Source organism: Hyperolius riggenbachi, chromosome 10 (genome assembly GCF_040937935.1).
Source record: "Hyperolius riggenbachi isolate aHypRig1 chromosome 10, aHypRig1.pri, whole genome shotgun sequence".
Lineage (NCBI taxonomy): Eukaryota > Metazoa > Chordata > Amphibia > Anura > Hyperoliidae > Hyperolius > Hyperolius riggenbachi.
In genome coordinates this window covers 284,993,461-285,065,549 of record NC_090655.1, presented here as the reverse complement: position 1 = coordinate 285,065,549, position 72,089 = coordinate 284,993,461, and the positions used below count along the sequence as shown (strand labels likewise).

The following is a 72,089-nucleotide window of genomic DNA, read 5'->3' as shown; positions in this document are numbered from 1 at the left end:
CTCTCTCGCCTCTGCCTTGGCCCGGTCCTGCATTTGTACGACCAACAACACAAAAAAGCTTATGCAGGCCTCATAGTTCCAAAAAAAGGTATAAACTTTAATGTGCACAACAACTGCCGACAATGAACAAATACACAGACATATAAAACCTTAATAAACACATGAGGGTCTCAGGAATGGCAGGAATCACCGCACTCACACACAATGCTCAGGCTTGCTTACACACAGCTCAAGAGATAACACCCATTAAAGGACACCCGAAGTGAGGTGCTACACCTGCTATTGCCAAAAATCCTGTCTTCATATAAATCAATACATTTATTATACGGTACCCCAAAAACAGTGCAATGCATTTCGCAGGCCAAGGCCGCTTCATCAGGCAATAAACGTGGGGACAAAATAGAATTTTGGCAATAGCAGGTGTAGCCCCTTAGTGAGGCGCTACACCTGCTATTGCCGAAATTCTGTTTTGTCCCCACGTTTATTGCCTGATGAAGCGGGCTTGGCCTGCGAAACGCGTTGCACTGTTTTTGGGGTAACGTATAATAAATGTATTGATTTATATGAAGACAGGATCTCGTGACCTCTTTTGGGAGGCAAGCCCACCACTTCCTCCAAGCAATTTTTAAAAATGTTATTGACTTTTATCCTGCTGGCGCCTCTGTTCTACATACAAATACTCTGTGTCCACTCCTGGTGGAGGGGAGTGCTACTCCCTTTCTTGTTTCTTTACTACAGAGAGCGACTTCTTAATCCTGAGTGAGGACAGGTCTAATCGCCTCTCCTGCCTATTGAGTGGTTGCCTGAATGGTAACCCATGTTTGTGAGTATAAATTCTCTCACTAAACCACTTACCAATTGTCTTTAACATATTACACCATATTGGGCTCTCGGTTTTTTCTATTCTATAGATGTGCTTGGCTAGTTGGCTGGCATTCTTTAATACTCACTAGCTAGGAAGCTGCTCTTGTGAGGACAGATCACAGACAGATCATTCCAGCCCCCAGCCTGTGTCTCAGAGCTCTACAAGCAAGGGAAGGCAGGAGGGAGGGAAACACTGTGTGTGTAATTCCTTATTTTAGTAGCTAAGCATTGCTGCAGACTACAGCTTGTATTTTACAGAATATGGATTTTTATCCTATTTAAAACTTTCTGTCTGTAAAACACAAGCTCTAGTTCATTAATTTAAAAGAAAAACTGTAAGCTTTCAGCTTATAAACCTTCTCCAGACTCTATTTCTATTGACTGATAACGTTAGAACATATGATCAGAAGGAGGTAGACATTTTTTTTAGCAAATATAAGTGTCATGCATATACTGGATTATTAATTATAAGTGATTTTGCAAGGATTGTGAGGTATTTAAGGCAAATAAATAAGACCCTTGGTTTACTGAACACCTTTATAGACTCAGCCTGACATGGAGAGTTTCTTACAGACCCTATCTTATTCACTGTACACTGCTGGAGCCTGGAAACAGTTAACTGTATGTTACTGAGCAGTGGTGGCACCCGGGGGGGAGGGGCAGTGATTCCTAGGGGGGCAGTGCCCCGGCGTGCCCCAGTGTAGCACCACCCATGCCGGCCAGCAGATGAAAATTGCAGAGGCTATGTGCAGAGCTATTGTATTAAGTTCAGAAAGCAAGCTCAGTCTTCCAGGTAGGCACACCAGCTAGGCAGACTCACCGTGAGAAGCCGACATAACAGCACAAATGCAAGCAAGCTATGCAGTGTACAAATAAAGCTGCAAGGATGGCTGCATATGGCTGCAGAAATGTTCAACAAACAATGAATCATGCTTCATGTAACCTCAGGGCATCTAGCAGCAAAGTTCATCCAGTCCCATGGTCCTCACTGACTGGGCCGCAATTCCCTGAAAACCACGCCCCTCGGTGGGGCCAGGAGAATACACAGCATCGTGATACTCACATAGGAGCAGATCTCCATCTGATGTAAGCGGCCAGTGGTGCTCATCTGGATTCCGGATATCCGGGTAACCCGGATATCCAAACTTTTTTCAGCTATCCGATTTGGATTCTATGGAAATCCGGAAAGCAAACCACGGATATTTGGTCACATACCCGGATATCCGGCGGATATCCGGATCCGAATACGGAAAATAAGGAGATGACATCATTGAGCCAATCAGAGGGCTCCCAGCAGAAGCCCTAGCAACCAATCACAGAAGGGAACCCTGGCCAGCTCCACCTGACCTCATTGAGCCAATCAGAGGGCTCCCAGCCTAAGCCCTGGCACCCAATCACAGAAGGGAACCCTGGCCAGCCCCCCTGTATAATAAGGAGGGCTGCCATGATGAGACATATCGTCCTTGCTTTGTGAATGCTCATTTATAGACTTGCTCCAGTGCTGCTGGCCTAGCAAATGCTTACACAGTGATAAACCTAAAGCTGTTCAGTGATTAACCCCTTCACTATCACTACACTATTGTTATATTGTTAATTAGACTAGCTAGCTTTATTTCATTCAGTGAGTGACAATCAGAGTGTGTGCTCCAGTGCTGCTGGCCTAGCAAGTGCTGTATACAGTGATAAACCTAAAGCTGTTCAGTGATTAACCCCTTCACTATCACTACACTATTGTATTGTTAGGTAGCTAGCTTGATTTCATCCAGTGACAGTCAGAGTGTGTGCTGCAGGCAGTGCTGGGCCGAAATTACGCATGAGCGTAATTACGCATCGTAATTCAATGTAAATTTACGCGTAAGCGCTATGCGTAAATTATGGTCTTACGCGTAATTATTTACGCGCAAGCAGTAAAGTGGTATCGTAATTACACTGTCTACCGTAATTGCTAGGTATGCGTAATTTTACGAACACTTACGCGTAATTTTACGCGTAATTACTAACGTACTAACATCCTAAGCAACCAATAGTATCTTCTCCCGCCCTTCAGTATAAGCGTACGTTTTGACGCATACGAATGATATGTACGCAATAACTGTCACATTGACGGCTATTGCGTACATATCGTCCGTATGCGTAAACAAATACGCATTAATGGGTATTACGGCACTACGCGTAACATCATAGTGTAAGCGCCTACATTACGGTATCCTTACGCGTAACTGCGTAAGTTTACGCGTAATTACAGTGATGTACCGTAGATAATTTCCTACGCCGCAACCGTAATTGCGTAATGCGTAATAGCGTAAAATTACGCGTAATGATCCGTAAGCGTAGATTTTTCCATTATGACCAGCACTGGCTGCAGGGCTGCTGCAGGCAGCTGATATGTGTCTGTGTGTAGTCACAGACCAAGCCAGCTGCTGCCTGCTGGCCTGCTAGCCTTAGCTACAGTATAGGTTAGGTTAGGGAATAGGATTACTGTGTTATTGTGTAGTTAGTACTGTAGTACTGCAGTCGGTGTTGGTTAGTTGTTAGAGACTGAGTAGTAGTACTACCGTGTTAGCTTACTACAGAACTGCTGTGCTGCTGAGTAGTGTTGGGCGAACAGTGTTCGCCACTGTTCGGGTTCTGCAGAACATCACCCCGTTCGGGTGATGTTCGAGTTCGGCCGAACACCTGATGGTGTTCGGCCAAACCGTTCGGCCACATGGCCGAACTAAGAGCGCATGGCCGAACGTTCCCCGAACGTTCAGCTAGCGCTGTGATTGGCCGAACGGGTCACGTGGTTCGGACCCGAACGCGCTCTGATTGGCCGAACGGTCACGTGGTTCGGGTAAATAAATACCCGAACCACATCATATCTCCGCCATTTGTCTGTGGGTTTAGCTTTGGGTAGGCAGGCAGGGTAGTTCTCTCTCCAGCCAGGCTAGCCAGGGTCCCCCCAGTCATTGTGTGTCACTGCTGGGAACAGTAGTACACCGCTTGCTCAGCCACACTATATAGCATTGTGTTAACTGCCACTCTGTGTACCTCGCTCAGCCACGCTATATAGCATTGTGTTTACTGCCACTCTGTGTCTGCTGGGAATAGTAGTACACCGCTCGCTCAGCCACACTATATAGCATTGTGTTTACTGCCACTCTGTGTACACCGCTCAGCCAGACTATATAGCATTGTGTTTACTGCCACTCTGTGTACACGGCTCAGCCACACTATATAGCATTGTGTTTACTGCCACTCTGTGTACACCGCTCAGCCAGACTATATAGCATTGTGTTTACTGCCACTCTGTGTACACGGCTCAGCCACACTATATAGCATTGTGTTTACTGCCACTCTGTGTACACCGCTCAGCCAGACTATATAGCATTGTGTTTACTGCCACTCTGTGTACACGGCTCAGCCACACTATATAGCATTGTGTTTACTGCCACTCTGTGTACACGGCTCAACCACACTATGGGCCTGATTCACAAAGCGGTGATAACTCAGTTACCATGCCTAAAAGACTTTAGGCGTGATAACCTTTGCACTAGCAAAGTTATCACCGCTTTGTGCTCTAACTTGCGCGAAGCTACCGTAAGCGCGCACGCGCGCAAAGTCCCATAGGGCTTAATGGGAGCTTCGCGCGAAGCGCCGGGTGCTTTCGCGCGAGTTTCTTCTTATCATGCCTAAACTGAGTTTAGGCTTGATAAAGGGCTTTTCACCAGGGTGCTAACTGTTAGCACCGCTTTGTGAATCAGGCCCTATATAGCATTGTGTTTACTGCCACTCTGTGTCTGCTGGGAACAGTAGTACACCGCTCGCTCAGCCACACTATATAGCATTGTGTTTACTGCCACTCTGTGTACACCGCTCAGCCAGACTATATAGCATTGTGTTTACTGCCACTCTGTGTACACGGCTCAGCCACACTATATAGCATTGTGTTTACTGCCACTCTGTGTACACGGCTCAGCCACACTATATAGCATTGTGTTTACTGCCACTCTGTGTCTGCTGGGAACAGTAGTACACCGCTCGCTCAGCCACACTATATAGCATTGTGTTTACTGCCACTCTGTGTACACCGCTCAGCCAGACTATATAGCATTGTGTTTACTGCCACTCTGTGTACACGGCTCAGCCACACTATATAGCATTGTGTTTACTGCCACTCTGTGTACACGGCTCAGCCACACTATATAGCATTGTGTTTACTGCCACTCTGTGTACACCGCTCAGCCAGACTATATAGCATTGTGTTTACTGCCACTCTGTGTACATGGCTCAGCCACACTATATAGCATTGTGTTTACTGCCACTCTGTGTACACCGCTCAGCCAGACTATATAGCATTGTGTTTACTGCCACTCTGTGTACACGGCTCAGCCACACTATATAGCATTGTGTTTACTGCCACTCTGTGTACACCGCTCAGCCACACTATATAGCATTGTGTTTACTGCCACTCTGTGTACACCGCTCAGCCACACTATATAGCATTGTGTTTACTGCCACTCTGTGTACACGGCTCAGCCACACTATATAGCATTGTGTTTACTGCCACTCTGTGTACACGGCTCAGCCACACTATATAGCATTGTGTTTACTGCCACTCTGTGTCTGCTGGGAACAGTAGTACACCGCTCACCCGCCACTGTATAGCATTGTGCTCTGTGTCGCTGCTGGCAATAGTTAGTGTTGGGCGAACAGTGTTCGCCACTGTTCGGGTTCTGCAGAACATCACCCTGTTCGGGTGATGTTCGAGTTCGGCCGAACACCTGACGGTGCTCGGCCAAACCGTTCGGCCATATGGCCGAACTAAGAGCGCATGGTCGAACGTTCCCCGAACGTTCGGCTAGCGCTGTGATTGGCCGAACGGGTCACGTGGTTCGGACCCGAACGCGCTCTGATTGGCCGAACGGTCACGTGGTTCGGGTAAATAAATACCCGAACCACGTCATATCTCCGCCATTTGTCTGTGGGTTTAGCTTTGGGTAGGCAGGCAGGGTAGTTCGCGCTCCAGCCACGCTAGCCAGGGTCCCCCCTGTCATTGTGTCACTGCTGGGAACAGTAGTACACCGCTTGCTCAGCCACACTATATAGCATTCTGTTTACTGCCACTCTGTGTACCTCGCTCAGCCACACTATATAGCATTCTGTTTACTGCCACTCTGTGTCTGCTGGGAATAGTAGTACACCGCTTGCTCAGCCACACTATATAGCATTCTGTTTACTGCCACTCTGTGTACCTCGCTCAGCCACACTATATAGCATTCTGTTTACTGCCACTCTGTGTCTGCTGGGAATAGTGGTACACCGCTCGCTCAGCCACACTATATAGCATTCTGTTCACTGTTCTGTGTCTGCTTGGAATAGTGGTACACCGCTCGCTCAGCCACACTATATAGCATTCTGTTTACTGTTCTGTGTCTGCTGGGAATAGTGGTACACCGCTCGCTCAGCCACACTATATAGCATTCTGTTTACTGTTCTGTGTCTGCTGGGAATAGTGGTACACCGCTCGCTCAGCCACACTATATAGCATTCTGTGCACTGTTCTGTGTCTGCTGGGAATAGTGGTACACCGCTCGCTCAGCCACACTATATAGCATTCTGTTCACTGTTCTGTGTCTGCTGGGAATAGTGGTACACCGCTCGCTCAGCCACACTATATAGCATTCTGTTTACTGTTCTGTGTCTGCTGGGAATAGTGGTACACCGCTCGCTCATCCACACTATATAGCATTCTGTTCACTGTTCTGTGTCTGCTGGGAATAGTGGTACACCGCCCGCTCAGCCACACTATATAGCATTCTGTTCACTGTTCTGTGTCTGCTGGGAATAGTGGTACACCGCTCGCTCAGCCACACTATATAGCATTCTGTTTACTGTTCTGTGTCTGCTGGGAATAGTGGTACACCGCTCGCTCATCCACACTATATAGCATTCTGTTCACTGTTCTGTGTCTGCTGGGAATAGTGGTACACCGCCCGCTCAGCCACACTATATAGCATTCTGTTCACTGTTCTGTGTCTGCTGGGAATAGTGGTACACCGCTCGCTCAGCCACACTATATAGCATTCTGTTCACTGTTCTGTGTCTGCTGGGAACAGTAGTACACCGCTCGCTCAGCCAGAGTATATAGCATTGTGTTTACTGCCACTCTGTGTACACCGCTCAGCCAGACTATATACCATTGTTTACTGACACTCTGTGTACACCGCTCAGCCAGACTATATACCATTGTTTACTGACACTCTGTGTACACCGCTCAGCCAGACTATATACCATTGTTTACTGCCACTCTGATTCTGCTGGGAACAGTAGTACACCGCTCGCTCAGCCAGACTATATAGCATTGTGTTTACTGCCACTCTGTGTACACCGCTCAGCCAGACTATATACCATTGTTTACTGACACTCTGTGTACACCGCTCAGCCAGACTATATACCATTGTTTACTGAAACTCTGTGTACACCGCTCAGCCAGACTATATACCATTGTTTACTGCCACTCTGATTCTGCTGGGAACAGTAGTACACCGCTCGCTCAGCCAGACTATATACCATTGTTTACTGCCACTCTGATTCTGCTGGGAACAGTAGTACACCGCTCGCTCAGCCAGACTATATACCATTGTTTACTGACACTATATAGCAGACTATATAGCATTGTGTGTACACCGCTCAGCCAGACTATATACCATTGTTTACTGACACTCTGTGTACACCGCTCAGCCAGACTATATACCATTGTTTACTGCCACTCTGATTCTGCTGGGAACAGTAGTACACCGCTCGCTCAGCCAGACTATATACCATTGTTTACTGACACTCTGTGTACACCGCTCAGCCAGACTATATACCATTGTTTACTGCCACTCTGATTCTGCTGGGAACAGTAGTACACCGCTCGCTCAGCCAGACTATATACCATTGTTTACTGACACTCTGTGTACACCGCTCAGCCAGACTATATACCATTGTTTACTGCCACTCTGATTCTGCTGGGAACAGTAGTACACCGCTCGCTCAGCCAGACTATATAGCATTGTGTTTACTGCCACTCTGTGTACACCGCTCAGCCACACTATATAGCATTGCGTACTCTGCCAGTCAGTGTGTATATTGCTGGGATCAGTAATACTCCACTCACCGTCAACCACTATATGAGCTCAACATGAGTTCCCCAGAGACCTCCGCTGTGAGCAGCACTCCCAACAACAGCAACAGCCAACGCCCCACGCAAGCTATAACATCCACCCCAGCAGCCAGTGGTCAGCAGCAGCCCTCCCCGGAGGAGAACGTTGTGTCCATCAGTCCGTCGCCAGAGCGATTAATGAGGGCTGCCATTGAGGAGATGATGGGGCCTGATGTGGAGGAGGAGGTCTGGCTCAGGCCAGCATCCCAAGTTAATGTTGAGGACGATGAGGGGTCTGTGTCTGGGGATGTTGGGGTGGCAGAGGTGGTGGGTGGGTCAGACTCAGGAGAAGAGTTGTATGATGAGGATGATGATCGGGACCATCTGTATGTGCCTCAGAGTCCGACCCCGGAAAACATGTTGTATCGTGTGTTTAGGTACTAAAATCTGCGTTCCCTCCCAGTAGTGTTGGGCGAACAGTGTTTGCCACTGTTCGGGTTCTGCAGAACATCACCCTGTTCGGGGTGACTATATAGCAGACTATATAGCATTGTGTTTAATGCCACTCTGTGTACACGGCTCAGCCACACTATATAGCATTGTGTTTACTTCCACTCTGTGTCTGCTGGGAACAGTAGTACACCGCTCACCCGCCACTGTATAGCATTGTGCTCTGTGTCACTGCTGACAATAGTGGTACACCGCTCACCCACCACTGTATAGCATTTCTGTACTGCCACTGTACTGCTGCCAGTCAGCGTGTACTTTAAGGATAAGTGAAATGAGGAAGAAATCCGGTGAAAGAGGGAGGGGCAAGGGAAGAGGTGTTTCCCCTGACGGTTCACGTACAGGCCACAGGGGAGCACCCAAGAAAACCCACTCAATACTGCCCATGTTGTCCAGGACAACAACCCTCACAGATCCAAAAGAACAGGACCAGATAATTACTTGGATGACCTCTCAAGCGTCCAGCAGTGGGTTAAGCAGCACCAGCACATCACGCACGAGGTCCGAGTCCTCAGCCAGTTAAAGTCTGGGCTTTCTTTGAAGACTGCACTGAGGATGTTACCATGGCGATTTGCAAGGTGTGCAAGACCCGCCTGAGCAGGGGGAAAAGTATTAACAACCTCTCCACCACCAGCATGAGCCGCCACATTCTATCCAAACATCCCACTCTGTGGGCAAACGCGGCAGGACAGGGTACCACCAGCAACACTGCCTCCCTTGGGTTCACCAGACTCACCACCAGACCCGCCTCAGCAGCAGCAGTAGCCCAGCCATTGCGTGGTTCACAACATTCACAAACATCAGACGATGCTGACACTGTCACTTTCCGGACTAGTGCTCTTGAGGTCTCCCAGTGTTCATCAAACACAACAACCAACAGCCCTTCGGTGTGCAGCGCTACGGTTGAGTTGTCTGTCTCTGAGATGTTTGAGCACAAGAGGAAATTGCCAGCAAATGACCCCCGGGCCGTGGCAGTAACAGCCAGCCAGCATAGCCAAGCTTCTGGCCTGCGAAATGCTGCCATATCGAGTGGTGGAGACAAACAGCTTCAAGGGCATGATGTCAGTGGCCATCCCACGTTACGTTGTTCCCAGCCGCTACCACTTTGCGCGCTCTGCAGTGCCTGAGTTGCATGAGCACGTGGTCAGCTAAATAACCCGAAGCTTGAAGAATGCCGTTGCCTGCAAGGTTCACCTCACCACTGACACCTGGACGAGTGCGTTCGGCCAGGGTCGATACATCTCCCTTACCGCGCACTGGGTGAACCTTGTGGAGCCTGGCAGCGATTCCTCACCTGCTACGGCGCGGGTGTTGCCCACGCCGCAAACAGCTGGATAACAACAGCAGCACCTACCTCTCTGACTCCTTCTCCTCCAACGCATCTCAAAGCTGTACCTCATCCGGAAATGCTAACCCAGCACCAGCAGCAGTAGGATCGTGGAAGCAGTGCAGCACAGCTGTTGGCATGCGTCAGCAAGCGTTGCTGAAGCTGATCTGCCTTGGGGATAAGCAGCACACAGGGGAGGAAATTTGGAGGGGAATAAAGGAACAGACGGATTTGTGGCTGGCACCGCTGGACCTGAAACCGGGCATGAAGCTAGACACCTGGCACGAACTGGCAATGTACGCAATAGAGGTGCTGGCTTGCCCGGCAGCCAGCGTTATGTCGGAACGCTGTTTCAGTGCTGCCGGAGGCATCATCACAGATCGGCGTATCCGCCTCTCCACAGAAAATGCAGACCGTCTGACTCAAATTAAAATGAATCAATCCTGGATTGGAAACGACTACGCAACACTCCTGGACCCCAACCAAGTAACATGACCGATGAACATCTGGGATGGTTTAGCGTTTCCGGTCCCTGTTTATTGAACCTCTCATCTGTATTACATTTATGACTGCATGGCGGCAAAAAGCATTGCTGCTATATCCGCACGCTTCTTGTCCTCATGCAAGGCCTGGGTTGTTGTGTCTCACAAAGCGTGGCCTTCTCCTCCTGCGCCTCCTCCTGTTCCATCACGTGTGCTGCTGCTGCTGCTGCTGCTGCTGGGTTACCGTTGCCGCGTGGTCCCTGTTTATGGAACCTCTTATCTTTATTACATTTATGACTACATGGCGGTACAAAGCATGCTATCCGCACGCTTTTTGTCCTCATGCAAGGCCTGGGTTGTTGTGTCTCACAAAGCGTGGCCTTCTCCTCCTGCGCCTCCTCCTGTTCCATCACGTGTGCTGCTGCTGCTGCTGCTGCTGGGTTAGCGTTGCCGCGTGGTCCCTGTTTATTGAACCTCTTATCTTTATTACATTTATGACTACATGGCGGTACAAAGCATGCTATCCGCACGCTTTTTGTCCTCATGCAAGGCCTGGGTTGTTGTGTCTCACAAAGCGTGGCCTTCTCCTCCTGCGCCTCCTCCTGTTCCATCACGTGTGCTGCTGCTGCTGCTGCTGCTGCTGGGTTACCGTTGCCGGTCCCTGTTTATGGAACCTCTTATCTTTATTACATTTATGACTACATGGCGGTACAAAGCATGCTATCCGCACGCTTTTTGTCCTCATGCAAGGCCTGGGTTGTTGTGTCTCACAAAGCGTGGCCTTCTCCTCCTGCGCCTCCTCCTGTTCCATCACGTGTGCTGCTGCTGCTGCTGCTGCTGGGTTAGCGTTGCCGCGTGGTCCCTGTTTATTGAACCTCTTATCTTTATTACATTTATGACTACATGGCGGTACAAAGCATGCTCTCCGCACGCTTTTTGTCCTCATGCAAGGCCTGGGTTGTTGTGTCTCACAAAGCGTGGCCTTCTCCTCCTGCGCCTCCTCCTGTTCCATCACGTGTGCTGCTGCTGGGTTAGCGTTGCCGCGTGGTCCCTGTTTATTGAACCACTTATCTTTATTACATTTATGACTGCATGGTGGTACAAAGCATGCTATCCGCACGCTTCTTGTCCTCATGCAAGGCCTGGGTTGTTGTGTCTCAAAGCGTGGCCTTCTCCTCCTGCGCCACCCTCCTCCTGTTCCATCACGTGTGCTGCTGCTGGGTTAGCATTACCGGTCCCTTTTCCTGGAACCTCTTATATGTATTACATTTATGACTGCATGCCGACAAAAAGCATGTTACCTGTGCAAAGAAAACAGACATTTCCCGCATTTAAAAGACAGTTTTCCCTTTGAAACTTTAAAATCGATTTTCTCAAAAACTATAAGCTCTTTTTGCTAAATTTTTTTTTCCTCTTGTACCCACTCCCAAGGTGCACATACCCTGTAAATTTGGGGTATGTAGCATGTAAGGAGGCTTTACAAAGCACAAAAGTTCGGGTCCCCATTGACTTCCATTATGTTCGGAGTTCGGGTCGAACACCCGAACATCGCGGACATGTTCGGCCTGTTCGGCCCGAACCCGAACATCTAGATGTTCGCCCAACACTAGCAATAGTGGTACACCGCTCACCCACCACTGTATAGCATTTCTGTACTGCCACTGTACTGCTGCCAGTCAGCGTGTACTTTAAGGATAAGTGAAATGAGGAAGAAATCCGGTGAAAGAGGGAGGGGCAAGGGAAGAGGTGTTTCCCCTGACGGTTCACGTACAGGCCACAGGGGAGCACCCAAGAAAACCCACTCAATACCGCCCATGTTGTCCAGGACAACAACCCTCACAAATCCAAAAGAACAGGACCAGATAATTACTTGGATGACCTCTCAAGCGTCCAGCAGTGGGTTAAGCAGCACCAGCACTTCACGCACGAGGTCCGAGTCCTCAGCCAGTTACAAGGAGCCAGTGGGCACAAAGCTGACACAACCGGCAGCGACACCATGCACACAACTGCCAGATAACCAGTACGATGAATTTCCTCAGGACACAATGGGGTATTCGCAGGAGCTATTCCCAGCCCAACAAACTTCCACCTTTCAAAGGTCAATGGAACAGCCAGAAATGTTGTGCCCGGATTCACAACCGTTAACTGTGGGAAATGCACCGCGCACTGAAATACAAGGCGAGTCCAAGGACTTTGAAACCCAAATCCCAGAGCAAGTTGGGCAGGAGGGGTTGCAATTGCAGGAGGTCGGCCAAGAAGATCTGGAAGATGACGTTGGAGTGAGCTGCGCAGAGGTTGTTCTGGGGAGCTCTACTCCACGGCGGCGGCCCCCCACAATGACATATGACGAGTTTGAGGAGATGGAAGAGGAGGGTATGGACAATGTGGACATAGACCCAGATTTTATATGTGAACGAGAACATCGCCGTCGTAGCAGCAGCACAGATGAGTCTGTTGAAGAACCCACTGCTGCACGAGTTCGCCTTGTGCCACAAGGTAGGCGGCGCGCAATTTCAGGCAACACAAGTGTGGAAGTTCAAGTGAGAGGCAAAAGAGGCGCAAACAGAAATCGCCAGCAAGGCAGGTGCTCGAAAGTCTGGGCTTTCTTTGAAGACTGCACTGAGGATGGTACCATGGCGATTTGCAAGTTGTGCAAGACCCGCCTGAGCAGGGGGAAAAGTATTAACAACCTCTCCACCACCAGCATGAGCCGCCACATGCTATCCAAACATCCCACTCTGTGGGCAAACGCGGCAGGACAGGGTACCATCAACACTGCCTCCCTTGGGGTCACCAGACTCACCACCAGACCCGCCTCAGCAGCAGCAGTAGCCCAGCCATTGCGTGGTTCACAACATTCACAAACATCAGACGACGCTGACACTGTCACTTTCCGGAGTAGTGCTCTTGAGGTCTCCCAGTCTTCATTAAACACAACAACCAACAGCCCTTCAGTGTGCAGCTCTACGGTTCAGTTGTCTGTCTCGGAGATGTTTGAGAGCAAGAGGAAATTGCCAGCAAATGACCCCTGGGCCGTGGCAGTAACAGCCAGCATAGCCAAGCTTCTGGCCTGCGAAATGCTGCCATATCGAGTGGTGGAGACAAACAGCTTCAAGGGCATGATGTCAGTGGCCATCCCACGTTACGTGGTTCCCAGCCGCTACCACTTTGCGCGCTCTGCAGTGCCTGAGTTGCATGAGCACGTGGTCAGCAAAATAACCCGAAGCTTGAAGAATGCCGTTGCCTGCAAGGTTCACCTCACCACTGACACCTGGATGAGTGCGTTCGGCCAGGGTCGATACATCTCCCTTACCGCGCACTAGGTGAACCTTGTGGAGCCTGGCAGCGATTCCTCACCTGCTACGGCGCGGGTGTTGCCCACGCCGCAAACAGCTGCACCGCCGTCCCTCCCACTGGATAACAACAGCAGCACCTACCTCTCTGACTCCTTCTCCTCCAACGCATCGCAAAGCTGTACCTCATCCGGAAATGCTAACCCAGCAGCAGTAGGATCGTGGAAGCAGTGCAGCACAGCTGTTGGCATGCGTCAGCAAGCGTTGCTGAAGCTGATCTGCCTTGGGGATAAGCAGCACACAGGGGAGGAAATTTGGAGGGGAATAAAGGAACAGACGGATTTGTGGCTGGCACCGCTGGACCTGAAACCGGGCATGGTTGTGTGTGATAATGGGAGTAATCTCATTCGCGCTTTAAGGTTGGCTAAGCTGACACACATCCCTTGCCTGGCGCACGTGATGAACCTAGTAGTTCAGCGGTTCCTGAAGACATACCCAGGCGTGGCCGATCTTCTGTTGAAGGTGCGACGAGTGGCCAAACATTGTAGAAATTCCAGTACTGCTTCGGGGGCACTCGCCAAGATGCAGGAGCGCTTCAATCTCCCCCACCATCGCTTGCTGTGTGATGTCCCTACGCGCTGGAATTCTACGCTGCACATGCTAGCCCGCTTTTGCGAGCAGAAGAGTGCAGTGGTCCAGTACATGACGGCGCAGTACCGAGGCGCATCCGGACAGCTGCCAAGCTTCTGTGGATCCGATTGGGCCAACATGTTGGACCTCTGCCAAGTCCTCCAAAATTTTGAGCAATCCACGTTGCTTGTGAGCAGTGACAACTCTTCAGTCAGCATTACCATACCACTGCTGTGTTTGCTGAAGAGGTCAATGTTGAAAATTAAGGAAACAGCTGCCATGATGCAACTGGGGGAATCTGAAGGAGAAAACGATCAGCGTGATGGTACCAACATAAGGCCATCTGCCTCAGGAAACGCTGGCCCCAGCAGCAGCTATGACGAAGAAGAGGAGGAGGAACAGCTGGAGTTGGAGCAGGAATTTCAGGCCACCACTGACGAGGGCCAGAGCGGTGCACGTTGGACTTCCACAATTCAGCGCGAATGGTCAGCAGAAGCAGACCAGGAAGAAGGTGACGACTATGATGCATCACAACAATCACAACGCCCACAAGAGGATGATGATGGTTCTGGCAGGACTCTGGCACACATGGCTCAATTCATGCTAGACTGCATTGAACGCGACCCACGCATTGTGCGCATTCAGGACAACACCAATTACTGGGTTTATACCCTTCTGGATCCACGGTACAAACACAATGTTCCAAAACTGCTTGAAGAAAGAGTCAGACAGGTCAAAATGGAAGAATATCAGCAGGCCCTTGTGGAGACTTTAGAGAGGAGATTGACATCCTCCCCCTCCTCTAGCCAGTTGTACGCCAACAGACTGACTTCCGCAAACCCAGGACGACCAGGAGGGCAGCAAACAACACAAGCCGCAGCTAGTGCCCAAAAGGGAATGGTATCGGCAGTGTCCTTGGAGTGGGAAAATTTTCTGACACCCATGCAGCAGCCCACAGAACAGCAAGCGTGCGCATCCACCTCCAACACCGATCGCCTGGAGAAGATGGTCAAGGACTACATGTCAGATGGCGTAGCTGTGTTGAACAATCCATCTGCACCCTTCAACTATTGGGTATCGAAGCTAGACACCTGGCACGAACTGGCAATGTACGCAATAGAGGTGCTGGCTTGCCCGGCAGGCAGCGTTATGTCGGAACGCTGTTTCAGTGCTGCCGGAGGCATCGTCACAGATCGGCATATCCGCCTCTCCACAGAAAATGCAGACCGTCTGACTCAAATTAAAATGAATCAATCCTGGATTGGAAACGACTACGCAACACTCCAGGACCCCAACCAAGTAACATGACCAATGAACATCTGGGATGGTTTAGCGTTGCCGGTCCCTTGTTACGTAACCTCTCATCTGTATTACATTTATGACTGCATGGCGGTAAAAAGCATTGCTGCTATATCTGCACGCTTTTTGTCCTCATGCAAGGCCTGGGTTGTTGTGTCTCAAAAAGCATGGCCTTCTCCTCCTGCGCCTGCTCCTATTCCATCACGTGTGCTGCTGCTGGGTTAGAGTTGCCGGTCCCTTGTTACGGAACCTCTCATCTGTATTACATTTATGACTGCATGGCGGCAAAAAGCATTGCTGCTATATCCGCACGCTTTTTGTCCTCATGCAAGGCCTGGGTTGCGTCTCAAAAAATGTGGCCTTCTCCTCCTGCGCCTCCTCCTGTTCCATCACGTGTGCTGCTGCTGCTGGGTTAGCGTTTCCGGTCCCTGTTTATTGAACCTCTCATCTGTATTACATTTATGACTGCATGGCGGCAAAAAGCATTGCTATATCCGCACGCTATTTGTCCTCATGCAAGGCCTGGGTTGCGTCTCAAAAAGCATGGCCTTCTCCTCCTGCGCCTCCTCCTGTTCCATCACGTGTGCTGCTGCTGCTGGGTTAGCGTTTCTGGTCCCTGTTTATTGAACCTCTCATCTGTATTACATTTATGACTGCATGGCGGCAAAAAGCATTGCTATATCTGCACGCTATTTGTCCTCATGCAAGGCCTGGGTTGCGTCTCAAAAAGCGTGGCCTTCTCCTCCTGCGCCTCCTCCTGTTCCATCACGTGTGCTGCTGCTGCTGGGTTAGCGTTTCCGGTCCCTGTTTATTGAACCTCTCATCTGTATTACATTTATGACTGCATGGCGGCAAAAAGCATTGCTATATCAGCACGCTTTTTGTCCTCATGCATGGCCTGGGTTGTTGTGTCTCAAAAAGCGTGGCCTTCTCCTCCTGCGCCTCCTCCTGTTCCATCACGTGTGCTGCTGCTGCTGCTGGGTTAGCGTTTCCGGTCCCTGTTCACTGAACCTCTCATCTGTATTACATTTATGACTGCATGGCGGCAAAAAGCATTGCTATATCCGCACGCTTTTTGTCCTCATGCAAGGCCTGGGTTGCGTCTCAAAAAACGTGGCCTTCTCCTCCTGCGCCTCCTCCTGTTCCATCACGTGTGCTGCTGCTGCTGCTGCTGGGTTAGCGTTTCCGGTCCCTGTTTATTGAACCTCTCATCTGTATTACATTTATGACTGCATGGCGGCAAAAAGCATTGCTATATCCGCACGCTTCTTGTCCTCATGCAAGGCCTGGGTTGTTGTGTCTCAAAAAGCGTGGCCTTCTCCTCCTGCGCCTCCTCCTGTTCCATCACGTGTGCTGCTGCTGGTGCTGCTGGGTTAGCGTTACCGGTCCCTTTTCCTGGAACCTCTTCTCTGTATTACATTTATGACTGCATGGCGACAAAAAGCATGTTACCTGTGCAAAGAAACATGACATTTTCCACATTTAAAAGACAGTTTTTCCTTTGAAACTTTACAATCAATTTTCTCAAAAACTATAAGCTCTTTTTCAAATATTTTTTTTCCTGTTGTACCCACTCCCAAGGTGCACATTCCCTGCAAATTTGGGGTATGTAGCATGTAAGGAAGCTTTACAAAGCATGAAAGTTCGGGTCCCCATTGACTTCCATTATGTTCGGAGTTCGGCGCGAACACCCGAACATCGCGGCGATGTTCGGCGAACGTTCGCGAACCCGAACATCTAGGTGTTCGCCCAACACTACTGCTGAGCAGTGCCAGTGTGACGATAACTGTGCACTAGTGTCTTCTCTGCTGTCTGACTGTCACTCGGTACGTGGCACTTGGCACTTTGCACTTGGCACTTTGCATTTGGCACTTTGCACTTTGCACTTGGCACTTTGCATTTGGCACTTGGCACGTGCCAAATGCCAAGTGCAAAGTGCCAGGTGTAAAGTGCCAGGTGCAAAGTGCAAAGTCAAGTGCCAATTGACAATGCTAATTGACAGCCATTTTTTTTGGGGGGGGGGGGGGGGAGATTTTAGTTTTACACATTATCAATTAGTGTTCCCCTTTAAAAAATAATTATGCTACACGCCTCATTTACCCTAAAAAACGTTTTAGAAGCAATTTAAAGGCCACTTCCGGTTTTCTATGCGGATATCCGAATCCGCACGGATACCCGGATACCCCGGTCAGATATCCGATTAGGATTCGGATCGGAAAATCCGGAACTCGGATATCCGACCCAGATCAGATATCTGGGTATCCGGATCCGAATTGGATCCGGATTTTGAAAAGCACCACTGTAAGCGGCAGACTCCCCGGGGATCAACCCGCATGCATGTCATTCCAGAATACCTGAATCTCAGGACAGCACCAGAGTATATACCTCATATCTCTGCCTACACCTCATCAGTCTCCTGTCCTCCACAATCCTGATAGTCTGGTGGAGCAGACTGCCTTTATTCTCAGCCCTCAGTCAGTCCCCACACCTCTCTGTCTACACCTCATCAGTCTCCTGTCCTCCACAATCCTGATGGTCGGGTGGAGCAGGCTGCCTTTATTCTCAGCCCTCAGTCAGTCCTCACACCTCTCTGCCTACACCTCATCAGTCTCTTGTCCTCCACAATCCTGATGGTTGGGTGGAGCAGACTGCCTTTATTCTCAGCCCTCAGTCAGTCCTCACATCTCTCTGCATACACCTCATCATTGTCCTGTCCTCCACAATCCTGATGGTCGGGTGGAGCAGACTGCCTTTATTCTCAGCCCTCAGTCAGTCTCCGCACCTCTCTGCCTACACCCCATCAGTCTCTTGTCCTCCACAATCCTGATGGTTAGGTGGAGCAGACTGCATTTATTCTCAGCCCTCAGTCAGTCCTCACATCTCTCTGCATACACCTCATCATTGTCCTGTCCTCCACAATCCTGATGGTCGGGTGGAGCAGACTGCCTTTATTCTCAGCCCTCAGTCAGTCCCTGCACCTCTCTGCCTACACCTCATCAGTCTCCTGTCCTCCACAATCCTGATGGTCGGGTGGAGCAGACTGCCTTTATTCTCAGCCCTCAGTCAGTCCCCGCACCTCTCTGCCTACACCCCATCAGTCTCTTGTCCTCCACAATCCTGATGGTTGTGTGGAGCAGACTGCCTTTATTCTCAGCCCTCAGTCAGTCCTCACATCTCTCTGCATACACCTCATCAGTCTCCTGTCCTCCAAAATCCTGATGGTTGTGTGGAGCAGACTGCCTTTATTCTCAGCCCTCAGTCAGTCCCCGCACCTCTCTGCCTACACCTCATCAGTCTTCTGTCTTGCACAATCCTGATGGTCAGGTGGAGCAGATAGCCTTGATTCTCAGCCCTCAGTCAGTCCCTGCATCTCTCTGCCTACACCTCATCAGTCTCCTGTCCTCCAAAATCCTGATGGTTGTGTGGAGCAGACTGCCTTTATTCTCAGCCCTCAGTCAGTCCCCGCACCTCTCTGCCTACACCTCATCAGTCTCCTGTCCTGCACAATCCTGATGGTTGGGTGGAGCAGACTGCCTTTATTCTCAGCCCTCAGTCAGTCCCCGCATCTCTCTGCCTACACCTCATCAGTCTCCTGTCCTCCACAATCCTGATGGTTGTGTGGAGCAGACTGCCTTTATTCTCAGCCCTCAGTCAGTCCCCGCACCTCTCTGCCTACACCTCATCAGTCTCCTGTCTTCCACAATCCTGATGGTTGTGTGGAGCAGACTACCTTTATTCTCAGCCCTCAGTCAGTCCCCGCACCTCTCTGCCTACACCTCATCAGTCTCCTGTCCTCCACAATCCTGATGGTCGGGTGGAGCAGACTGCCTTTATTCTCAGCCCTCAGTCAGTCCCCGCATCTCTCTGCCTACACCTCATCAGTCTCCTGTCCTCCACAATCCTGATGGTTGTGTGGAGCAGACTGCCTTTATTCTCAGCCCTCAGTCAGTCCCCGCACCTCTCTGCCTACACCTCATCAGTCTCCTGTCCTCCACAATCCTGAGGGTCAGGTGGAGCAGATTGCCTTTATTCTCAGCCCTCAGTCAATCCCCGCACCTCTCTGCCTACACCTCATCAGTCTCCAGTCCTCCACAATCCTGATGGTTGTGTGGAGCAGACTGCCTTTATTCTCAGCCCTCAGTCAGTCCCCGTACCTCTCTGCCTACACCTCACCAGTCTCCTGTCCTCCACAATCCTGATGGTTGTGTGGAGCAGACTGCCTTTATTCTCAGCCCTCAGTCAGTCCTCACATCTCTCTTCATACACCTCATCGGTCTCCTGTCCTCCACAATCCTGATGGTCAGGTGGAGCAGACTGCCTTTATTCTCAGCCCTCAGTCAGTCCCCACACCTCTCTGCCTACACCTCATCAGTCTCCTGTCCTCCACAATCCTGATGGTCAGGTGGAGCAGACTGCCTTTATTCTCAGCCCTCAGTCAGTCCCCGCACCCCTCTGCCTACACCTCATCAGTCTCCTGTCCTACACAATCCTGATGGTCGGGTGGAGAAGACTGCCTTTATTCTCAGCCCTCAGTCAGTCCCCGCACCTCTCTGCATACACCTCATCAGTCTCCTGTCCTCCAAAATCCTGATGGTTGTGTGGAGCAGACTGCCTTTATTATCAGCCCTCAGTCAGTCCCCGCACCTCTCTGCCTACACCTCATCAGTCTCCTGTCCTGCACAATCCTGATGGTCAGGTGGAGCAGATAGCCTTGATTCTCAGCCCTCAGTCAGTCCCTGCATCTCTCTGCCTACACCTCATCAGTCTCCTGTCCTCCACAATCCTGATGGTTGTGTGGAGCAGACTGCCTTTATTCTCAGCCCTCAGTCAGTCCCCGCACCTCTCTGCCTACACCTCATCAGTCTCCTGTCCTGCACAATCCTGATGGTCGGGTGGAGCAGACTGCCTTTATTCTCAGCCCTCAGTCAGTCCCCGCATCTCTCTGCCTACACCTCATCAGTCTCCTGTCCTCCACAATCCTGATGGTTGTGTGGAGCAGACTGCCTTTATTCTTAGCCCTCAGTCAGTCCCCGCACCTCTCTGCCTACACCTCATCAGTCTCCTGTCCTCCACAATCCTGATGGTCGGGTGGAGCAGACTGCCTTTATTCTCAGCCCTCAGTTAGTCCCCGCACCTCTCTGCCTACACCTCATCAGTCTCCAGTCCTCCACAATCCTGATGGTTGTGTGGAGCAGACTGCCTTTATTCTCAGCCCTCAGTCAGTCCCCGTACCTCTCTGCCTACACCTCATCAGTCTCCTGTCCTCCACAATCCTGATGGTTGTGTGGAGCAGACTGCCTTTATTCTCAGCCCTCAGCCAGTCCTCACATCTCTCTTCCTACACCTCATCGGTCTCCTGTCCTCCAGAATCCTGATGGTCAGGTGGAGCAGACTGCCTTTATTCTCAGCCCTCAGTCAGTCCCTGCATCTCTCTACCTACACCTCATCAGTCTCCTGTCCTCCACAATCCTGATGGTCAGGGGGTGCAGACTGCCTTTATTCTCAGCCCTCAGTCAGTACCCACACCTCTCTGCCTACACCTCATCAGTCTCCTGTCCTCCACAATCCTGATAGTCTGGTGGAGCAGACTGCCTTTATTCTCAGCCCTCAGTCAGTCCCCACACCTCTCTGCCTACACCTCATCAGTGTCCTGTCCTCCACAATCCTGATGGTCAGGTGGAGCAGACTGCCTTTATTCTCAGCCCTCAGTCAGTCCCCGCACCCCTCTGCCTACACCTCATCAGTCTCCTGTCCTACACAATCCTGATGGTAGGGTGGAGCAGACTGCCTTTATTCTCAGCCCTCAGTCAGTCCTCACTCCTCTCTGCCTACACCTCATCAGTCTCCTGTCCTCCACAATCCTGATGGTCAGGTGGAGCAGACTGCCTTTATTCTCAGCCCTCAGTCAGTCCCCGCACCTCTCTGCCTACACCTCATCAGTCTCCTGTCCTACACAATCCTGATGGTAGGGTGGAGCAGACTGCCTTTATTCTCAGCCCTCAGTCAGTCCCCACACCTCTCTGCTTACACCTCATCAGTCTCCTGTCCTCCACATTCCCGATGGTTGTGTGGAGCAGATGGCATCTCATATTGTTACAATTAGAGATACCCAATTAAAGAAAGCATCATTTCCTAGGACAGCCTATAAGAATTGAATTGCAAACAAGGCTCTGGCCTGAATTCATCAAGCATTTGGTAATGCAGAAAACAGCTGACTTTACTGAGCACTTAGGAAAATGTCAATTCATCAAGGCAGTTAGCACATGAATAGCTGAAGTTACCGAGCAGTGAGGTAAATTACCGACTTGTGTGGTAAATATCTCAACTAATGTCAGTAAATGTCAATTCATCAATGTTACAGCATGCGGTATCAGGTCCGATCATTCCTGGGAGCTCCCAGGGGGAGAAAACCAGCTTAGAATGCCTTCCGTGTGGATGTCTCCATGATTGACAGAAGCGGCAAGCCAATAGAAACAGCCCCTGTCTCCTGCAAGTCCTGATGATTGGATGCTGGTAGGTTGTGCAGGTTTCTCTGGTGGGTCTAACTTTCCTACCCCTCAGGCAGTGAGCAGAGAGATCTTGTAACAAAATCCTGTGGTTGTTCGGCAGTTTAACCTCTTCGGTTCCTGTTTGAAGATGAGGAGGAGCCAGTGGGGAAATCACCTAGGCAGGGCATGTTTAATGTATCCTAGAAGTTCTTCTAAGCTGTGGCAACTAAATAAAATGTTAAGAAACACTAATGGATGGATTCAAAGAGAGCAGAGGCAGTATAGCAAACAGTATTACTATTACTATTTAATGCTGTCTCTACACGGAGAACAGCATGTAACAACAGAGGGCCTGATGCAATGTTAAACGCTGGTGAGTCCGATAATCAGGAGACAATAAAGTCACCTGATCCAATTACTTTTAGCCCTAGGCAGGGTGTTAAAGAAACTCGCTTGGGTGATATTATTGCCCAGCAAGTTCCTTACACCCTATCCTATTAGACTTTGCTTGCCTCCAGTAAGCGGTGCTTCCCGGCAGACATGAGTGTTAGCTTAGACCTGCAAAAAGCAGATCTAAACATGCTAATGCACGTCATCGCCGCTGCATCCTGGGGGGGGGTCTCCTTCAAATAGGAGACCCCCAGAGCTCCCCGCCGGCCACCGTTAGTCTGTGTAACCCCCATGTAGCTGCAAAGATACTTCAAAGCAATTTCCCTACCGCCGCTTAACACCTCCCACATCTCGCCGCAAGTCCCCGACGTGTAATTACAGCTGATGAGTCACTGTAATTACTCTCTCTAGCAGAGTCCCGGGAAAGCATCTTTGAATCAGCCGCCGGGGCTCCCTATTGGTTCACAGCCTGAGCCATTTTCATTGGTCCAGGCTGTGAACCAATGGGAAGCCCCGGCGGCTGATTCAAAGATGCTTTGCCGGGACTCTGCTAGAGAGAGTAATTACAGTACAGTGACTCATACACTGTAATTACTAGTGTTGATCGAACACCAAAATGTTCGGGTTCGGTTCGGTTCGGCCGAACGTCGCCCCGATATTCGGCATGTTCGGGCCGAATTCAGAACCCAATGCTAGTCAATGGGGACCCGAATATTTCTGCTTTGCAGGCCAGAAAAACCATAAAAAATGAGGGAAACTTCTGCAAATTGGCTTGGGAATAGTGTGGGGGGCAAATGAGATCCTCGAAAGCTGTCGTAGTTCTACCAATGGGACCGGCAACGCTAACCCCGCAGCACACAGGATGGAAGAGGAGGTGCAGGAGGAGAAGGCCACGCTTTGAGACACAACCCAGGCCTTGCGTGAGGCCATATTGGATACTGAAAGCAATGCACTTTGTCGCCATGCATTGAAAAATATAATAAAATTGAAATATTCCTGAAAATGGCACCGGCAACGCTAAGCCAGCCTGGCTTAGCGTTGCTGGTGCCATTTTCAGGAATATTTCAATGTTATTATATTTTTCAAAGCATGGCGACAAAGTGCATTGCTTTAAGCATGCAATTTGTCCTCACGCCAGGCCTGGTTTGTGTCTCAAAGCGTGGCCTTGCTCTCCTGTGCCCGCTCTGCCATCCTGTGTGCTGGCTAAGCCAGCAAACAGGATGGAAGAGGAGGTAGTACAGGAGAGCAAGGCCACGCTTTGTGACACAACCCAGGCCTGGCATGGTGACAAAATGCAGGCGTAAAGCAAAGCATTTTGTCGCCATGCAGTGATAAATATAATAGAATGAGATATTCCTTAAAAAGAGAGCGGCAACGCTAACCCAGCACACAGGATGGAAGAGGAGGTACAGGTGAGCAAGGCCATGCTTTGTGACACAACCCAGGCCTGGCATGGCGACAAAATGCAGGTGTAACTGAAGCGCTGCTGCAACTTGGTGAGTGCGGCCGAAGCGGCACTGGACTTTCGGAAATGTTTGGCCACTTGCCGCACCTTCAGCAGAAGATCTGCCACGTTTGGGTATGTCCTCAGGAACCGCTGAACAACTAGGTTCAGAACATGGGCCAGGCAAGGGATGTGTCTCAGCTTTGCCAACTGTAAGGCGCGAATGAGATTGCTCCCATTATCACACACAACCATGCCTGGTTACAGGTGCAGCGGTGCCAGCCACAACTGGGTCTGTTCCTTGATTGCCTTCCAAATTTCTGCACCTGTGTGCTGCTTATCTCCAATGCAGATCAGCTTCAGTAAGGCTTGAGGCTTGCTGACGCATGGCAACAGCTGTGCTGCACCGCTTCCACGCTCCTGTTGCTGGGTTAGCGATGCCGGATGAGGTAGAGCTTGGAGAGGCGGTGGAGGAGAAGGAGCCAAAGAGGTCGCTGTTGTCATTGACTCGCAGGGAAGCAGGTCCGGCAATTTGCGGCGTTGGCAACACCTGTGCCGTAGCAAGTGAGGAGTCGCTGCCAGGCTCCACAAGGTTCACCCAGTGCGCCGTAAGGGAGATGTACCGACCCTGGCCAAACGCACTCGTCCAGGTGTCAGTGGTGAGGTGAACCTGGCAGGCAATGGCATTTTTCAGGCTTCGGGTGATTTTGCTGACTACATGATCATGTAATGCTTGCACTGGACAAAGTGGACGGTCAGTGCGGCAGCACAGAAGGACCATGGCAACTCACTGATAGTACCACAGTTTGATAGTGCTGCCCAAAAATTATATGCATCCGTGGACCCGGGCAGTGGGAACGCAGATTTTAGTACCTAAACACATGATACAACATGTTTTCCGGGGTCTGAGGCACATACAGATGGTCCCGATCATCATCATCATCATCATAGAACTCTTCTCCTGACCCCCCCCCCCACCACCACCACCACCACCTCTGCCACCCCAACATTCCCAGACACAGACCCCTCATCGTCCTCAAAATAAACTTTGGATGCTGACCCAAGCCCAACCTCCTCCTCCACATCAGGCCCCATCATCTCCTCAATGGCAGCCCTCAATAATCGCCCTGGCACCGGACCGAGGGACACAACGCTCTCGTCTGGGGAGGGCTGCTGCTGATCACTGGCTGCTGGAGTGGATGTTACAACTTGTGTGGGGCGCTGGCTGTTGCTGTTGTTGGGAGTGCTGCTCACAGCGGAGGTCTGTGAGGAACTCATGGTGGGCTCATATGTGTGCGGTGGAGTAGAGCTCAGCAGAACAACCTCTGCGCACTGAAAGCGAGTGTTTTTTAATAAACAATATGCAGTAAAAGTCACAGAATATACGTGTGGATCGGTGGTACACAAGTGATCCCACTTGGCGGCACTGAAAGTGTTTTTTTAATAAACAATACTCAGCAAAAGTCACTGAATATACGTGTGGATCGGTGGTATGCAAGTGATCCCACTTGGCGGCACTGAAAGTGTTTTTTTAATAAACAATATGCTACAAAAGTCACTGAAAATACGTGTGGATTTTTAACAGCCCTGTGGGTGCTGCAGCTGCTGTCAGTGGAGAGGCTGGGGCCCTGTGGCTATCCTGGCTGGCAGTGAGGCCCTGTGGGTGCTGCAGCTGCTGTCAGCGGAGAGGCTGGGGCCCTGTGACTGGCCTGGCTGGCAGTGAGGCCCTGTGGGTGCTGCTGTCAGCGGTGAGGCTGGGGCCCTGTGGCTGGCCTGGCTGGCAGTGAGGCCCTGTGGGTGCTGCAGCTGCTATCAGCGGTGAGGCTGGGGCCCTGTGGCTGGCCTGGCTGGCAGTGAGGCCCTGTGGGTGCTGCTGTCAGCGGTGAGGCTGGGGCCCTGTGGCTGGCCTGGTTGGCAGTGAGGCCCTGTGGGTGCTGCTGTCAGCGGTGAGGCTGGGGCCCTGTGGCTGACCTGGCTGGCAGTGAGGCCCTGTGGCTGCTGCTGTCAGCAGTGAGGCTGGGGCACTGTGGCTGGCCTGGCTGGCAGTGAGGCTCTGTGGGTGCTGCTGTCGGTGGTGAGGCTGGGGCCCTGTGGCTGGCCTGGCTAGCAGTGAGGCTCTGTGGGTGCTGCTGTCAGCGGTGAGGCTGGGGCCCTGTGGCTGGCCTGGCTGGCAGTGAGGCCCTGTGGGTGCTGTTGTCAGCGTGAGGCTGGGGCACTGTGGATGGCCTGGCTGGCAGTGAGGCTCTGTGGGTGCTGCTGTCAGCGGTGAGGCTGGGGTCCTGTGGCTGGCCTGGCTAGCAGTGAGGCTCTGTGGGTGCTGCTGTCAGTGGTGAGGCTGGGGCCCTGTGGCTGGCCTGGCTGGCAGTGAGGCTCTGTGGGTGCTGCTGTCAGCGGTGAGGCTGGGGTCCTGTGGCTGGCCTGGCTAGCAGTGAGGCTCTGTGGGTGCTGCTGTCAGTGGTGAGGCTGGGGCCCTGTGGCTGGCCTGGCTGGCAGTGAGGCTCTGTGGGTGCTGCTGTCAGCATGAGGCTGGGGCACTGTGGCTGGCCTGGCTAGCAGAGAGGCTCTGTGGGTGCTGCTGTCAGCGGTGAGGCTGGAGGCTGGGGCCCTGTGGCTGGCACTGGCAGACAGTATGCTACGCTACGTTAAACTCCCTACCTACCCAAAGCTAAACCCCAAAGCAAATGGCGCCGATCACGCGCATTCGGGTATTTATGCACCCGAACACGTGACCCGCTCGGCCAATCACAGCACGAGACGCGCGTTCGACTGAACGTACGGCCACGTTCAGCCGAACGTTCGGCCAAGGACAAGTTCGAGCCACGTGGCCGAGCATCCATCACGGACACTGAGGTGTTCGGATGGTGTTCGCCGCGAACTCGAACACCACAAAATTTGCTGAATCCCGAACAGTGCAGAACACTGTTCGATCAACACTAGTAATTACAAGTCGGGGACTTGCGGCGAGATGTGGGGGGTGTTAAGTGGCGGTAGGGAAATTGCTTTTAAGTATCTTTGCAGCTACGTGGGGGGGTTTACACAGACTAGCTTTGGCCGGCAGGGAAGTTTTGGGGGTCTCCTTATTAAAGGAGACCCCCAGATGCAGCGGCGGATGTTCGGCGGGTGTGCGCATGTGTGGGGAGCGAGGCCGTGGTGCTGATGGACAGCACAACAGGGTAAAACCTCGCTCTCCATCACCCGTGACATGGGAGCATCGCTGAGGCTTTCGCCTGAGTAATGCTCCCTAACGATCGTCTATCGCATGAGTGAAACGGGCAATAGGATTTGCTGGTAATCCTCGTGCGATGGCAAGGTGATAAGTAACTCGCATCTGCAAGCTACTTATCACCTTGAATAGCATCAAGCCCAGAGACTCTTCCACTGTTACTAACAGGTTTTTGTCAATGGGCTTCCGTAAATTCCCGAACTTCTACCGCACCTGTGAAAATCTTGATGGATTAGCAAAAAAAGTCTGTAATATCGAATGCGGTATTTTAAGGACTTGGATTTTTTAATCGAACAGCTTTTGATGAATTGAAGACTATTCCTTCTGTGGTGGACAAGACCGGCCAACTGAAATAACAGCCATTGCTTAATTCCATGCCATTGGTCATTGTCGAGCCGGATGGGGAGCGCATTGCTGGGATATCTCAGTGCAGGAGAGATGGATTCTGCCTCAGAAGTGGCTCCACACACTTTACAAATTCAAGCAGCCTCTAAACACCTTTATTCCAATATTAGAGCACAGATTACATACAAATAGGCACTATGGCAGCTGCCTCATACATCATGAAACAAGGAGGATCCAGAAGCAGATCCTTCAGGACCACTAATGTGGAGAATTATAGCGTGAAGAATGATACAATACACATGTATATAAAGTACGTCTGTCCCAGAGTAAAATGCAATATACTTTACATTCCTCCTATATTCCTGTCACATACAGTAGCCACAATTTGCCCCTTCCTGACCCCGGACACTGCCAAATTTGCTCATTCCTGCCCTCATCATCTCCCACCTTGTCTACTGCAACTCCCTCTGAACTCATCCACAGACATCCACCTGCCCACCCCCTACGATCCTCTTATGGCCGAAGCATCTCTCACACTCAACACAAATGTCTGGCAAGCAGTGATTTACACCCAAAACATTTCCCTCACTCAGCACATCAATAGGGCTTCTCACCAGTGTGTGATCTCTCATGTTTGACAAGCTCTGATTTCCATACAAAACATTTCCCACACTCAGCACATGAATAGAGCTTTTCACCAGTGTGAGTTCTCTCATGTGTGACAAGATTTGATTTATGCCCAAAACATTTCCCACACTCAGCACATGAATAGGGCTTCTCACCAGTGTGAGTTCTCTCATGTATGACAAGCTGTGATTTCTGCCCAAAACATTTCCCACACTCAGCACATGAATAGGGCTTCTCACCAGTGTGAGATCTTTCATGTCTGACAAGATGTGATTTCTGCCCAAAACATTTCCCACACTCAGCACATGAATAGGGCTTCTCCCCAGTGTGTGATCTTTCATGTGTGACAAGATTTGATTTATTCCCAAAACATTTCCCACACTCAGCACATGAATAGGGCTTCTCACCAGTGTGTGATCTCTCATGTTTGACAAGGTCTGATTTCTCTCCAAAACATTTCCCACACTCAGCACATGAATAGGGCTTCTCACCAGTGTGTGATCTCTCATGTTTGACAAGGTCTGATTTACGCCCAAAACATTTCCCACACTCAGCACATGAATAGAGCTTTTCACCAGTGTGAGTTCTCTCATGTGTGACGAGATTTGATTTCTGTCCAAAACATTTCCCACACTCAGCACATGAATAGGGCTTCTCCATAGTATGAGATCCCTCATGTCTGACAAGCTGTACTTTCTGCCCAAAACATTTCCCACACTCAGCACATGAATAGGGCTTCTCACCAGTGTGAGTTCTCTCATGTGTGACAAGATTTGATTTATGCCCAAAACATTTCCCACACTCAGCACATGAATAGGGCTTCTCACCAGTGTGAGATCTCTCATGTGTGACAAGATATGATTTACTCACATAACATTTCCCACACTCAGCACATGAATAGGGCTTCTCACCAGTGTGTGATCTCTCATGTTTGACAAGCTCTGCTTTCCATACAAAACATTTCCCACACTCAGCACATGAATAGAGCTTTTCACCAGTGTGAGTTCTCTCATGTGTGACGAGATTTGATTTATGCCCAAAACATTTCCCACACTCAGCACATGAATAGGGCTTCTCACCAGTGTGAGATCTCTCATGTGTGACAAGATATGATTTACTCACATAACATTTCCCACACTCAGCACATAAATAGGGCTTCTCACCAGTGTGTGATCTCTCATGTTTGACAAGATTTGATTTCTGTCCAAAACATTTCCCACACTCAGCACATGAATAGGGCTTCTCCCCAGTATGAGATCCCTCATGTCTGACAAGCTGTACTTTCTGCCCAAAACATTTCCCACACTCAGCACATGAATAGGGCTTCTCACCAGTGTGTGATCTCTCATGTTTGACAAGCTCTGCTTTCCATACAAAACATTTCCCACACTCAGCACATGAATAGAGCTTTTCACCAGTGTGAGTTCTCTCATGTGTGACAAGAATTGATTTATGCCCAAAACATTTCCCACACTCAGCACATGAATAGGGCTTCTCACCAGTGTGAGATCTCTCATGTGTGATAAGATTTGATTTCTGTCCAAAACATTTCCCACACTCAGCACATGAATAGGACTTCTCCCCAGTATGAGATCCCTCATGTCTGACAAGCTGTACTTTCTGCCCAAAACATTTCCCACACTCAGCACATGAATAGGGCTTCTCACCAGTGTGAGATCTCTCATGTGTGACAAGATTTGATTTATGCCCAAAACATTTCCCACACTCAGCACATGAATAGGGCTTCTCACCAGTGTGAGTTCTCTCATGTATGACAAGCTGTGCTTTCTGCCCAAAACATTTCCCACACTCAGCACATGAATAAGGCTTCTCACCAGTGTGCAATCTCTCATGTGTGACAAGATGTGAGTTATTTATAAAACATTTCCCACACTCAGCACATGCATAAGGCTTCACCCCAGTGTGAGATCTGTCATGTATGACAAGCTCTGATTTCTGTACCAAACATTTCCCACACTCAGCACATGAATAGGGCTTCTCACCAGTGTGTGATCTCTCATGTTTGACAAGCTCTGATTTCCATACAAAACATTTCCCACACTCAGCACATGAATAGAGCTTTTGACCAGTGTGAGTTCTCTCATGTGTGACAAGATTTGATTTATGCCCAAAACATTTCCCACACTCAGCACATGAATAGGGTTTCTCACCCGTATGAGTTCTCTCATGTTGGACAAGGTATGATTTACTCTCAAAACATTTCCCACACTCAGCACACGAATAGGGCTTCTCCCCAGTGTGCGATCTCTCATGTCTGACAAGATGTGATTTCTGTACAAAACATTTCCCACAAGTGGAACAGGAATTAGACCCTCCAGCAGGGGGAGAGCCATGCTGGGTATGAGGCCCCTCAGGGTTAGACAGGTGAGGGGAGTCTGGGGGAATATTTTGGGTGACCAGGATATCTGCAGGAGACTCTTGTCCAGTGACATCATAATCCATTGTACAGTCTGTGGATACAGAAAGTCGAGTCTCTGAGAGGTTCCTGATGCCGGGACTCAGCGCTGCAAATAGAGAAACATCATCACTTCCTGTTAGAGAATTCAGAGGGGAGGAGCAATTATCATTCCGGGTAGAGAATAAGCTGCTTATAATGCCAAGTTGAGGCAAAGTTGATGCAGATTAGATATTGACCAAATGCAGCAGCTGCATAACTTTCCATATAATTAGCATACAATTTGCACCATCTCAGAGATATTGGCATGTCACTTACCATCACTAGTTATCAGCCTGACAGAGAACTGCAGAAGGTTGTGCTCATTACAGGCGGCCAATAACTTTGGCTTAATAAAAGTTACACTATATAGGTAATCAGCCCCCTCCAGTGTCTCAGTCACCAATGTAACCCCAATAATTCAGACTAAACAATACTTTGTCCTTATATTGTAACGCAGTCCCAGCAGACAAATCCCAGTAAAATCTACAATCATGATGATCCTCAGGCATTGCTGATTTGTCCAGGGATGCACATTGGTTGGGCCTGGGAGACGGACTCATAATGACAGTTCTGAGACACTTGGCCGGATGTGGTCCCAGAACATGGACTGTTTACTGTACAGGCGCTGCATGCGAGTGCAATTCTGTGTATCTCTGCTATAATGGTGGATTTACACTATGTGGGCATTGTGCTGAGTTTAGAGTAATGTGGATATGAAGTTATGCAATGCTAAGGACTCTGAGGGCCGGATCTGCAGCTTTATATAGATATGTTTATTTCTGCCCAATATTCTGGTGAGCTGATTGTGTTATCCCGCTGTAGCCGGCTGTGGTACTACATTGGTATTGGCACTATAGTTGGCTGAAGCTGGTGCACGGTGGTCACTACTATTGTGGGCGGAGCTGCCCTGTCACTTAGTCACTCCTGGGGGTCAGTGACAGCGCCTCCTATTCTACAACATTCTGCACCATCATTTGTTTATATTTCCAGCTTCCCACCTGAGGAGTAACAACAGTGAGACTGACCAGCAACGTTCTGTACAACAGATGTCTACAGGGAATCAGCCACACTGAGGATCCTCATAATGGCTGATTATACTGGGATTCCTCTGCAAGAAAGTTCCATTGTCTCTATGTGTTTATCAGATGATGGGGGATCTAGGTGGACAATCCTGGGGAATAAAGAGGACCTGTACATCTCTCTGGTGGGTTTCTGTTACTGGATACATCTGTAGGAGACACACACACTGACTGAATACATTGTCTCTATGTGTTTATCAGATGATGGGGGATCTAGGTGGGCAATCCTGGGAATAAAGAGGACCTGTACATCTCTCTGGTGGGTCTCTGTTACTGGATATATCTGTAGGAAACACACACACTGACTGAATACATTGTCTCTATGTGATTATCAGATGATGGGGGATCTAGGTGGGCAATCCTGGGAATAAAGAGGACCTGTACATCTCTCTGGTTGGTTTATGTTACTGGATACATCTGTAGGAAACACACACACTGACTGAATACATTGTCTCTATGTGATTATCAGATAATGGGGGATCTAGGTAGACAATCCTGGGAATAAAGGGGACCTGTACATCTCTCTGGTGGGTTTCTGTTACTGGATACATCTGCAGGAAACACACACACTGACTGAATACATTGTCTCTGTGTGTTTATCAGATGATGGGGGATCTAGGTGGGCAATCCTGGGAATAAAGAGGACCTGTACATCTCTCTGGTGCGTCTCTGTTACTGGATACATCTGCAGGAAACACACACACTGACTGAATACATTGTCTCTGTGTGATTATCAGATGATGGGGGATTTAGGTGGACAATCCTGGGAATAAAGAGGACCTGTACATCTCTCTGGTTGGTTTCTGTTACTGGATCCATCTGTAGGAAACACACACACTGACTGAATACATTGTCTCTATGTGTTTATCAGATGATGGGGATCTAGGTGGACAATCCTGGGAATAAAGAGGACCTGTACATCTCTCTGGTGGGTTTCTGTTACTGGATACATCTGCAGGAAACACACACACTGACTGAATACATTGTCTCTATGTGTTTATCAGATGATGGAGGATCTAGGTGGACAATCCTGGGAATAAAGAGGACCTGTACCTCTCTCTGGTGGGTTTCTGTTACTGGATACATCTGTAGGAAACTCACACACTGACTGAATACATTGTCTCTATGTGTTTATCAGATGATGGGGGATCTAGGTGGACAATCCTGGGAATAAAGAGGACCTGTACATCTCTCTGGTGGGTCTCTGTTACTGGATATATCTGTAGGAAACACACACACTGACTGAATACATTGTCTCTATGTGATTATCAGATGATGGGGATCTAGGTGGACAATCCTGGGAATAAAGAGGACCTGTACATCTCTCTGGTGGGTTTCTGTTACTGGATACATCTGTAGAAAACACACACACACTGACTGAATACATTGTCTCTATGTGTTTATCAGATTATGGGGGATCTAGGTGGACAATCCTGGGAATAAAGAGGACCTGTACATCTCTCTGGTGGGTTGCTGTTACTGGATCCTTCCGTAGGAAACACACACTGACTGAATACATTGTCTCTATGTGTTTATCAGATGATGGGGTATCTAGGTGGACAATCCTGGGAATAAAGAGGACCTGTACATCTCTCTGGTGGGTTTCCGTTACTGGATACATCTGTAGGAAACACACACACTGACTGAATACATTGTCTCTATGTGTTTATCAGATGATGAGGGATCTAGGTGGACAATCCCAGGTATAAAGAGGACCTGTACATCTCTGGTGGGTTTCTGTTACTGGATACATCTGTAGGAAACTCACACACTGACTGAATACATTGTCTCTATGTGTTTATCAGATGATGGGGATCTAGGTGGACAATCCTGGGAATAAAGAAGACCTGTACATCTCTCTGGTGGGATTCTGTTACTGGATACATCTGTAGGAAACACACACACTGACTGAATACATTGTCTCTATGTGTTTATCAGATGATGGGGGATCTAGGTGGACAATCCTGGGAATAAAGAGGACCTGTACATCTCTCTGGTGGGTTTCTGTTACTGGATACATCTGTAGGAAACACACACACTGACTGCATACTTTGTCTCTATGTGTTTATCAGATGATGGAGGATCTAGGTGGACAATCCTGTGAATAAAGAGGACCTGTACATCTCTCTGGTGGGTTTCTGTTACTAGATCCATTTGTAGGAAACACACACACTGACTGAATACATTGTCTCTATGTGTTTATCAGATGATGGGGGATCTAGGCGGACAATCCCGGGAATAAAGAGGACCTGTACAGCTCTCTGGTGGGTTTCTGTTACTGGATCCATCTGTAGGAAACACACACACTGACTGAATACATTGTATCTATGTGTTTATCAGATGATGGAGGATCTAGGTGGACCTCCAAGTACTGCTCTTTCCTGTACACGAAATAAAAGTCTCCTCTTACCTGGTGATGTGAGGGGCGGCTGATTCTCCATCATTGCGTCCTTGTAGAGGTCCTGGTGTTGTCCTATATACTGCCCTTCCTCCATGGAGAAATAGACGGTGACATCCTCACATCTTATGGAAACCTGACACACAAAACAATAAAGTCACTCACCACCCTGACACACCCCTTACTGTTACTGGATAATGCACCATAATTCCCAGCATCACTCACCTCTCCTGGCAGCAGCTCAATAATTTTCCTAATGATTTCTAGAATTTTCTGCTTGTAGTCCTTCCCAAATATCAGGGAGTGAGGTGGGGGCACCAAGATGGTCACATGATCACCAGACTTCACTGGAGGAAATCTCTGTATAGAGAGATCAGAAATAATATCACATGACCACCCAGAATCCTCCTCACCACTCTGGTCACCTTGTCAAAAACCTGAGCGGTTTTTGCCTTTTTCATGATTGCTAACTCAGTAAAGGACCAGCCCTTAGAGCGTTGCTATCATATTAATCCGGCATAGTGGGGTCTGAACCCTCTATAACAGTAATTATAGATTGACGGTATACCTTGAAATGAATCAGAGCACTCAGTATATGATTTTATATAAAAAATTGTATTTGCTTTTCATACAGCATATATACAAAATATGAACAGTTCCAAGTAGTGTTTCCTTATAACAGTATTCCATCTTATCAAGGCTTTAGAGCCAAGCAATTATCAATCTTCTAAGTACATTGAAAAAAGAATATAACAGTTGTGTTATGTAGAATAAGATCAAAAGTAGTCTCATCTGTATTAATAGCTGTGTATCTAGTAGCTGTGTAAACTTGTAGTAATCTTCTTAAAGAAATAGCATAAAAAATAGCTTCTAAAAAACTTCTTGCTAACATCTTAATGCTGAAAAATTAATAAAGTAAATCACCAGAATATGAAGCATATTACCCCTTCTCTTTCATCTCTTCAGCATCTAGAACCACTTGTGGGAAGGTAGCTTCTGCCTCATGTGTCTTCTCAGGAGATTGTTGGGCTTGTGCAAACTATGAGCTTTCAGCTTCTACTTTTATAGGGGCTGGAGGCAATATGGCTGCCTAATCTGGACTTTCCCTGGATCCCAGACTCTGATTGGCTAAAGCTTTCGTGCGCCAATGCCTTATCATGTTTTGATTACCTAAGTCACAATATTATTGTTTATAAATTCTTAATTACCTTATCTTGTGGGAATTTACGTCATTTGGAGTGCTTGACATTTGATATAGGGTCATTTCTGACGCACTTAATTAAAAATGGACGTCAACAGCCATCTTGTCTGTTGGCTGACCCAGACATGGAGACTAAACAATGTCATTCATGACGCATTTCTGATAAAGTGTTCGCTGCTAATTATGTTGGAATGTCTTGGTACTTCCCCAGACATGAGATTGGTCAGGTTGACACTGTAACCAGACCTGTGAGAGCCTTCAGCAATTTAAGGCTTATTAAAACATACAGGGCTTCTAATATACTTATTTAAATATAAAGCTTATTATATAATTCTTCTTAAAACAATTAATCCTATAGGAAATAATTGCACATTAAATCTTAATAATAATATAAAATCATTGTCTATATATTTGTCTTTCTGATGAAGAAATAATGTAATATTTTTCCACCGGCAGGGGTCATCATTTCATAACAAATAACAAACAGTATTAATAATGTTGTGCATCATTGTCATCTTTAACTAATTGGGAAAAACCCTTGTTTTATATTTTATATCTTTCATATTTTGACTTTCTCTGTCTGGGAAACTTATCTTCTCTTGCTGGCTTCAATGGCCTTCAAACCAAGGAACATGTAAACATCTTCTAGCTTGCAAATTAAAATAACCTTATAAAAGTTTCACTGTCTATATCGCTGGCAGAATGCAGTTTACATGTAATTCAAAGTAATACATTCTTTTATTTAGGGTTTTACAATAACTATTTCTTTCTTTAGAAGGACTGTATTGATCATTAATATTTAGATTAATAATATCTGTGTGTAATAATTATTGCAGTAATGTTAATTTTAAACCAGCATTCTGTCTTACACATACTGTGCAGTCTAACCTTGACATTAACAAAGAATGTTTTGGCTTCTTGTAACCAGTACATCAACAATCTTCCAGCTTGCAAGTTAAAATCTTCTAAGCTTTACAGCCTGGAATATGCTATGTCCCAGAGCAATATAAAGTACTCTAACTTTTCAATTTACAATGAAATTTTGCATAGAACATTAAAACTTAAAACACACATATGACATCTTTTCCTGCATAAATAAAACCGCTAGAATTCTGACAACCTGTGTATTTTATTAATAGAGATAAGAGTGATGTCAGGTGACCTCCCAGAATCCTCCTCACCTCTCCATTCACCTGTGTGTTATATTGCAAGAGATAAGTGTGACGTCATGTGACCTCCCAGAATCCTCCTCACCTCTCCAGTCACCTGTGTGTTATATTGCAAGAGATAAGTGTGACGTCATGTGACCTCCCAGAATCCTCCTCACCTCTCCAGTCAGCAGACAGATGATCTCCAGGGTGAGGTTGAATATCCTCTCGGTCATGTGACTCTGGTCCTCCTCCATCCTCAGTGATGTGGTCATGTGACTCTGGTCCTCCTCCATCCTCAGTGATGTGGTCATGTGATCTGTACAGAAAGCTGCTGTCTTTGGATAGATAATAAGGGAAGGACAATCAAGGTTATACAGCTGTCAGTGGTGAAACTACCAATACAGGACCCCCCTCCCCCCAGAACTCCCCATTGCTGTCACTTGTAGATTATTGCAGGAAAGCATAATAAGCTGGTTTATAGCTACCTGTGCACTATACTCACAGCATGCTGCAGTCCTGTCCTCCCTCTGCCTCCTCTCCAGCTGGCCTTCTCTCCTCACATCCCCCTCCCAATGTTACCATTCCTGTGATGTTACAGCAGTGCTGGTAGTGGAAGATGGATGAGGATATGAGGAGAGGCGGAGACTGAGGCAACCCCTCCCACTGTTACCATTCCTGTGATGTTACAGCAGTGCTGGTAGTGGTAGATGGATGAGGATATGAGGAGAGGCGGAGACTGAGGCAACCCCTCCCACTGTTACCATTCCTGTGATGTTACAGCAGTGCTGGTAGTGGTAGATGCAGTTGTGTAGCAATAGGGGTTGCAAACTGGGGCCCCTGGACCAGAGGGGCCCTCCTTCTTTCATCTTATTAGCTTTTTACTGATGCTATGCTGACAGTGCATTGAGAAGGGTTAGTCCTTAACTAACTGCTTCCTTACTCTGATTACACCTCTCTGACACTGCAGGCATCCTTGATAGGTTTTTGGGCTTCATATCAATAGATGCTTGGGGCCCCATGTAAAACTTGCACTGGGGCCCCTAGCTCCTCAGCTACATCACTGGGCAGATGGATGAGGATATGAGGAGAGACACAGACTAATGGGAGCAGAGGACTGGAGCACACAGTGACAGCTAGCTATAAATGAATGTAAATCCTTCCTCTTACAAGGCGTTACATTAATCTAGGCAGGATTACAGCATGGACAAGCATTTTGGTTGCCTCTTGTGAGAGGAAGGGACGGATTCTGCGAATGGTTTTGAGATGGAAGTAGCAGGAGGTAGTTAATGTGTTGATATGTGGTGTAAATGAGAGCTCAGAGTCCACAGTTACCCCTGGACAGCGAGCTTCAGGACTTGAGGTTATTGTGTGTTTTCTGCATTGCTGGTGACTATGGGAGGTGGAACAGAGAGCGAAAGTGGAAATATCACAATCTCTGTTTCTTTTTCATGTTAATGGGATGACATGAATGTAGATACAGCAGATAGACAGTTGGGGACATTTGACAATAACGTAGAGAGGTTGAGGGCAGAAAAATAAATTTGGGGGTCATCAGCATAGAGGTAATACATTTTAAATCAGGATGATACCATTTATTGGCTAACTTAAAAATATATAAGAGTTAGCGTTCGGCTTCTGAGCCTTCATCAGACTGAATTCTGTAGGCTTACATGACAGCTGTATACATGCAGCATCAAAGGGGATACATGGATGTTTAGGAAACATAAAAACATGTCATTATGATGCCTTATTCAAAACAGAACATCCAAACAGGGTCAGAGGTTGTCAGGTGACATATTACAAACAGATAAGACCCTTTGTTTACTAAATGCTCACACAGCTGAGACTCTGCCAGGCACACAGGGATTTTAAATTCCTGATTCAAGAGTTAGCCGCAAGCAGAATGGATGCATTAGTCTGGGCTGAAAAATAATTATGGCATTAAATATCATCATCAACCTCATACCGATATAATATACAATACTATTTTAAAGTGGACCTGAACTTATTCCGCAGGGCAGAAAAAAACAGAGAAATGTGCACTGTGGACATATAAAATTATTCATATCCTTCACAAACTGTCACCGTCTGTGGGAAAATCCAAAGTTCTATACCATTCCAAATAGTCCAAGCTGTTCTATAGCATCCTAATTACCCTGATTAATTGGGAACAGCTGTTTTAATCAACTCTACAGGTGAAAAACAACAGCTCTCTGCAGTTGGTTTGTGGACAGTCATAGCTAAGACAAAGGAGCTCAGTGAGGACCTGCGGCTGCACATTGTGGCTGCTCACAAGTCAGGAAAGGACTAGAAGGCCATTTCTAAATGTTTTCAAGTTCCAGTGGCTACAGTGCAAAGTATTATTAAAAAAATACAAGATGTTCCACACTATGGAAAATTTCAGAGGATGTGGTCAGTATCCAAAAGTGATAGCGAGAGAGGTGAAGCAGAATCCAAGAATCACCACCAAGGCTCTGGGTCCTATAGAGCCTCCCCATTCCTCACACGGTCCCCTCATTCCAGCGGCATCACCCTTGTTAGCAGGATCCGACTGATCAGTCAGCTACTGCTCTCCAACACTGCAGGAGGCTTCAGAAGTCATCGGGAACCCGAGTGCGGGCAGAAATGGGCGGCTCCATACTGCGCATGCCCGATCACACCCTCTCTCTCTCGTGCTCACACATGTGCAGTACAGACCCATCTTTGGGAGCAGTCGGGCTACCGAAATCTTCTCAAGCTTCAAGGATACAAACTGTGGTGACATTGCTGGAATGAGGGGACCAGGAAAGGAACAAGTAAGCCCTATAAGACTCAGAGACTTCCCCCTCATTAGCTATCTGGGTATTTTTCCCTCAGTTGACATTAGCTTTAATTGTACTCAATGTGGGTGTAGGGACTATTCAATGTCACATTTCCATGAAATCCTCCATGAGGCAAAAGCAGCTGTCATTGGATAAGTTACTTGTTAAGCCACCAGATAGTAATGACTCTGTTATAGGACCTATTTCTGCTGGTTCTGCATCAGTTTCTCTGGATCCAGATTCCTGGATGTGGCTATAGGATATCATTGTATGGGAAACAATGCATGATGCAGAAACCTGCAACACGCCTTCCATGTGTTTAGTGGACACTGGCCCATAGGCTTACATTGGAGTCAGTGTTTCTGGATGTGGCTATAGAATATCATTGTATGGGAAACAATGCATGATGCAGAAATCTGCAACACGCCTTCCATGTGTTTAGTGGACACTGGCCCATAGGCTTACATTGGAGTCAGTGTTTCTGGATGTGGCTATAGGATATCATTGTATGGGAAACGGGTGCACAATGCAGAAATCTGTAACACGCCTTCCATGTGTTTAGTGGACACTGGCCCATAGGCTTACATTGGAGTCAGTGTTTCTGGATGTGGCTATAGGATATCATTGTATGGGAAACGGGTGCACAATGCAGAAATCTGTAACACGCCTTCCATGTGTTTAGTGGACACTGGCCCATAGGCTTACATTGGAGTCAGTGTTTCTGGATGTGGCTGTAGAATATCATTGTATGTGAAACGGATGCACAATGCAGAAATCTGCAACACGCCTTCCATGTGTTTAGTGGACACCTTCCCATAGGCTTACATTGGAGTCAGTGTTTCTGGATGTGGCTGTAGAATATCATTGTATGTGAAACGGATGCACAATGCAGAAATCTGCAACATGCCTTCCATACGTTTAGAGGACACCTCCCCATAGCCTTACATTGGAGTCAGTGTTTCTGTATCCAGAATCAGCGTGTAATGGCTGCAGGCCCAGAGTGAAAGTCTTCTTTGCATTTGTACTTTAAACAGTACAGTGCTTTGTATTAAAGCGTAACTGTCGGGCATAAAATCAAAAATCAATTCTTTATTTTTATCTGGTAAACAAGTAATAAGGATGCTAATCAGGCAATCCAAAAGTTAAAATCACTATTACATTTCTTGCTGATAAATGATCATTCCCCAGTTTACCAACTCTTATTTGGTACGCTGCCGCACAAAGGAAGTTGCAGGGCATGCTGGGTTGTCTCTTTTTGCTTCTTTATTTCCCCTCAGACTAAACTAATGTACAGAAGCAAAAAAAGACAACCCAGCATGCCCTGCAACTTCCTTTGTGCGGCAACATACCAAATAAGAGTGTAACGAAAAATCTGCAACGCCGGATGGATTGCGGAAATATGGTCGCATCCAATCCGGCAAGCGGACTTTCCAACGCGGGATGCGGGAATTCGTCCGCATCCGCTGCACAAACCCATCCGAGCACTCTGCTCCAAACTCACCAGCATGCTGCTCACCAGGACTCTGCCATCTTGCCTCTAGGGGGTGGGCGCGCACGACAGACACGCCTTTATACTCTTAGAAAGCGTGTCAGCTGACCTGGAGATTTTTTGGTTGCTGCCATCTAGCCCACTGACCTCCGACCCAGAGGCGGTGACGTGCTGGGAATCCCGTTGCAGCGCGTGGAGTCTGGCGTCTCATGCCTGAAGCATCTGACCCCCTGGGGAGAAGGCCTAGCACGAGATGGCTGTGCTGGTGGATCTCTGGGCATACGGTGAACTGTGCACAGCGGAGGCTGACGACATGCGCTAGATGACAAGGCGCACACGTGTTGTACCGGTTCTCCAGCGGAACGAGCTGGGTCTGCAGCGGCATTCGGTCTCACGTCGGAACACATCCCATAAGCGGGGGGCCCCCATTGGATTACAGTACCCGCAGCCCGCCTGAGCGGCTGGTATAACATAGCCAGGTGAAGCTTGAAAGTGTATTGCTTATGACGGACACTCAGGAGGTCGTGAGTATAATCACTTGTTGAGTGAATGCAAGGCAATAGGCATACCGGTTCTCTTGAATGAGACTTTACTACGTCTGTTTGGATGATACTGGACAAGCCGTTCCTGACATCTGCTTTTTGTGCTGCTTCCCCTTTGCTAATGTCATTTGCTACTCGCTTAAGCTTTCTATAGGTGGACTGCCTCTTTGCTGCTCATGGGGTACCCCAGTGCTTTGGTGTGTGTGCATGGGAAGGTGCGTCAGTGTGGTTTGATTGACAGCTATAGTTTTTAATGACAACAGCACTGTTGCTTTTATAGCTCCGTTGTGTACTGTTTAATTGGTCTCGCTTTCATGTATAGCCAATAAAGTTTTCTACTTTTGCATACACCGCTGTGTCCTTAGGAGCCCTTTGTTCAAAAGAATTTTTGTAATACAAATATGGTTCAGGACACTTATCCTCACTTGGAAAGGTGATGCATATTACTACCACTTACGTTCCCACAATCCCTTTATCCTAGTCCCCTGTTTATAGACCTGGAGATTTTAGCCTGCTCTGATTGGTTGCTGCCTGGGGTGGAGACTTCTCTCCCAGGCAGTATATAGGGAAGTGCTTTTCAGTCACACTTCGTCTGTGTTTGCGATACCCTGTGTCAGCACTCAGACCTAGTCAGTTCCCGTGTGATAATCCGGCAGGAACCACGGCTCTTGTCACACCTAGTCAGCCTTGTTTTGATATTGCGTTATATATTGGTTTATCGCCAATATATACGCATATTATACTGTCTTGATTTATTGTGTATGATTCTGTGCCTGTCTTGACTACTCTTCTGCTTCCTGATTCTGTACTTCGCCAGCCCGTACCGTTATCGACTATTGGCTTGGTTTCCGACTATTCTCTTGTCTCACGTTTCTGTACTGCTGCCGCCTGATCTGTTGCCGAACCTCATTTTGTTTGACCTTTCTCCCTTCAGTGGAACGTCTCCCACTGTAGGGTTCTATCAGAGGCTTGCCTCTTGAGACGACCGCCACTAGCAAACACTTGCTGCTAGAGGCCAAGACTCCTCCACTCCGTCCTTTGGAGGATCTCACACACGGGGTTCCCATTTAGAGGTAACCACACCTCTGAGGAATTACGGTGTGGTGGATATTTCCACAGACTTGAATTTACACTGTATATTATTATTGTTGTCTGCTGTTCCAGCTTGCTGGAGGTTGTATCTCTGTGCCCTATAGAGATACTCTATTGTACCCTGCACCCTCTTGCGTACGATTGTATCGTGTCACGCTGTGCTTGTATTATTGGCGATTCTGCAGATCACCATATAATCAGGTATAGCATCTGTATTATTGGTGATACTGCAGATCACCAATAATCAGAATAACGGTGCTTGCTAACACCAATCGTTACAAAGAGTCAGGTAAACTGGGGAATGATCATTTCTCAACAAGAAAAGTAATAGTGACTTTAACTTTTGGATTGCCTGATTAGCATCCTTATTACTTGTTTACCAGATACAAATAAAGAATTGATTTTTGATTTTATGCCTGACAGTTACACTTTAAATATTTTCCTATAACTGTTATTGGATTGTGGAACATATTATCAGAGTTTCCATTAATCCTTATGGGGATATTTGCTTTGATATAAGTGCTTTGGATAACAAGCGTGTTTCTCGAACACAGCCCCGTTTCTAGGGGCGAGCAACCTGTGTGGCCGCCCTGAGCACTGGGGGGGGGGGGGGGGGGGGGCTGCAGCTATGGGGAGGGTGAGGGTGGCCCGACCTCTCCCTCCCTTCCTTTCCCTGGCCCGCCCTCCATGCTCCTTCCTCCGCTGCAGAGTGAGCACAGCAGGAAGCGCTGTATACAGCAACTCACCGTCCTGTGTTCCAATCACTGATCACTTGCCCCTGGTCTCCTCCTCTGCATAGCTGCGGTATACACACTCTACTTCCTATTTAGAGGAGGAGACCAGTGGCAAGTGATCGGCGATTGGAACACAGTGAGGTGAGTTGCTGTATACATCGCTTCCTGTTGGGCTCTCTCTGAAGCAGAGGGGGGAGCACGGAGGGCAGCCCCAGGGAGAAGAACCTATACTGGGGGCACCTACCTATCTAACATGTACTGAGGGCACCTACCTATCTAGCCTCTACTGGGGGCACCTACCTATCTAACCTGTACTGTGGCACCTACCTATCTAACATGCACTGAGGGAACCTACCTATCTAGCCTCTACTGGGGGCACCTACCTATCTAACCTGTACTGGGGAACCTACCTCTCCAACTTATACTGGGGGCACCTACCTATCTAACCTATACTGGGGGCACCTACCTATCTAGCCTCTACTGGGGGCACCTACCTATCTAACCTGTACTGGGGGCAATTACCTATCTAACCTGTACTGAGGGCTCCTACCTATCTAGCCTATAGTAGGGGCACCTACCTATCTAACCTATGTTGTGGGCACCTACCTATCTAACATGTACTGAGGGCACCTACCTATCTAGCCTCTACTGGGGGCACCTACCTATCTAACCTGTACAGTGGCACCTACCTATCTAACATGCACTGAGGGAACCTACCTATCTAGCCTCTACTGGGGGCACCTACCTATCTAACCTGTACTGGGGAACCTACCTCTCCAACTTATACTGGGGGCACCTACCTATCTAACCTATACTGGGGGCACCTACCTATCTAGCCTCTACTGGGGGCACCTACCTATCTAACCTGTACTGGGGGCAATTACCTATCTAACCTGTACTGAGGGCTCCTACCTATCTAGCCTATAGTAAGGGCACCTACCTATCTAACCTATGTTGTGGGCACCTACCTATCTAACCTATACTGGGGGCACCTACCTATCCAACTTATACTGGGGGCACCTACCTATCTAACCTATGTTGCGGGCACCTACTTATCTAACCTATACTAGGGTCACTTACCTATCTAACCTGTACTGGGGGCACCTACCTATCTAGCCTCTACTGGGGGCACCTACCTATCTAACCTGTACTGTGGCACCTACCTATCTAACATGCACTGAGGGAACCTACCTATCTAGCCTCTACTGGGGGCACCTACCTATCTAACCTGTACTGGGGAACCTACCTCTCCAACTTATACTGGGGGCACCTACCTATCTAACCTATACTGGGGGCACCTACCTATCTAGCCTCTACTGGGGGCACCTACCTATCTAACCTGTACTGGGGGCAATTACCTATCTAACCTGTACTGAGGGCTCCTACCTATCTAGCCTATAGTAGGGGCACCTACCTATCTAACCTATGTTGTGGGCACCTACCTATCTAACATGTACTGAGGGCACCTACCTATCTAGCCTCTACTGGGGGCACCTACCTATCTAACCTGTACTGTGGCACCTACCTATCTAACATGCACTGAGGGAACCTACCTATCTAGCCTCTACTGGGGGCAGCTACCTATCTAACCTGTACTGGGGAACCTACCTCTCCAACTTATACTGGGGGCACCTACCTATCTAACCTATACTGGGGGTACCTACCTATCTAGCCTCTACTGGGGGCACCTACCTATCTAACCTGTACTGGGGGCAATTACCTATCTAACCTGTACTGAGGGCTCCTACCTATCTAGCCTATAGTAGGGGCACCTACCTATCTAACCTATGTTGTGGGCACCTACCTATCTAACCTATACTGGGGGCACCTACCTATCCAACTTATACTGGGGGCACCTACCTATCTAACCTATGTTGCGGGCACCTACTTATCTAACCTATACTAGGGTCACTTACCTATCTAACCTGTACTGGGGGCACCTACCTATCTAGCCTCTACTGGGGGCACCTACCTATCTAACCTGTACTGTGGCACCTACCTATCTAACATGCACTGAGGGAACCTACCTATCTAGCCTCTACTGCACCTACCTATCTAACCTGTACTGGGTCACCTACCTCTCCAACTTATACTGGGGGCACCTACCTATCTAACCTATACTGGGGGCACCTACCTATCTAACCTACACTGGGGGCTCCTACCTATCTAACCTGTACTGGGGGCACCTACCTATCTAGCCTCTACTGGGGGCACCTACCTATCTAACCTGTACTGGGGGCAATTACCTATCTAACCTGTACTGAGGGCTCCTACCTATCTAGCCTACAGTAGGGGCACCTACCTATCTAACCTATGTTGTGGGCACCTACCTATCTAACCTATACTGGGGGCACCTACCTATCCAACTTATACTGGGGGCACCTACCTATCTAACCTATGTTGCGGGCACCTACTTATCTAACCTATACTAGGGTCACTTACCTATCTAACCTGTACTGGGGGCACCTACCTATCTAGCCTAAACTGGGGGCAGCTACCTATCCAACTTATACTGGAGGCACCTACCTATCTTACCTATACTGGGGGCACCTACCTATCTAACCTATACTGCAGGCACCTACCTAGCTTGCCTATCCTGGTGGCAACTATACTGACTATCTATATTGGAGGCACCTTCCTAACTAACCTATACTGGGGGCACCTACCTATCTAACCTATGTTGGGTGCAACTATTCTGGCTACCGATATTGGAGGCACCCACCTAGCTAACCTGTACTGGGGGCACCTACCAATCTAACCTATACTGGAGGCACCTACCTGGCTAACCTATACTGGGGGCAATTAAACTGGGGCACCAATACCTGGCTACCTATACTGGGGGGACCTATAGCTGGCTACCTATACTGAGTGTAACTAGACCTGGCTAACCTATACTGCGGGCACGTATACCTGGCTCCACGGGAGGCACAATCTTTACACCCTCGCCCTGGGTGCATTTTAGTCTAGAAAATGCTCTGCCCGAACAAATTATGCTCACAAACCAAGGCTCTACTGTATGTATGTTTGGTTGGTATAGACCAGGCATGGGCAAACTTGGCCCTCCAGCTGTTAAGGAACTACAAGTCCCACAAACATTGCAGGAGTCTGACAGCCACAGTCATGAATCATAAAGGCAAATGCATAATGGGACTTGTAGTTCCATAACAGCTGGAGGGCCGAGTTTGCCCATGCCTGGTATAGGCTGAGCATGTGTCAGATATGACATCACATGTGTGACACTTTGAAACCAAAATGCCAGCCATGTAGTTCTAGTTGTATTTGATTGCTTGGCAGGGGGCACAGGAGGGGGGAGCATGGAGAGGGAGGGAGGAATGGAAAGGATATCGGCCTTATGTCTGTCATCCATCTTGTACACAGCAGCCATTTTGTTTCTCCTATTTTAAATTACAGATATACATATATATTGAAAGCGTGTCTATTGCTCCAGTTTCAGGTTTTCATATCAGCTTAGTTTTTCTCTTTGTTGTTTACTGCAGGAGTTCTGTGAGGCAGGAAACTGCAAGGCTTACGTTGTCCTAGTTCAGTGATCTGCAAACTTGTCTCTCCAGCTGTTAAGGAACTACAAGTCCCACAATGCATTTGCCTTTATGAATCATGACTGTGGCTGTCAGACTCCTGCAATGCATTGTGGGGCTTGTAGTTCCTTCACAGCTGGAGAGACAAGTTTGCAGATCACTGCACTGTCCTAGTTCTGCTTTTCTGATAAACGGCTCGCCAAATATTCTGGGCACGCTGCCAGCACAGGAAATAGCTTAACCACAGCAGCGCGCCTGCATACCGTTTCCTTTACTTCTATCACTCCTTTTCCTCTGTACAAGTCATATTGCATCTTACAAATCATGCTGTTATTTTATGTATAAGTCTCTGCAATATCTGTATACTGAAGTCTATGCCATTTATGTATTTACACATGTGTAAGTAATTACATTGTACATCATAGTAAGTATAATGAGGGCTGTTCCATGACCAGATAAACAGTCTGTTCGTTTGCCCCATCCTGTGTGTTATTTGCTATGAGCAGACTCCTGGTGCAGCAGAGGTCGAGGCTGAACCCCTGACCAGTCCTTGGGTGGTCTTACAAGGGTCCACTTCCTTTCACAATGATGTCGGCCCCCCTCCCCACTTCTTCCCAGATGAAGAAATGCCCAAACCCACTAGGTACGTTGTTGGCAATAGGAGCCTTTGCCTGCCATACTGTACTAGGCATGTGCTTGGCAGGCAAAGGGTTAAACATCAGTCAGTGGCGTAGCTAAGGAGCTGTGGGCCCCGGTGCAAGTTTTACATGGCCCCCCCCCCCCCAAGCACTCTATACATAACAATTGATTTGGCGCACCAAAACCTGCCAAAGACAACCACAGAGTCAGAGTTGCAAGAAAGAGATGGGGAACAGTGTTTTAAGGATTACTACTATTCAAAGCATCTATAAAAGTGATTATTACCAGCACAGGACCAACAGAGAGCTAATACTGTGATGAAGGGTGGACCCTTCAGGGCCCCGATGCGGTCGCTACCTCTGCACCCCCTATTGCTACGCCCCTGACATCAGTTATGTCTGAGATGTTTTTCCCTGTCTTATTGTAAAGGTAGCCATACACTGATCCATTATGAGGCAATCTGCCTATTCAATCGATCCCTCTCTGATAACAATCAGATTCTGATGTGTTCCTTCCACACATGCCACATTGATGCTTAATATCTATTAAGCATCAATGTGGCATGTGTGGAAGGAACACATCAGAATCTGATTGTTATCAGAGAGGGATCGATTGAATAGGCAGATTGCCTCATAATGGATCAGTGTATGGCTACCTTTACAATAAGACAGGGAAAAACATCTCAGACATAACTGATGTCAGGGGCGTAGCAATAGGGGGTGAAATGATTTTTTTCCTAAAACTGATGTAAAATATTGATTATGCATGACAGAAAATGACTGTGGGTTGGGGGTGGGGCAGGAGGCCATAGCGTTGCACTACATTGAACAGTGTAATGCTGAAGTCTGATTTTCAATAAATTTCATGCTGGAATCTTCCAGCATGAAATTTATTGAAAATCAGACTTCAGCATTACACTGTTCAATGTAGTGCAACGCTATGGCCTCCTGCCCCACCCCCAACCCACAGTCATTTTCTGTCATGCATAATCAATATTTTACATCAGTTTTAGGAAAAAAATCATTTACATACCTCCCAACTTTAGGAACCAGCAAAAATGGAAACTAAGCTCCGCCCCATCACACCTTTAGCCACACCCTAATGTTGCATGTGGTGTGCGCCCTCCCTAAAAGGAAACTTAGCTCCGTCCCTGTCACACCTTTAGCCACACCCTAATGTTGCATGTGGCGTGCGCTTCCCTGGTGGCCTAGGGCTACCCCCTCCCTCCCCATTACAGCTTCCCTGGTGGTCTAGGGCTACACCCCTCCCCATTACAGCTTCCCTGGTGGTCTAGGGCTACCCCCTCCCTCCCCATTACAGCTTCCCTGGTGGTCTAGGGCTACCTCCCTCCCCATTACAGCTTCCCTGGTGGCCTAGGGCTACCCCCTCCCCATTACAGCTTCCCTGGTGGTCTAGGGCTACCCCACCCTCCCCATTACAGCTTCCCTGGTGGTCTAGGGCTACCTCCCCCCTCCACATTACAGCTTCCCTGGTGGCCTAGGGCTACCTCCCTCCCCATTACAGCTTCCCTGGTGGCCTAGGGCTACCCCCTCCCCATTACAGCTTTCCTGGTGGTCTAGGGCTACCCCCCTCCCCATTACAGCTTCCCTGGTGGTCTAGTGCTACCCCCTCCCCATTACAGCTTCCCTGGTGGTCTAGGGCTACCCCACCCTCCCCATTACAGCTTCCCTGGTGGTCTAGGGCTACCCCCCTCCACATTACAGCTTCCCTGGTGGCCTAGGGCTACCTCCCTCCCCATTACAGCTTCCCTGGTGGCCTAGGGCTACCCCCTCCTCATTACAGCTTTCCTGGTGGTCTAGGGCTACCCCCCTCCCCATTACACCTTCCCTGGTGGTCTAGGGCTACCCCCCTCCCCGTTACAGCTTCCCTGGTGGTCTAGGGCTACCCCCTCCCCATTACCCCTTCCCTGGTGGTCTAGGGCTACCCCACCCTCCCCATTACAGCTTCCCTGGTGGTCTAGGGCTACCCCCCTCCACATTACAGCTTCCCTGGTGGCCTAGGGCTACCTCCCTCCCCATTACAGCTTCCCTGGTGGCCTAGGGCTACCCCCTCCTCATTACAGCTTTCCTGGTGGTCTAGGGCTACCCCCCTCCCCATTACACCTTCCCTGGTGGTCTAGGGCTACCCCCCTCCCCATTACAGCTTCCCTGGTGGTCTAGGGCTACCCCCTCCCCATTACCCCTTCCCTGGTGGTCTAGGGCTACCCCCCTCCCCATTACAGCTTCCCTGGTGGTCTAGGGCTACCCCATCCCTATTACAGCTTCCCTGGTGGTCTAGGGCTACACCCTCGCCATTACAGCTTCCCTTGGGGTCTAGGGCTACCCTCCTCCCCATTACAGCTTCCCTGGTGGTCTAGGGCTACCCCCCTCCCCATTACAGCTTCCCCATGACAGAAACAATATAGTTGGGGAAAAATCAGACATTCTGGCTCTCCTCCCAGCAGGGGAGCTGACACGTAGCTTGCTGCCCCAAACTCAGGCTGCTGGGTAAATCGAGACAGACCTGAAAATGTTAGTAATAAAATGCCCTGACCTGTACGGTTCTGTGAGATAGAGCCCATATATGGTTAGATATGATTTCTGGTCCCCAGGACAAGGGGAGGACTCATCTCATATTCTAAGGGGGTGTGTGGCTCCCGCCCTCACTCCCTCCTACTGGATCAGGGGCATAAGAATGGCAGAGGAGGCAAACTCACTGAGTTTGCCTCCTCTGCCATTCTTATGCCCCTGATCCAGTAGGAGGGAGTGAGGGCGGGAGCCACACACCCCCTTAGAATATGAGATGAGTCCTCCCCTTGTCCTGGGGATTGTCCTCCACCCTGAAACTCCATCTTGATTACATCTGTGCCAGCTTGAGGATATGCTGGCAACCACCTGGTCTGAACTCTGAACTTTGATTGAAATCAAGAACTTTACAAGTTTTCCCACAAAAGGACACCTCTCCATAAACTCTAAGTATCCGTTTTTTCTCCCCTTTATTTTCATACTGTGTTATCTCATGTCTCAATAATTGTTGATTTTAATCATTTTCTGTATATATTAATTATTTATATTGCCGTGAATAAAGACTTTACCAAAGTCATTCACTGTTCCGCTACCCTATTATTCAGCATACACAGGAACTGAGCTCAGACCTCTGAAGAGATGCTACTATTGTTGATATCTAGACAGAATAGAGTGTGTTTAACTGTTTTTATTTGCAGAACCAGTCAGTAGGGTCCACTGGCCCATACCAGTGGTGGTGGCAGATACCCTGAAATAGTGGGTAAAGTTGTAATTACCATACCTCACAGGCTCCCTTCTGGTCGGGCTGCTGCCCAAATTTCTGTCTGGTTCTGCGCAAAGATCGCGACCAAAGCTTGCATGGTCTGTGTGCTGAAACCGATTGGAAGGCAATTTGCGGTCTGACCACTAGGGCTCCTGTGGTCTAGAGCTACCCCCCTCCCCATTACAGCTTCCCTGGTGGTCTAGGGCTAACCCCTCTCCATTACAGCTTCCTGGTGGTCTAGGGCTACCCCGTCCCCATTACAGCTCCCCTGGTGGTCTAGGGCTACCCCCTCCCCCATTACAGCTCCCCTGGTGGCCTAGGGCTACCCCCTCCCCATTTCAGCTTCCCTGGTGGTCTAGGGCTACCCCCCTCCCCATTACAGCTTCCCTGGTGGTCTAGGGCTACCCCCGTCCCCATTACAGCTCCCCTGGTGGTCTAGGGCTAACCCCTCTCCATTACAGCTTCCCTGGTGGTCTAGGGCTACCCCCGTCCCCATTACAGCTCCCCTGGTGGTCTAGGGCTACCCCCTCCCCATTACAGCTCCCCTGGTGGTCTAGGGCTACCCCCCTCCCCATTTCAGCTTCCCTGGTGGTCTAGGGCTTCCCCCCTCCCCATTACAGCTTCCCTGGTGGTCTAGGGCTACCCCCCCATTACAGCTTCCCTGGTGGTCTAGGGCTAACCCCTCCTCATTACAGCTTCCCTGGTGGTCTAGGGCTACCCCCCTCCCCATTACAGCTTCCCTGGTGGTCTAGGGGCTACCCCCTCCTCATTACAGCTTCCCTTGTGGTCTAGGGCTCCCCCCTCCCCATTTCAGCTTCCCTGGTGGTCTAGGGCTACCTTCCTCCCCATTACAGCTTCCCTGGTGGTCTAGGGCTACCCTCCTCCCCATTACAGCTTCCCTGGTGGTCTAGGGCTACCCCCTCCCTCCCCATTACAGCTTCCCTGGTGGTCTAGGGCTACCCCCTCCCCATTACAGCTTCCCTGGTGGGTCTAGGGCTACCCCCTCCCCATTACAGCTTCCCTGGTGGTCTAGGACTACCCCCCTCCCCATTACAGCTTTCCTGGTGGTCTAGGGGCTACCCCCTCCCCATTACAGCTTCCCTGGTGGTCTAGGGCTACCCCCCTCCCCATTACAGCTTCCCTGGTGGTCTAGGGCTACCCCCCTCCCCATTACAGCTTCCCTGGTGGTCTAGGGCTACCCCCTCCCTATTACAGATTTCCTGGTGGTCTAGGGCTACCCCCTCCCTATTACAGCTTCCCTGGTGGTCTAGGGCTACCCCCTCCCCATTACAGCTTCCCTGGTGGTCTAGGGCTACCCCTCTCCCTATTACAGCTTTCCTGGTGGTCTAGGGCTACCCCCTCCCTATTACAGCTTCCCTGGTGGTCTAGGGCTACCCCCTCCCCATTACAGCTTCCCTGGTGGTCTAGGGCTACCCCCTCCCTCCCCATTACAGCTTCCCTGGTGGTCTAGGTTTACCCCCTCCCCATTACAGCTTCCCTGGTGGTCTAGGACTACCCCCCTGCCCATTACAGCTTCCCTGGTGGTCTAGGACTACCCCCCTCCCCATTACAGCTTCCCTGGTGGTCTAGGGCTACCCCCTCCCTATTACAGCTTCCCTGGTGGTCTAGGGCTACCCCCTCCCCATTACAGCTTCCCTGGTGGTCTAGGCTACCCCCCTCCCCATTACAGCTTCCCTGGTGGTCTAGGGCTACCCCCCTTCCCATTACAGCTTCCCTGGTGGTCTAGGGCTAACCCCATCCCTTCCTATTGCTGTCTGCAGCTCTGGCACACCAAGGGAAAAACACAAAATAAATGTTCTGTGTCTTCTCTTGTCTACCAGTGTTGCTTCTCATATGGATGAAGTCCACAGCTGCTGACACGTGATGGGGAATGTAAGGGACATATGAACGGCTCCCACTCACTGACCCAGAAGGAGACAGCTTTTCCACACCAGTTACCTGATATCATCTATAACTGAAGTGTTACCAGCTGACACAGCTGTCTCCAGAGGTCTCTCACCTTACATCTCCATCCAGAGAGCTGCAGCCTCTGACTTGTATAAGGGGTACAGCATTCCCCTCCCCCCATCACTCCCCCGCTATTTTTACATGTATGTGTGAAGCTTTTTTATATATGGGTGTCACTAAATGAGTTAGTTTTGCACGTTGCACTTTAGTGCTGTTATGAGTTAATCTGCTAAATAAAATATACCTTGCATGCACCTAATTGCCAATCTTTGTGTTCTTTCTTCTATCTTGTGAACACAGATGACAGCGTACACAGAAGGGAACAGTGTCACACAGTCTGGGGTCTCTACTGATCAGTACCACCTACCTCATCATGCTGGGGGATGGTGGGGTCTTCCTGTGGCCAATCCTGGGAATAAAGAGGACCTGTACATCTCTCTGGTGGGTTTCTGTTACTGGATACATCTGTAGGAAACACACACACTGACTGAATACATTGTCTCTATGTGATTATCAGATGATGGGGGATCTAGGTGGACAATCCTGGGAATAAAGAGGACCTGTACATCTCTCTGGTGGGTCTCTGTTACTGGATACATCTGTAGGAAACACACACACTGACTGAATACATTGTCTCTATGTGATTATCAGATGATGGGGGATCTAGGTGGACAATCCCAGGAATAAAGAGGACCTGTACATCTCTTCTCTCTGGTGGGTCTCTGTTACTGGATACATCTGTAGGAAACACACACACTGACTGAGTACATTGTCTCTATGTGTTTATCAGATGATGGAGGATCTAGGTGGACAATCCCAGGAATAAAGAGGACCTGTACATCTCTCTGGTGGGTCTCTGTTACTGGATACATCTGTAGGAAACACACACACTGACTGAATACATTGTCTCTATGTGATTATCAGATGATGGGGGATCTAGGTGGACAATCCTGGGAATAAAGAGGACCTGTACATCTCTCTGGTGGGTTTCTGTTACTGGATACATCTGTAAGGAAACACACACACTGACTGAATACATTGTCTCTATGTGATTATCAGATGATGGGCGATCTAGATGGACAATGCTGGGAATAAAGAGGACCTGTACATCTCTCTGGTGGGTTTCTGTTACTGGATACATCTGTAGGAAACACACACACTGACTGAATACATTGTCTCTGTGATTATCAGATGATGGGGGATCTAGGTGGACAATCCTGGGAATAAAGAGGACCTGAACATCTCTCTGGTGGTTTCTGTTACTGGATACATCTGTAGGAAACACACACTGACTGAATACATTGTCTCTATGTGTTTATCAGATGATGGGGGATCTAGGTGGCCAATCCTGGGAATAAAGAGGACCTGTGCATCTCTCTGGTGGGTTCCTGTTACTGGGTACATCTACAGGAAACACACACACTGACTGAATACATTGTCTCTATGTGTATCAGATGATGGGGGATCTAGGAGGACCCCAAGTACTGCTCTCTGCTTTGTTATAAATGAAAGTCTCCTCTTACCCGGTGATGTGAGGAGCGGCTGACTCTCCATCATGGCGTCCTTGTAGAGGTCCTGGTGCTCTTCTATATACTGCCACTCCTCCATAGAGAAATAGATGTTGAAATCCTGATACCTTATAGGAATCTGACACAAAAATGAAACAGTCACCAACCAGACACACCCCTTGCTGTTACTGGATAATGTCCCATAATTCCCAGCACCGCTCACCTCTCCTGTCAGCAGCTCAATCATCTTCCTGGTGACTTCCGGAATCTTCTGCTTGTGTCCCTCAGATATCAGGGAGTGAGGTGGGGGAACAGTGATGGTCACATGATCACCAGACTTTACTGGAGAAAAACTCTGTATAGAGATACCAACATTGATGTCACATGATCTTCCAGAATACCTCTCACCTCTCCAGTCAGGTGTATGTTTTATTAAGATATATGTTACATCATGTGACCTCCCAGAACCCTCCTCACCTCTCCAGTCAGCAGACTGATGATCTCCAGGGTGAGGTTGAATATCCTCTCGGTCATGTGACTCTGGTCCTCCTCCATCCTCAGTGATGTGGTCATGGGACTCTGGTCCTCCTCCATCCTCAGTGATGTGGTCATGTGACTCTGGTCCTCCTCCATCCTCAGTGATGTGGTCATGTGACTCTGGTCCTCCTCCATCCTCAGTGATGTGATCACATGACTCTGGTCCTCCTCCATCCTCAGTGATGTGATCATGTGACTCTGGTCCTCCTCCATCCTCAGTGATGTGGTCATGGGACTCTGGTCCTCCTCCATCCTCAGTGATGTGGTCATGTGACTCTGGTCCTCCTCCATCCTCAGTGATGTGGTCATGTGACTCTGGTCCTCCTCCATCCTCAGTGATGTGGTCAGTGATAGGTACAGGATGCTGATGCTTTGGATAGATAATAAGGGGAGGATAATCTAGGTAATACAGTTACAATATATTTCCAGTAAGCGCTTCCACAGCAATGGTACAGGAAATCCTCCAGCAAGAGCAGAAGACTGTCCCCCACACGGAATCACAGTCACCGATTGTGTGCTGCAGTAGTGTGATCAAGCCTGTGGGCAATAAATGGGCTCCCCTCGCCTCTCACAATCCCTCTGGGTATCAGGGATACACTCAATGCCAGGCCTATATGCATGCAATGCTCTCCTCCCAGCCGTCTCTCCAATCCAGGGTAGAATCAATGCTTTATGAAACCTCACTAGTAAGCAAGAAACTCCTCTGCCTGTTTCCTCACCCACTAGAAACTCCCCCTCTCCATCTGGCCAGTCACTCCGACTTCCCCTTTCTGAGGACTCACTCTGACTTCCCCTTTCTAACGGCTTTAGAGGAACAAGCCTTTCTACACTGATCTCTAAAGATCATCTCACTAACTGTGCCCTGGACCCTATTCCCTCTAATCCCTCAGCTCTCCTCACTACCTGCACCCTATTCCCTCTCATCTTATCCAGGGCTGTATTTAGGGTTTGTGCTCCCCAAGTCGGTGGGGCCATGTTTTCTCCCCAGGTATGAGTAAAGTGACCCTAAAAAAGCAAGTAGGAAATGTCCCCCCCCCCCCCCCACACACACATTAGCCAGTGTTCTCTCGCACATAATAGTGGTAGGTATTAGATTGTGAGATCCCCTGAGAAAAGTCAGTAACATGACTACGTTCTCTTCAAAGTGCTGCAGAAGATGCCAGTGCTATATAAATACATAAGAATATGGTAGGACATTAGACTATGGTAGGATTAGATTGTAAGCTCCTCAAAGGGTAGTCAGTGACATGACTACATACTCTGAAGTACTGCTGAAGATGGCAGTACAATATAGTACAGTAGTATGGCAGCACGGTGGCGTAGTGGTTAGTGCTCTCGCCTTGCAGCACTGGGTCCCCGGTTCAAATCCCAGCCAGGTGAACATCTGCAAGGAGTTTGTATGTTCTCCCTGTGTGTGGGTTTCCTTAAGACACTCTGGTTTCCTCCCACATCCCAACAACATACAATACAGATAAGTTAATTGGCTTCCCCTAAAAATTGGCCCTAGACTACGATACTTACATACACATATGACTATGGTAGGGATTAGATTGTGAGCACCACTGTAGGACAGTTCGTGACAAGACAATATATACTCTGTACAGCGCTGTGTAATATGTTGGCGCTATATAAATAACTAGTATAAGTACAGTCAGTGGCGGCTCCAGGGTTTTTTGGGGGGGTGCTATGCAGGGCTGGACCAGTTTTTGTGGCTATAACCTGCAGCGCGCGAAAAAAATGGGCATAGCCATGACCAGATGAGGGCGGAGCTAACTGTAATTTAAAGTGAACCCGAGGTGAGAGTGATATGGAGGCTGCCATATTTATTTCCTTTTAAAGGGACACTTAAGCCAAATAAAAAAAATAGTTTCACTTACCTGGGGCTTCTACCAGCCCTCTGAAGCTGTCCGGTGCCTACATAGACTCGCTCCGATGCTCCTGGCCCTGCCGGCAGCCACTTCCGGTTTTGGCGACAGGAGCCGACAGGCCGGGAACGCGAGTGATTCTTCGCGATCCTGGCCATAATAGCACCCTCTATGCTGTTATAGCATATAGCATATATCATATAACAGCATAGAAGGCGCTATTACGTCCAGGAATGCGAAGAATCACTCGCGTTCCCGGCCTGTCGGCTCCTGTCGCCGAAACCTTAAGTGGCTGCCGGCAGGGCCAGGAGCATCGGAGCGAGTCTATGTAGGCACCGGACAGCTTCATGGGGCTGGTAGAAGCTCCAGGTGAGTAAAACTCATTTTTTTTATTTGGCTTAAAGGGATACTGTAGGGGGGGGGTCGGGGGAAAATGAGTTGAACTCACCCGGGCTTCTAATGGTCCCCCGCAGAAGTCCTGTGCCCACGCAGCCAGTCACCGATGCTCCGGCCCCGCCTCCAGTTTACTTCTGGAATTTCAGACTTTAAAGTCTGAAAACCACTGCGCCTGCGTTGCCGTGTCCTCGCTCCCGCTGATGTCACCAGGAGCGCACGGCGCAGGCACAGACTATACTGGGTCTGCACAGTACGCCCCTGGTGACATCAGTGGGAGCGAGGACACGGCAACGCAGGCGCAGTGGTTTTCAGACTTTAAAGTCTGAAATTCCAGAAGTGACCCGGTGGGGCCGGAGCATCGGTGAGTGGTTGCGCGGGCACAGGATGTCTGCAGGGGACCATTAGAAGCCCCGGGTAAGTTCAACTCATTTTCCCCCGACCCCCCTACAGTATCCCTTTAAGTGACCCTTTAAACAATACTAGTTGCCTGGCAGCCCTGCTGATCTATTTGGCTGCAGTAGTGAACTGAATTACGCCAGAAACAAGCACGCAGCTAATCTTGTCAGTTCTGACAATATTGTCAGAAACCCCCGACCTGCTGCATGCTTGTTCAGGGTCTGTGGTTGAAAGAATTAGAGGCAGAGGACCAACACGGCAGCCAGGCAGCTGGTATTACTTAAAATATTACTCTCACCTCGGGTTCGCTTTAAAAGTGCAACGCAAAGACAGTGGGCCCAAGTTTTGGTCACCCTTTCCCCAGAAAATTCACATAATTGTGCAGGTTTTCTCAAGAAAATACACGTGATGTGAACAGATTTGATCAGAAATACGAGCAATAATGTCAGCACAGATTTGATCAGAAATACGTGCAATAATGTCAGCAGATTTGATCAGAAATACGTGCAATAATGTCAGCAGATTTGACCACAAATACGAGCCATAATGTCAGCAGGTTTGATCAGAAATACGTGCAATAATGTCAGCAGATTTGATCAGAAATACGAGCAATAATGTCAGCAGATTTGACCACAAATACGTGCCATAATGTCAGCAGGTTTGATCAGAAATACGAGCAATAATGTCAGCAGATTTGATAAGAAATACGAGCAATAATGTCAGCACAGATTTGATCAGAAATACGTGCAATAATGTCAGCAGATTTGATAAGAAATACGAGCAATAATGACAGCAGATTTGATCAGAAATACGAGCAATAATGTCAGCAGGTTTGATCAGAAATACGAGCAATAATGTCAGCAGATTTGACCACAAATACGAGCAATAATGTCAGCAGGTTTGATCAGAAATACGAGCAATAATGTCAGCAGATTTGACCACAAATACGAGCAATAATGTCAGCAGGTTTGATCAGAAATACGAGCAATAATGTCAGCAGATTTGATCAGAAATACGTGCAATAATGTCAGCAGATTTGATAAGAAATACGAGCAATAATGACAGCAGGTTTGATCAGAAATACGAGCAATAATGTCAGCAGATTTGACCACAAATACGTGCAATAATGTCAGCAGATTTGATCAGAAATACGTGCAATAATGACAGCAGATTTGACCACAAATACGAGCAATAATGACAGCAGATTTGACCACAAATACGAGCAATAATGTCAGCAGATTTGATCAGAAAAACGTGCAATAATGTCAGCAGATTTGACCACAAATACGAGCAATAATGTCAGCAGATTTGATCAGAAATACCAGCAATAATGTCAGCAGATTTGACCACAAATACGAGCAATAATGTCAGCAGATTTGACCACAAATACGAGCAATAATGACAGCAGATTTGACCACAAATACGAGCAATAATGTCAGCAGATTTGACCACAAATACGAGCAATCATGTCAGCAGATTTGACCACACATACGAGCAATAATGTCAGCAGATTTGACCACAAATACGAGCAATAATGACAGCAGATTTGACCACAAATACGAGCAATAATGACAGCAGATTTGACCACAAATACGAGCAATAATGTCAGCAGATTTGACCACAAATACGAGCAATAATGTCAGCAGATTTGACCACAAATACGAGCAATCATGTCAGCAGATTTGACCACAAATACAAGCAATCATGTCAGCAGATTTGACCACAAATACGAGCAATCAGGTCAGCAGATTTGACCACAAATACGAGCAATAATGACAGCAGAATTGACCACAAATACGAGCAATAATGACAGCAGATTTGTCCAGAAATAAGAGCAATAATGACAGCAGATTTGTCCAGAAATAAGAGCAATAATGACAGCAGATTTGTCCAGAAATAAGAGCAATAATCATGTCAGCAGACTTAACTAGAAATACATTACCTTGTGACCTGAGACCTCGTCCCTCGTCCACCGCAAGAGGGAAACTCTGCATGCCGGCGCCGCCGCGTGGTCTAGTGACGTCACTAACTAGACCACACCAGTGGCATGCAGAGATCAGGATGACGTCCCTGCTGGCCGCTGCCACTCTGCTGTAGGGCGGGGGGACCTTCCGTGTGTGTGTGTGCTCTTCGCCGCACCCCAAGCTCTCGCCCCCCCCCCCCCCCCCCCGCAAAAAAATTTTAATAAAAAATGTAAAAGAATTTAAAAAAAGAAAAAAAAAAGAAAAATAAATTTACTAAATTTACTATAGGTGGCCGCCCCCCCCGAGGACCCGCCCATGGCACCGGCCCACGGGTGCCTCTTAATAGATACGGCCCTGATCTTATCCCTCAGCTCTCCTCACTACCTGTGCCCTGGGCCCTATTCCCTCTAATCCCTCAGCTCTCCTCACTACCTGTGCCCTGGGCCCTATTCCCTCTCATCCCTCAGCTCTCCTCACTACCTGTGCCCTGGACCCTATTCCCTCTCATCCCTCAGCTCTCCTCACTACCTGTGCCCTGGGCCCATCCCCCAGCTCTCCTCTTCCTTCATCCCTCCTCTAACAACTAATCAACCTCTCCATCTCAACTGGCATTCTCCCTTCTTTAAAGAACAACTGTAACAAGAGTTCAATGGAAGCTGCCATATTTATACTGTATTCCTTTAAACAATACCAGTTGCCTGGCTGTCCTGCTGATCCTCTGCCTCTAATACTTTTAGCCATAGACCCTGAACAAGCATGCAGCAGATCAGTTGTTACTGACATTATTGTCAGATCTGACAAGATTAGCTGCATGCTTGTTTCTGGGGTGATTCAGACACTACTACTGCCAAATAGACCAGCAGGTCTGCCAGGCAGGAAATAAATATGGCAGCCATCATACTCTTCTCACGTCAGTTGTCCTTTAGGCTAGGTTCACAGTGGGACATTGCGGAGCTGTTTTATAAAGTCTTATAACACGGCTTACAGCACTGCAATGAGAAGTCTATGCGACATTCACAGTGCGATGTTAGCGTTGCATTGTAACATGTAGTATTATGGCAGCACACTGCTGCAGTGCATTGCCTCTAAACACACACATTACCAGGTACAGAGAAGCATATTTTCATTGACTGTATGCTTTACTGTACCTACTTTATGCGAAGGTAATGCAGCGTTAATGTGCATTACCATTTTTAGTTGCGTTACGTTGTAATGCTGCGTTGTGACTTTAACATCGCATCACAATGCAACGTCCCACTGTGGTCCTGGCCTTACAGAGGAACTCTAGCCCCGGATTCAATTTCGTCCCAATCAGTAGCTGATACTTTTAGCTAGATAGCTTTTTTTGAATAGTTTATCAGGGTGTGGGAGTCTTTGTGGCTGATATTGTGGTGAAACCCCTTCCACAGTGTGATGTCAGGACCATGGTCCTAACAGTTTGCTGTCTGTGAACCTCATTGCATTGTGGGAAATAGTATTTCTTTCCAACTGCCATGAGAACAGTGTTTCCCTCTTTGCATAGAACTCTCAGTAACTAACATTCCATACAAATTACCTGGCAGAACTAAATATGTATCTGGCTGCTGGCTGGGGTGCCTGGGTGCAGGTTGGGGTGTCTGGCTGCTGGCTGGGGTGCCCGAGTGCAGGTGGAGGTGTCTGGCTGCTGGCTGGGGTGCCTGGGTGCAGGTGGAGGTATCTGGCTGCTGGCTGGAGTGCCTGGGTGCAGGTGGGGATGTCTGGGTGCTGGCTGGGGTGCCTGGGTGCAGGTGGGGATGTCAGGCTGCTGGCTGGGGTGCCTGGGTGCAGGTGGGGATGTCTGGCTGCTGGCTGGGGGCCCTTGGTGCAGTTGGGGATGTCTGGCTGCTGGCTGGGGTGCCTGGGTGCAGGTGGGGATGTCTGGCTGCTGTGCAATGAAAAGTCCAGCGCACGTCTATAAATCAGTTTACATCATAGTCCAGTTCAAACAATGCACAAAAGGTACTTCAGTCTTCTGATATTCCACCACCATGAATCACCAATTTAAGACACACTCACCAGACGCAGTGCGACCACTGCTAGACTGGTCAATAAGCGCCCACCTCCAGGGTACCCCAGTGCCTCAGGTCCTGGACTCCTTATGCATTCATCTCATATTCATATGCCCAGATGCTGTGATTCCAATACCTCAAACAAAAGGTTCTCATAGCATGATACCGTTTTTAAAACTCTAAAACTTTATTAAATATTCCACTCACATGTCACTTGCGATACATAGGGCACAGAGTTTTTATGACGGGCTCTCCCCCGTTGCCAAGCCGGGCTAAGTATGGATTCCACGCTGGGGCCTCACACGCCGCTGCCGTTTACTTCCTGGTCCGTCCAACTCCCCGCTCGACTAGTTTCGTCACTCCCTCGTGACTCATCAGGAGCATGGGGATTGGACGTGTAACCAGGATATTTAAATGATTGCTGTCCCCATAGGTGGCTATTACTGGCTCCCCATTGGCCAATACTAGCTGTTCTCCGATTGGTCATTACCTCCCCATCCAGGAAATGGCTCCTCCGCATACGGATGACGCTAGTCCAGCGCATCCGCACGCCTCCACTCTACGTCACAGGCGTCAGCCATATTCGGCACTTACGCCCACCTTCCCATTAGCATATGGGTACGGATGTTAATCCGACGCATCCGCACACCTCCAACCTACGTCACAGGCGTCAGCCATGTTCGGCACTTACGCCCAACCTCTCATTAGCATATGGGTATACCCCCTGCCCGCATAATATACGGCATCAGCTAGTCCCTCCATCCAGCACCCCCTCCTCCCCTCATAGGGCCGCTAGCTGTCCCCTCCCACCGCCTTGTACTAACACAGGGGAAAGCCCGTTTACATAGTACAACATGAGATAAAGAAATATGTTCCATGAAAGATAATACCCTCACAAACAAACACAATAGTGAGAACTGAATGCAAGAGATATCAAACCATCTTCTATCATATTATATTGATTATACATTACACTGATATTTTCCATATGTGACCATTGTAGCATCAGATCTCATGTTTTATATATATACTCCTCCCCCTACAGGTTACCAATAACACCAATCCATATTGACACCAGGCACATGCTGTCATTTCTCTCCTATCTCCTCCAATCAATCACTGGGGATTCATTATACCTCTTAATTATCTGCAATGAAGCAGTTTAGGTCCAGTTCTATGTTGTGACCTCCTGGCGTCATAGATCCCATACTATAAATCCATTTAGTCTCTCTCATCGATATCTGTCTGACCTTGTGACACCCCCTCCAGCTATACCTCATTTTCTCAAGTCCACAAAAAAATAGATGCTTAGGGTCACAATTGTGATGTGTCCTGAAATGATCCGATACACTGTGCCCAGAAAAACCTCTTTTGATGTTCCTAATATGTTCCTGGACCCTCTCCTTCATTTTTCTTGTTGTTCTTCCTATATATTGTTTTCCGCAGCTACACCACAGCAAGTACACCACCCCTACACTGTTGCACGTGATGTTCTGCATAATTTTGAACTGCCTTCCATTACTAAAGGAGTTCACCTCTATTTTACGTGTGCCATTACTTTCCTCACAGGCCTGACAACCTCTACAAGGAAAAAAACCATTCTGGCTCCAGAACGGCGTTCCCCCTCGCGGAGGACCCTCTACAAGACTTGGTGCCAGAATTTGTTTTAGGTTTGGGGCCTTTCTATATATAAATCGTGGATGTTCAGGCAGTGCACCCTTTAGTGTTCTATCTTGTAATAATACCCCCCAATGTTTCTTAAAAATGTGCTCCATCTGTTTGTGCTGAATTGAAAATTCTGTGATGAAGGGAATCTCCCCTAATCTATTATTATTTACATAACCCCCCCTAATTAAGTTGTTTCTATCCTTTCTCCCAATATCTATCACCTCTTTATATAAATCATCCTCATTATAACCTTTCTCAGTGAACCTTTCTACCAATTTGTGTGACTGCTCCATATAGTCCTCCGGTTTAGTGCAGTTCCTACGTATACGTGTAAATTGTCCCCTAGGTACTGCCCGTAACCATTGGGGATGATGACAGCTATCAAGCGACAGATAGCCATTCCTATCAGTGCTTTTGAAAAATGTTTTAGTGATAAGTCCCTCCCCATTTTTTTCGATTTCTATATCTAAAAAGTGTATTTTAACTCTGTCACTTTCTACCGTCAGTGTGATATTCAACTGGTTATCATTTAAGTGATCAAAGAAATCGTGCAAATCTTCTTCTTCCCCTTCCCAAATAATAAATAAGTCGTCGATAAATCTTCTCCACACCAATATCCTATTGCTATATGTGCTGTGTTGTAAAACATCTTCCTCCCATTTCCCCATGAATATATTTGCTAATGATGGTGCAAATCCCGCCCCCATGGCACACCCTCTTATCTGAACAAAGAAATCCCCTCTATACCAAAAATAATTCCTCTTGAGAGCAAACACCAATAGTTCCAGTATAAAGTCAATCTGAGTCTGATTCATGGATCCTGTGCTTTCCATGAAGTATCTTACAGCTTCCACCGCTGGTTGATGGGGTATATTGGTATAAAGGCTGGCCACGTCAGCCGTCACCAGCATGCTATTTTCATTCACCTTTACATCCTCCAGTATTTGCAACATGTGCCTGGTGTCCTTGACAACCCGCGGCAATCCCTGTATCAGGGGCTGCAGAAAAAAATCCAAATATTTCCCTAACCTGTGGGTTATGGACCCTATCCCACTAATTATTGGGCGGCCCGGACCCAATACAAGAAGAAGGGAGATATCAGCCTTTTTTAGAAGGGGGTCACAGAGTGTACAGACCGGGGGACAACAGGAGCAGGCGGGAACATTACGAGGAGTACCCATCCCCGAGGAACAACAACAAAAGAGGACAAGAAGGGGGGTACGAGCAGGATGTAGGGTACAAGAGAAGAAGAAACCAATAGGGGAGGGCATCTTTAATTTGAGTGGGACTGATCTAACAAGGCAGGAATTAAAATTATTGGATAAGGGGCTGAAGCATGCTCCCAGGAAGTCCCTTAATAAATTTCAAACTTACATCGACATCCAGAAATATAGTAGGACCCTAAATATAAAAAAATATTTCCTCAGTAAAGAAGGTCCCACGAATAGGATAAATCCTGTTACTGAGTTCCAGCATACAGGCATGAGAAATAGATCAAAATTCAATCCACAACATAATGGGAATAATAACTGTGTAGAGGTGTTCAAAAAACTAGTAGAGAGAGATTTGGATAAATTGGAAGTAAAGAAAACAGAGAATGTATCTAAACTAGCCAAGGAGATGTTGGATGATAAGAAACTGGTGGTGAGACCGGCAGACAAGGGGGGAGGGGTGGTGGTGCTCAACCGTGACCAATATAGGACAGAACTGGATAGGCTGGTGGGGGATAGGGACACTTATGACAAATTGAGAGGGGATCCAACCAAGCAATATAAGGAAGAACTAAGGAAAATTTTGAGAAGAGGGTTGGATGTGGGAATTCTGGATGATAAAGAGTTCGAATATCTTATACCCACTGCACCTAGGATACCCATTATCTATCAGATACCTAAGGTCCATAAGAGCATCACCGCCCCTCCGGGCCGCCCAATAATTAGTGGGATAGGGTCCATAACCCACAGGTTGGGGAAATATTTGGATTTTTTTCTGCAGCCCCTGATACAGGGATTGCCGCGGGTTGTCAAGGACACCAGGCACATGTTGCAAATACTGGAGGATGTAAAGGTGAATGAAAATAGCATGCTGGTGACGGCTGACGTGGCCAGCCTTTATACCAATATACCCCATCAACCAGCGGTGGAAGCTGTAAGATACTTCATGGAAAGCACAGGATCCATGAATCAGACTCAGATTGACTTTATACTGGAACTATTGGTGTTTGCTCTCAAGAGGAATTATTTTTGGTATAGAGGGGATTTCTTTGTTCAGATAAGAGGGTGTGCCATGGGGGCGGGATTTGCACCATCATTAGCAAATATATTCATGGGGAAATGGGAGGAAGATGTTTTACAACACAGCACATATAGCAATAGGATATTGGTGTGGAGAAGATTTATCGACGACTTATTTATTATTTGGGAAGGGGAAGAAGAAGATTTGCACGATTTCTTTGATCACTTAAATGATAACCAGTTGAATATCACACTGACGGTAGAAAGTGACAGAGTTAAAATACACTTTTTAGATATAGAAATCGAAAAAAATGGGGAGGGACTTATCACTAAAACATTTTTCAAAAGCACTGATAGGAATGGCTATCTGTCGCTTGATAGCTGTCATCATCCCCAATGGTTACGGGCAGTACCTAGGGGACAATTTACACGTATACGTAGGAACTGCACTAAACTGGAGGACTATATGGAGCAGTCACACAAATTGGTAGAAAGGTTCACTGAGAAAGGTTATAATGAGGATGATTTATATAAAGAGGTGATAGATATTGGGAGAAAGGATAGAAACAACTTAATTAGGGGGGGTTATGTAAATAATAATAGATTAGGGGAGATTCCCTTCATCACAGAATTTTCAATTCAGCACAAACAGATGGAGCACATTTTTAAGAAACATTGGGGGGTATTATTACAAGATAGAACACTAAAGGGTGCACTGCCTGAACATCCACGATTTATATATAGAAAGGCCCCAAACCTAAAACAAATTCTGGCACCAAGTCTTGTAGAGGGTCCTCCGCGAGGGGGAACGCCGTTCTGGAGCCAGAATGGTTTTTTTCCTTGTAGAGGTTGTCAGGCCTGTGAGGAAAGTAATGGCACACGTAAAATAGAGGTGAACTCCTTTAGTTAAGGAAGGCAGTTCAAAATTATGCAGAACATCACGTGCAACAGTGTAGGGGTGGTGTACTTGCTGTGGTGTAGCTGCGGAAAACAATATATAGGAAGAACAACAAGAAAAATGAAGGAGAGGGTCCAGGAACATATTAGGAACATCAAAAGAGGTTTTTCTGGGCACAGTGTATCGGATCATTTCAGGACACATCACAATTGTGACCCTAAGCATCTATTTTTTTGTGGACTTGAGAAAATGAGGTATAGCTGGAGGGGGTGTCACAAGGTCAGACAGATATCGATGAGAGAGACTAAATGGATTTATAGTATGGGATCTATGACGCCAGGAGGTCACAACATAGAACTGGACCTAAACTGCTTCATTGCAGATAATTAAGAGGTATAATGAATCCCCAGTGATTGATTGGAGGAGATAGGAGAGAAATGACAGCATGTGCCTGGTGTCAATATGGATTGGTGTTATTGGTAACCTGTAGGGGGAGGAGTATATATATAAAACATGAGATCTGATGCTACAATGGTCACATATGGAAAATATCAGTGTAATGTATAATCAATATAATATGATAGAAGATGGTTTGATATCTCTTGCATTCAGTTCTCACTATTGTGTTTGTTTGTGAGGGTATTATCTTTCATGGAACATATTTCTTTATCTCATGTTGTACTATGTAAACGGGCTTTCCCCTGTGTTAGTACAAGGCGGTGGGAGGGGACAGCTAGCGGCCCTATGAGGGGAGGAGGGGGTGCTGGATGGAGGGACTAGCTGATGCCGTATATTATGCGGGCAGGGGGTATACCCATATGCTAATGAGAGGTTGGGCGTAAGTGCCGAACATGGCTGACGCCTGTGACGTAGGTTGGAGGTGTGCGGATGCGTCGGATTAACATCCGTACCCATATGCTAATGGGAAGGTGGGCGTAAGTGCCGAATATGGCTGACGCCTGTGACGTAGAGTGGAGGCGTGCGGATGCGCTGGACTAGCGTCATCCGTATGCGGAGGAGCCATTTCCTGGATGGGGAGGTAATGACCAATCGGAGAACAGCTAGTATTGGCCAATGGGGAGCCAGTAATAGCCACCTATGGGGACAGCAATCATTTAAATATCCTGGTTACACGTCCAATCCCCATGCTCCTGATGAGTCACGAGGGAGTGACGAAACTAGTCGAGCGGGGAGTTGGACGGACCAGGAAGTAAACGGCAGCGGCGTGTGAGGCCCCAGCGTGGAATCCATACTTAGCCCGGCTTGGCAACGGGGGAGAGCCCGTCATAAAAACTCTGTGCCCTATGTATCGCAAGTGACATGTGAGTGGAATATTTAATAAAGTTTTAGAGTTTTAAAAACGGTATCATGCTATGAGAACCTTTTGTTTGAGGTATTGGAATCACAGCATCTGGGCATATGAATATGAGATGAATGCATAAGGAGTCCAGGACCTGAGGCACTGGGGTACCCTGGAGGTGGGCGCTTATTGACCAGTCTAGCAGTGGTCGCACTGCGTCTGGTGAGTGTGTCTTAAATTGGTGATTCATGGTGGTGGAATATCAGAAGACTGAAGTACCTTTTGTGCATTGTTTGAACTGGACTATGATGTAAACTGATTTATAGATGTGCGCTGGACTTTTCATTGCAAAACGGTTGGAGTATTGCTGTACTCAGGTGGAAGCGCACTCTGGTCATAGGTTGTGTGAATACTAGCTTGAGCGCTTTGAATAATTGAATAGCATAATGTCTGGCTGCTGGCTGGGGTGCCTGGGTGCAGGTGGAGGTATCTGGCTGCTGGCTGGGGTACCTGGGTGCAGGTGGGGGTGTCTGGCTGCTGGCTGGTGTGCCTGGGTGAAGGTGGGGGTGTCTAGCTGCTGGCTGGGGGGCCTGGGTGCAGGTGAGGGTGTCTGGCTGCAGGCTGGGGTGCCTGGGTCCAGGTGGGGGTGTCTGGCTACTGGCTGGGGTGCCTGGGTGCAGGTGGGGGTGTCTGGTTGCATTCCTTTGTGCTATTGTTTTTATTAATAACTCATATTGTGATACAAGATCCTTAATTAGGGTTAGTTGTGTGCAGAGGTGGCCTTAGAGTGCGCGGGGCCTGGGGCGAGTGTCATACGCGGGGCCTAGAGACATATGCTGTGGATACACACACACACACACACACACACACACACACACACACACACGAATCACACTGTATAGTTTAGATAAGTAGGTGCCCCGCAGTATAGATTAGATAGGTGCCTGCAGTATACATTAGGTAGGTGTCCGCAGTATAGATTAGATAGGTAGGTTCCCCGCAGTATAGATTAGATAGGTAGGTTCCCCGCAGTATAGATTAGATAGGTGCCTGCAGTATAGATTAGATAGGTAGGTGCCCCGGAGTATAGATTAGATAGGTGCCTGCAGTATACATTAGGTAGGTGCCTGCAGTATAGATTAGATAGGTGTCCGCAGTATAGATTAGATAGGTGTCCGCAGCATAGATTAGATAGGTGTCCGCAGTATAGATTAGATAGGTAGGTTCCCCGCAGTATAGATTAGATAGGTGCCTGCAGTATAGATTAGATAGGTAGGTGCCTGCAGTATAGATTAGATAGGTGCCTGCAGTATAGATTAGATAGGTAGGTGCTCCGCAGTATAGATTAGATAGGTGCCTGCAGTATAGATTAGATAGGTGCCTGCAGTATACATTAGGTAGGTGCCTGCAGTATACATTAGGTAGGTGCCTGCAGTATAGATTAGATAGGTGCCTGCAGTATAGATTAGATAGGTGCCTGCAGTATAGATTAGATAGGTGCCTGCAGTATAGATTAGATAGGTGCCTGCAGTATAGATTAGATAGGTAGGTGCCTGCAGTATAGATTAGATAGGTAGGTGCCTGCAGTATAGATTAAATAGGTAGGTGCCCCACAGTATAGATTAGATAGGTAGGTGCCCCGCAGTATAGATTAGATAGGTGCCTGCAGTATAGATTAGATAGGTAGGTGCCCCGCAGTATACATTAGGTAGGTGCCTGCAGTATAGATTAGATAGGTAGGTGCCCCGCAGTATAGATTAGATAGGTAGGTGCCCCGCAGTATAGATTAGATAGGTGTCCCGCAGTATAGATTAGATAGGTAGGTACCCCGCAGTATAGATTAGATAGGTGCCTGCAGTACAGATTAGATAGGTGCCTGGAATACATGTTAGATGGGAAAGTGGCTGCAGCGGTGAGGAGAGTGGGCATAGTTGTTAAAAACTCACGTTTCTTCCTCCGATGCTCACAGCTTCCATCTCTTTCCTGTCCCGGCATCTGTGTATTGGTAACAGCGCCCTCTGGGATGACGTGACCGCATGTCACCACATACACAGATGCCGGGACAGGAAAGAGATGGAAGCTGTGAGCATCAGAGGAAGAAAAGTGAGTTTTTAACAACTATGCACGCTCTCCCCACCGCTGAAGAGAGTGCGGGACCTCTTCAGGCGCGGGGCCTGGTGCGATTACCCCACTTGCCACCCCCAAAGGCCGGCTCTGGTTGTGTGATTATATGCATTTACAGTCCTGGGGCTAGAGTTATGCACTTGAAGGCACTGTACTAACATTTCTGATGTGTGAAGTCTTTTTGCCAGAAATAAATAATTTAATATTTTGGACATTTCAGTCTTTTTTATTTTCTTATTTAATATATTCATAACTCTTCATGTAGAGCTGTTTATTGAAATTTATATCCTTTATCACATATGTGTGCTGTGATTATTCTTTAAATAGCTTGCCTACCATCGCTCCATATGCCAATCTCCATACCACTGACCTCTCCACCACCATGGAGAAGGTATCCTCTGGCCTCTCGGCTATTTCATCCTGGATGTCTGCCAGGTTCCTAAAATTAAACCTGGATAAGACTGAACTCCTAATCTTTCCACCCCGTGCTGCCTCACCCCCCACTGACCTCTACGTCACTGTCAATGGCACAATCATTCATCCAACCACACAAGCCCGCTGCCTGGGTGTCACCCTTGACTCGGCCCTCTCCTTCACCTCCCACATCCAAACCATAGCTAGGGCCTGCTATTTCCACCTACGCAACATCTCCAAGATCCGGCCTTTCCTGACCCCAGACACTGCCAAACTCCTTGTCCATGCCCTCATCATCTCCTGCCTGGACTACTGCAACTCCCTCCTGTCAGGCCTCCCTCAAAACCGCATAGCCCCCCTACAATCCATCATGAACGCAGCAGCCAGACTCATCTACTCCTCCCACCGTTCTGTCTCCACAACTCCCCTACGCAAATCCCTTCATTGGCTTCCAATTCACTTCAGAATTAGCTTCAAGGTCCTATGTTTGGCCTACAAATCCATGCACAAGTCCTGCCCAAGCTACATCTCTGACCTGGTCAACAGATATACACCTGGCCGCCCACTTCACTCCTCCAACAACCTCCTCTTAACCACCCCACGCATCTCGCACTCCCATGCACGACTGCAGGACTTAACTAGAGCTGCCCCCATCCTGTGGAACTCTCTCCCACTGCCCATCAGGCTCGCTCCCACCTTCAACACCTTCAAAAAAGCACTCAAAACTCACTTCTTCAAGGAGGCCTACATCAACTCAACACTGCCCTAATCCTTTCTGCCAATAACTTCTTGCTGCACCCCCTCCCTTTGTGTCACCAACCCCTCCCTCTAGATTGTAAGCCTTTGGCAGGGCCCTCTCCCCTTGTGTATCATACTTGACTGTGTGCACTTTACCCAGAATTTGGAACTTGTTACCACTCCAGTTTATGATCTGGCATTGTACTACTGTCTGCATTGTGTTGTGTATCTTTTGCTATTACCTGTATTGTTGTATCCATTGTCTATTACCTGTATTGTTCTGTCACCCCTGTTATCATTGTCTGTAACCTTATTTATTGCACAGCGCTGCGTAATATGTTGGCGCTATATAAATCTAATTAATAATAATAATCTCTGCATAGTATGGAGAGGGAAACTGTATAGGGGAGGGTGTGGTTTTGAAAAATTAGGGCATGGTTAAAGATGTGTCAGGGGGTTTGTCTTAATGTCCCTTTCTCCTGGCTCCAAAAGTTGGGAGGTATGGGTGCAGGTTGGGGTGTCTGGCTGCTGGCTGGGATGCCTGGGTGCAGGTGGGGGTGTCTGGCTCTTGGCTGGGGTGCCTGGGTGCAGGTGGGGGTGTCTGGCTGCTGGCTGGGATGCCTGGGTGCAGGTGGGGGTGTCTGGCTCTTGGCTGGGGTGCCTGGGTGCAGGTGGGGGTGTCTGGCTGCTGGCTGGGGTGCCTGGGTGCAGGTGGGGGTGTCTGGCTGCTGGCTGGGATGCCTGGGTGCAGGTAGGGGTGTCTGGCTCTTGGCTGGGGTGCCTGGGTGCAGGTGGGGGTGTCTGGCTGCTGGCTGGGGTGCCTGGGTGCAGGTGGGGGTGTCTGGCTGCTGGCTGGGATGCCTGGGTGCAGGTGGGGGTGTCTGGCTCTTGCTGGGGTGCCTGGGTGCAGGTGGGGGTTTCTGGCTGCTGGCTTGGGGTGCCTGGGTGAAGGTGAGGGTGTCTGGCTGCTGGCTGGGATGCCTGTGTGCAGGTGGGGGTGTCTGGCTCTTGGCTGGGATGCCTGGGTGCAGGTGGGGGTGTCTGGCTCTTGGCTGGGGTGCCCGGGTGCAGGTGGGGGTGTCTGGCTGCTGGCTGGGATGCCTGTGTGCAGGTGGGGGTGTCTGGCTCTTGGCTGGGGTGCCTGGGTGCAGGTGGGGGTGTCTGGCTGCTGGCTGGGGTGCCTGGGTGCAGGTGGGGGTGTCTGGCTGCTGGCTGGGGTACCTGGGTGCAGGTGGGGGTGTCTGGCTGCTGGCCTGGGGTGCCTGGGTGCAGGTGGGGGTGTCTGGCTCCTGGTTGGGGTGCCTGGGTGCAGGTGGGGGTGCCTGACTGCTGGCTGGGTGCCTGGGTGAAGGTGGAGTGCCTGGGTGCTAGCTGGGTGCATGGATGCTAGTGGCATGCCTGGGTGCTAGCTGCAGTCTTCTGGTGTGCCTGAAGGGGGAAAAAAAAACGTACCTGATGGAATTCTCCCAAGTCGTATCCACCCCAGGGCAGCGGGACAGAGCCTCGAAATTGGGACTGTGCCGGGGAAACGGGACTGTTGGGGGGTCTGCTAGCTTCAGTGAGCTGGGACTTCATACAGTACAATTCATAGAACAACCCCCT

At 48.5% G+C, this 72,089-nt stretch overlaps 1 pseudogene; it reads right to left on the bottom strand.

Annotated features, from left to right (window-relative positions):
* Positions 1-27,557: 27,557 nt before the first annotated feature.
* LOC137535539 (zinc finger protein 585A-like) lies at positions 27,558-54,913 on the bottom strand (annotated as a pseudogene).
* Between the last annotated feature and the right edge of the window lie 17,176 nt (positions 54,914-72,089).